Source organism: Eschrichtius robustus, chromosome 13 (assembly GCF_028021215.1).
Source record: "Eschrichtius robustus isolate mEscRob2 chromosome 13, mEscRob2.pri, whole genome shotgun sequence".
Classification (NCBI taxonomy): domain Eukaryota; kingdom Metazoa; phylum Chordata; class Mammalia; order Artiodactyla; family Eschrichtiidae; genus Eschrichtius; species Eschrichtius robustus.
Genome location: NC_090836.1, coordinates 85,297,660 through 85,369,748, shown reverse-complemented (window position 1 = coordinate 85,369,748; position 72,089 = coordinate 85,297,660). Strand labels below are relative to the sequence as shown.

Sequence of the window (72,089 nt, the reverse complement as noted above, 5' to 3'; positions counted from 1 at the left end):
TGGATCAACTTCCGCTACCACCACTGATGGAGTAACAGAGACTGAATATATGCGCTTGCCCTAAACAACTAGAAAACTAGACAAAATATATGAAACAAAGGTTTTGGTTTTTTTTTTTTAGACATGGATAATAGAATTCAGGACTATCATCCCTGAGATAAGTGAAAGAAATGAGGTGAGCCTTATGATTGGCCAAACTTCTTCAGGGAGGCAATTTCCAGGCCACAGTGCAGGGAGGATATAGCCAAACAGAGCTCACTTGGCAATCTGGCTGAGTTGAGGAGACAGAAGTCAGAGTTTGGGGAGGTACTATTCCTCAGCTATCAGATTGATAAAAATTAAAAATTATGACCACATTTTCTGTTAAGAAGACTGTTGAAAAACAGGCACTCTCATACCCGCTAGTGGGGATACAAATGGTAAAATTCTTCACAAAGAAAATTTGGCAACACATTACAATAACTACATATGTGCTTCTCTTTTGAACCAACAATCCCAATTCTAGAAATCTACCTTGAAGATACACCTTCAACAATAAAATATATATATATACATATACTCATTTGGTTATCCATTGCATCGTTGTTTACAACTGCAAAATACTGGACAACCTAAATGCTCAAATACAGGAGACTAGTTGGATGAACTATGACACATTCACACAACGAAATGTTATGCTGCTATAAAAAAGAAGGGGTAGTTTTCTATGAGCTGATACTACTATGAGTAGTCTCCGGGATATATTGCTAAATGAAAAAGAAGCCAAGTACAAAAGAATGTATATAGTATGCTACCTTTCCTGTAAGAAAGAAGTGTATGAGAAAACATACATGCCTCTGTGCAAAAGAAATACAGGAAAGATAAACCAGGAACTAGTAAGATTGTTACCTGTGAGGAGTGGGTGGGATGAGGTGGAAAGAATGGGGGAAGGGGTTTGGGGTAGTAGGGATGAGGTAGGTAGTAATACTTCCTTTGGACAGCCTTGACTCTTAGGACATACCTTTTGGACAGCCTTGACTCTTAGAATCATAGTAATGTTTCTTATGACAAAAATAATCAATTAACATCAACTCATCACAAGATGAGTGTATGAATGAGAGCAGGGGGGCAGTGGTCGGGGGGGGGGGATCCAAAATAGAATACAATAGTAACAAGTGAATCTGTATTACAGGTGAATAATATGGCCACACTTGCTGCACCCCTGCGAAGCCAAATCAGAATCCAAACTGTACAGCAAGGATTTACTGTTCAAGCCTAAGACTGCCTTTTAGCCAGAGACCTAACTTTGTCCTCATGCTTTTCTACGCCTGAATGCCTGGAGCCCTCCAATAGTTTTACAGGATTTCAGTTATTTGTAATCATCCTGAGTGACATCCTTAGTTACAGTGTGGAGAAGCTGTAAGTTTAAGAAAATGTTCATTATTTTTAGATTTGGCTCTTAGTTTTAGAAATATCTACTATTGGGCCCAGGACCATGCCCTGCCAAACTGGGGGCAGAGAAGGAAAGAGACGGACATAGGGTTGGTGGAAAAGGAAATTCTTCTTCTACGAAATAAAGGGCACTGAGGTGGATGAAAAGATTTCATAATCATCAGTTTCTACACGACTTTCAAATGCTCTTCGTGCTCATTAACACAGATTAATGATAGTTAGCCTTTTCAGTTTAACCAAAGTTAGAAGAGAAGCAGGCACAGGTTTTAAAAGCCTCGTGAGAAACTGAATAAGTGAGTGTTTAAGTGACTCACCGTTGGGGACCTTCAACTCTCAGCTTATCATCATAATGTGTTAGGTATAATGCTGAGAAATGATCAATAATCAAGAAGTCATTTTTTTTAACCTTTAAAAAATACTGACCTGCTGATTTCATGTTTAGCGATTTCTCATGAGGAAATCATCAGTCACACACAAATATTTACGTACAAAGATTGCAGCACTATTTTTCATAGCATGAAAATGGAAATGATATCCACAATAGAGCAGTAACTAAAGACATTATGTTGCAGCTATACTGTGGTACATTATGCATCTATTAAAAATGCCTTCCAAAACCATTTAATGACATGGGGAAATACTCAGAATATTAGAAAAATAATGCTACAAGGAAGTTTGGTGGTATTATGCTGCTTGCTAACAGAGAAATGCTGGGTATCAATAGCTCAGAGGTATTATCATTACGTTAGGCATTTTTAAAAAGCAGAATATGTATTCTGTACAGTTAAAGCAATATATCTGTGTGTATATACATATACATTGCTCTATATGTGTATTTATATTTTTTGTATGTATGTACATATATACACTCATAGAAAAAAAGCCTAGAACAAGGAAGAAAAAAATGACTAGATGGAAATACAGGGAAATATTAAAGATAAAAATAATTATCTTTAGGTAATAGAAACTGTGGATAATTATTTTCTTATTTATATTTTAGATATTTCCCAGATATCCTGCATTAAACACGAGTTACTTTTACTGATTCTAAGTTTCCTATTGCTCAAGCCAATGATCCTAGAGCCATCTTGACATTTTTTCTCTAAAATCCCACATCCAATCCATCAGCAAACCTGTCAACTCTACCTTCAAAATAGTTCTGAATCTATTTGCTCACTAACCACCTCCCCTTATCATGGTCCACATCATCATCATTGGCCGCCTGGATTTCTACCACAACCTTCTTTCTGGTCTTCCTGATTCCATACTTGCCCCCCACCCCCACCCCAGTCTCCAGAAGGACCAGAAGGAGGGGTTATAAGAGAAAATTACAGGGAGTAAAACAGAGTCCATTTAGAGCAACAAGCTAAAGTATAAAAGAGGAGCATTTCTAATGGGGGAATTGCAGGAAAGACTGATAATTTCAAGGCACTCTGACATCACATATGAAGTTATAGTCCTAATCTGTGTTTAAATTACACACCCCATCTCCCATTACCCACACAAAACACGTAGCAAAAATCTCTTATCCATAGTAACCTTGAGTAGTGGTGCTTTGGGTTGCTTGTGGTCAATCCATTCAGATCTAGCACAGAAAAAGTAGGAGACAAGATGACGAATGAAGAGCAGGGAAGAAACTGGAGTAAGAAGTGACCAACAGGAATCCTCAGAAAGCTTGGGTAGGGTGCTGAATTTCCTACAGCCCATGCGATGGGGTCTGGAGACATTTTATTCCTAAATGAACAGAAAAGGGGACCTCAAAAGTCTGGGGAACTTAAGGATACCCACTCAGGCATTTATGTTACATTAATATAATGTCAGGAAAAAGACGGGCTGGACAGATGCCATTTCTGCTTTGTTTTCTAATTGGCTTCGTGTGAATATCTCATGAGTAGAGGTAGTAGTATCTCATTCATCTTCATGTGTCCTACACCTACCACAGGACCCGCCACAAAGCAGGTGTCAGAAAACAGCCATAAGATGAATGGACTAGTGAATTGGGAAGGAAGGAAGGATGGAAGGAAGAGAGGGAGGGAGGGAGGAAGGGGGCGAGGGAGGGAGAGAGGAGGCAAATGAATGAATGAATGAATGAATGAATGAACAGATAACAATAAGAATAACTAGTACTTCTGGAACATTTTCTTACCACGTACTATTCTAAGTGCTTTCATGTATTAACTCATTGACTTGAGATTAGAATTCAATTCCCCCGGGCTTTATGTACCTTGTCTATTTTCGTTATCAGCTTCACCAGTGATCAGATTCATGGTGCAAAGAAACTCTCTAATGAGACCAATAAAGAAAAGCAGATGTCCTTAATTAAAAGGAGGCTGCTCATCAAGGCTGTTCTTACATAAGTTGTCCAGGTGCTGCTGGCTTATGAAAATGCATATGAGCACAAGAGGCTAGAAACTCTGAGGGGATGGCCTCATTATTCCATTATATGAACAACTAGAAGTGACAGGCTAAGTCAAAGCAAAGTAATTACCCTGTTAATTTAGGCCTCCCCCAAAGCTGCTTGTCTTGGCAGTTGTCTTAGTTCACTAATAATAAACCTAACATACTTATATTTTTTTCCCCAAAAAGTCTTGAGTACATTCTCTTCCATTTAGTCATTTGAGTTAATTGAGCATCTACTATGTGCCAGGCACCATTCTAAGTGCCTGAGTAGAGCAGTTATCCAAACAAAGTCACTGCTCCCATAGAGATCACATTGTCTCACAATTGAGACAGCAGAACGGTAATCCCCATCTTACAGAAAAAGAACTTGGGGCTCAGAGAGATTAAGTAACTCTGGCCATGATCAAATGGAGAGATAACAGCACTAGATTCTGATTCTTGATACTTAGAATTTTAAATATTGTATCTTGTATAGAGTGATTGTTTTGATGAAATAGTTTAAAGTATTTTGGTTCCTCCTCAGGCTGTAAAATATTTTGCCATGTGTCACACGCACATTGTGAAGGTTCTTGAACCCTGCATTCCCTTATGGCAATGTTGCTTAGAAGATTTAATGGGGAGATGCCTACTACAAAGCCACTGGCATCCTTGATTCCTCTCTCTCTATCAAATCCCTCAGCAAATCTTATCCAGAACACAGTCACTTCCCTCTCCCTCCACTGCTACCACTCTGGTCTAAGCCATCATCATCTCTTGTCTAGATCATTGAAGGAGGCTCCTACCTGGGGTGGCCATCCTTCTCCCCCTTCACTTTCCTCACCACAACAGCCAGAGGGATACTTTTAACGTGTAAATCTGATCCTGTCACTCCTCCACCCCAAATCCTACAAAGACTCCCCCATTTCACTGAGAGTAAAAGCCAACCAACGTCTTTACAGTAACCTACAAGGCCCTGCACAGTCTGGCCTCTGTTTCACCTGACCTCACCTCCCACCATTCTCTGCTGTCACTCTAGCCATTGTCATCATACTGACCTTCTCACTGTCTCTCAGACCCATAGGGCATGTTTCCACCTCAGAGCCTTTGCACTAGCTCTTCTCTCTGCCTCAAACATTTCACTGCAGATATCTGCATCTTCAGCTCTTTCGAGTCTTTGCTCGAGTATTACCTTAATGAAGCTTGCCCTGACCACTCTATTTGATCTTGCCCCTTAGCTTGTTCTATTTATTTTCCTCACCACACATATCACTTTCTTAAAAAACTACATAAATTGTTTCTATATTATGTTCATTGCCTTTCTTCTCCCACAAAGGCAGGAATTTTTCTTCCTTTTTGTAACATATCCCAGAGGTTAGACTAATGTAGGCACCCAGTAAATATGCATTACCCTTATCATTATTATTATCATCATCATTATTATTTGTGAATGTCAAGGGGCAGGAACTAAGAGACTTTTAGAGAAACAGGTTTTCCCACCTGGAGATACTAGACTTCAGAGAAAGAGATCAAAGATTTTCATGGTCCAAACAACGAGATTTGAATCCTAGCTCTGCCATTTACTTAAAGTTTGGGGCAAGTTAGCCTCTGTGAGTCTCAGGTCTCTTGAATGTAGAAGGAAAAAATAATATCTATCTCAAAGATCACACTACTGATGAAGTGATGTAATATATGTATAGAAAATGTCCAGTGTAATCAGAGTACAATTAATGTGAACTATCTCAAATTAGTGCTAGTTTTGTTTTACTTTGGCAGATTCTTATTTAACAGTGTGGCTTACTTCCCCTTTTGGAGCCTCATTTCACACAACTATATAATAAAAAGTTCGTTGAGATGTTCTCTCTAACTGGCTTGGAGAGTTCCAAGGGGGCTGGTGGGAACATTGGGCCTCACAAGACATTGCTTCACTCTTCCTGATGGGTTAGCTAATCTGCCGCTGTTCGTTACTGAGCCTTTTAAAAGTCAACAGATAATAACAGGAGATAAATAAAACCTTTGTCACTTACTGCTGCCTCAGTTTTACACAAGTGCTGCCAAAAAGAGTTGCAACAGGAACCTTTGAACAGTAGTCCAGTCAAATGGTATGTGCTGATAAACATTTGTTTAGAATGAAGCTTTTTTATTTTTCCTGGAATTTCTCGGTAATTAACCAACTGCATTAACCAAGATCCTTTTAGACAGCTGTTTAGGGTAGTTGTTCCCAAACTTCTTACCACGAGGCACCCCCCTTTCCCCATAACCTCCCCCCACATAAACCAAAGTTTCTGAATTTTTTTTCTACCAAATAAACTGATGCATCTAAGGGATAATGCCTGTATTTTTTTACATTAGTCAAACTAATAAGTATAGTCAAAGACTTATGCTCATTAGAGCTTTTGATCAGCATGAGTTAGACATACTTTCATACTGCATGGGTATCCTTCCAGTCAAAAACAAAGAAATTTGATATTTTAGATAGCCTGAGCAGCCTAATTTGAAATATATTCATTCTGCATATATTTAATGAACATCTATTATCTGGCAGATGCAATTCTAGGTGCTGGAGATATAACAGTGAACACAACACATCAAAGTTCTTACCCTCTTGGAGTTTGCATTTTAATGAAGATAGACAATAAGCAAGATAAATAAATAAAATATATAGATAGAATAAGTTCTAAGGGAAACGACGCAAGGAGGGAGATGGGATGTGAAAAGCACAATGTGGGTACAGGGGTGTTCTTTGCCCAAGAAGTTGATATTGGAGCAAAGATCTGGAGGAGGTGACAGAGTGATCCATTGAGATCCCTGGGAGAAGAGGGGCAAACAAGGAGAACAGGCCCCAAGGAGACAGCATGCCCAGCGTGGTTGAATATCAACTGGAAGGCAGGGCAGCTGAGACAAAGGATGGAACCAGGAGACACAGAACAGACTGAAGAAAGTCTCAGAGTTTGTGCTCAGGATTGTCTTTTACTATGAGTGAGAAGGGAACCACTGGAGCATTTTGAGAAAAGGAATGGCCTGTTCTTCCATTTTAATGGCATCATTCCAACATTTGTGTGAGCCAAAGGGATGTTTCCAGTAGTATCCTTGAAATATTGAAGATGGCTCATGAACGTAGTAAAGGCAATCTCAATAGTGCAGGGCTTAGGCATTATTCATAAAAGGCAAAAAGTAGAAATAATCCAAATAACTGATGAATAGATAAACAAAATGTGGTATATCCATATAATATTATTCAACCATGAAAAGGAATAACGTACTGATATATGCTACAACATGGATAACCCTGAAAAACTTACGTGAAATGAAAGAGGTCCATCACAAAAAGCCATATATTATATGACTCCATGTATATGAAATGTTCACAATAGGCAAATCCATAGAGACAGAAACGAGATTAGTGGTTGCCAAGAGATGGGGAGGGGGGAATGAGGAGTAACTGAATGGGTACAGGGCTTGTTTTGGAGTGATAAAAGTGTTCTGGATTAGACAGTGATGTTGGTCGCACAACCTTTTGAATATATGAAAAGCCACTGAATTGTATACATTAAAAGAGTGAATTTTATAGTACATGAATTATATCTCAATTTAAAAAATAAAGGATTTAGGCTTTTGGAAACTGGTACCAGGTAAATGGCTTTTTCTCTCTGCTCTTTGCCCTGTCACTCAGGTAACACACAGCACTATGTGAATTTAATTCTGTGAAATTGGTCAATATAAATGCTCACCGGAATAATTTAACCCAGCAGAGTAAGGCCACCCTCCTCTTCCAGCTGGGACACTATTGACCCATCATCATGAGTTGTGTCTTGCTTCTTTTTTCCAAATGCCTCTCACATCTACCCTTGACTTTATGTCCCCATCACCATGACCCTTATCCACTCCACCTGGATAAATGCACCAGCATGGCTATGGTACCTATCTCTTTCCTTTTCCTGCCTCTAATCTCCAATCCTTTCTTACAGAACAATCCTAAGACATCACTTTTATCACTCCTGTGCCCCACTTAAGAACATAAAGTTGCTTTCTTAAATGATAAGATTTCCCATATCAGAATATATATTTGCTGATGAAAAAAAAAGATTCATCATTTTACTATGATATTGTGTCGCTTCTGCCTTAGAGGTGGACTTTAGATGCTGAAATGTTAGAAGATGTTTTGCTGATTTACATGGAAAATGGAATACAGTATTTCAAATCAGCTAGTTTGGAAAATTCAGGAAGAATGGTCAACGTACCAACCACTTATCGAATCAAGTTTACAAGCTTATTCCTGGCATTACTCATTCGGCAACACCCATTTCCTTTCCCTCTTGCTCCTCCTAGGTCCACTCTGACAGGGAGGTCATCTTCTTTCCTCCACATCTCTAAATCTTGCCTTCTCTCTAATACCCAGCCCTGGTTCCGGCTCTTCTCTGAGGTTTTCAGGCTAGGCCAGTGGTCCTTCCCTTTGGCTGCTCTTTGGGATCCCTTGGCTTTTCCAGTTGTCTGGAGTGCAGCCTGGGCATCACCCCACAACCTCCAGGTGGTTCTAAAGTGTTGCCAAGGTTGGGGACCCTTATGGTAGACATATTCTCATCCCCGAACATATAGGAATAAACAAGACAGACAAAGCCTTAGCTCCCATAGAACTTAATACTCCAGTGGGAAAATAAGCAATAAGCATATTTTTAAAAAATAAGGTAATTTCAGAGAGTGATAAATAAAATAGATAAAAGCATATAAGTAATAAAGAGTTGCTAAGAAAGTAGAAGAGGCAACTTAAGACATTCTGAGGGTTCTCATATGTAGAATATAAAATAGTCAAACTCGTAGAAGCAGAGTGGAATGGTGGTTACCAGGGGCTGATTGCGGGGGGTGGAGGGGGAAAAGCAGGTGATGGTTAAAGGATACAAAATTTCAGCTATGCAAGATAAATTCTGGAGATCTACTCTACAGCATAGTGCCTGGCCAACTATATTGTATTGTATACTCAACATTTACTAAGTATAGATCTTATGTTAAGTGTTCTCACCACACACTAATAATAATAATAGGGGTGGGAGAAAACTTTGGGAGGTGATGGATGTGTCTGTGACACTGATGTTGGTGATGGTTTCAAGGGTGCATACTTCTCCCCAGGCTCATAGAGCTGTATACATTAAATATGTATAGCTTTTTAATATGCCAATCATACCTCAATAAAGTGTTTTTTTAAAAAATATATATTCTTAGTGACATTTAACTAAGACCTGAGTGACAAGAAGGAGCCAAGATATGAGGAAGGAGCATTTGAGACACAGAGAAAAAGGTGAGGGTGTTTGAGTGACAGAAAGGAGGGCAATGAACAAAGGGAAGCGTGGAACAACACAAGATTGAAAAGGAAGTCAGATGATGTAGGGATTTGGGGGCCATAGTGAAAATTTTGTTTTTATTTAATTTTGATAATAAGGTTGCCTGCAAAGATGATCACTATAATCCTTGCAACCCTACATGGATGTCCCTTTGCAAGGTGATTTTGAGGCTCCGCCCATCAAGAGGTGAAGGCTATCTTCCCTCTCCTTGAACTGGGACTGGCTCTGGAACCAAGAGAATCTGGAAGAAGTGACATTGTGGGGTATCTGATACTCGGCCTCAAGAGACCCCTACAGCTTCCATTCTCTCCTTTTTATAATGCTGCCCTGCCTCCACCGTATAAAGAAGCTTGCTCTAGCCAACTGGAGGATGTGAGGCCATGTGGTGGAGAACCTGGGCACCACAGGCAACAGCTAGCACCAACGGCCAGTAAGGCCATGTAGGTCATCCAAACCAAGTCAAGCACAAGATGACTGTAGTCACAAGGGTGACCCCAGGGGAGACCAACAGAACAGCCTGGCTGAGCCCAACCAAAATCACTGACACATAGAGCTGTGAGCCAGTACATAGTTTTGTGTTTCAAAATCATGAAAATTTAGTGGTGGTTTGTTCTGCAGTGATAGACAAGTAATGCAGAAATCTCTGGAGTTTTAAATAAGGAGTGAAATAACATTTGTATGTTTTAAAGACCAATTTCATCCCAAATACATTGATGAATCCATCCACAAAAGCTATGGTCTTCAATCTCTCTAAGAAGATAAAAATATTATGGCCTTCATTAGAGAGAGAAAGTGCAGCTCACAGGGCTATGTTGGACCACTGGGGCCTTAAACCCTTCTTTACAAAATGAAATCTTATCCTCAAGCATATTAAAACCATGTGAAACCACAAACACTGGACAAAAAAGGGCCAAAAGTCATTTGATTCTTTACCCCATTTCAGCCAAAAATAGAATGAGAGAAATTCTGATGAAAACCAGGATCACATTTTAGACCAGAACTCATTATGAAATGTGTTCATAAAGAAGATTAAAAGGGAAATATCTGCAAACCCCAAACCATGGAGTTTCAATTCCATGTTATGTTGAAATAATCAAGGAAACATTACATCATTCTTAAAAATGTGAAAGATTGAAAGATGATTTTTGAACATGCATTCTTGGGAACAACTTTAAAACAACCAGCACTGTCAAAACATAAAAAGCTATTTGTGAAAAAAAAATTCTGTAATTAGTGAAAGCCAAGATGCTTGCTCTTGCTGTGCATAATTATTTGATCCGCAGAGAAATGGGATTCACTTTGGCTATATAAATAGCATTATTTTTAATGGTTCTTTAAGTGATAATATTCAACCAGCCTTTATGGCTATTTATTCACAGTACCTCATAGTATTTTCCATTAATTTCTCAAGGATGTCAACATTATCTTCCTGGGGTGCTCATCATCATGCTTTAGTACATATTATGGTCAAATGTTACATGGCTTGAAAGAACACTAAGCAAGTACTTTCAAAATGAGTTCATCTACTTAATGCCAATATCTTATAATCACTACTGTGAACAGTGGGAAAAGATGGTAGAGAAATAAATTGGAGAAGTTCCTGCCTACATGACTGCCCCAGCACTCCAAGCCAAGCTTCCCCAGTGGGTCTATTACAGTAGAGAAAGAAGAAGGGGGTATGGAAAAGGACCAGAAAGAAGAGAGAAGAATCCAAAGGAAGGAAGGAGGTGGGAGAGATGGGAAATATGATAGAAAATAAACAAAAGAAGTTAGATGAGGGAAAAAAGGGAATATGAGAAGGCCAGGTGCTTGAGCTAGAGAATTAGGCTTCTACAAAGGGCATCTCAGGCAGTGACTACAAATTATTAGGTTTCCTTCAATTTAGCACCGGTAGGTCATTCTGGCAAATCTTCACCTCCTTTGGATCATGGACACCTTTGAGAATATGACAACAGTTATAGAAGATTATAGATAAGTCTTTTCTCCAGATGAAAGTGAACATATACAACTTACCATTTAGTTCACATTTTCTGGGGGTGTTTGTGGACCCCAAGTTGAGAAGTCTGCAGGTCTCGGGTAGCTACACCACACCAACACAATCCAAAACAGTAGTGGCTTTATCGGCTTCAGGATCTGACTTTAATCGCTCCTCCTTTCCTGTAATATTCTCTCCGTATGGCATCTGTGGCAAAGTTAGAGCTTCACCAGCAAAAGCTCGGCCTCCCATCCCAGTTTTGATAAGGGAGTTTAGTTCTGCTCAGCCATAAGCCTGACTGAAAGGCGGCTCCATCCACCCCCACCCGAGAAAGTTGTGGAGGAAAGGGAAGTGGGTCCACCTGGCAGCAACCCTCCAGCTTGTTTGCCCGGATTCTACAAATGTTACTATACAGATGGCTGAAAGGGTCAAAGGTCTCTCACATCCATGGTATATCTAAGTTATTTGACTTCACTTGAACTTTATTTCAGAATCCAGACATTATGAGTAGATATGTATATGTGGAGTGATAAAGTTAATTCATTTATCAGGACCCCAAAATGGAGGCCACCCCAGGGACCCCACCCATACCACAAACCCAAACCTGTCAGTCTGCACTTAACAGGACACACCTGTCAAAGAAACCTAACACCAATCAATCCTCCAACTCAGCTTTAGCGAGCTCACCTCACTCTAGAAAATAGGACCTGCAGGCCTTATTAGGAAATCCCCGATCTCCTAGCCAAGCTCACCCTGCTTCCCAGTTGCCTCTTCTAACATTCTGTAAAATTCTCTCTTGCCCAAAATCCCTTGGAAGATTGCTTCGCTGCTAGTGAGCATTGAACTCCCCCGCAATCCATGGGTTGTTTTCCCTTGAATAAAGGACACCAAAGTTGTTAACTAAATTGTTTTAGTTTTGTCATTTGAAGGGGGGTGGGGAGGGGGAGAAGGGGGAGAGGGGAAGGGACAAAAGGAGAGAGAGAAGAAAAAGATAATATTACTTTGTGCTAGTTCTGTGTTTGAAGTGCTTTCAAGTTGTGGAATTGTGGTCACCTATCCACTTCAAATGTAACTTTTAAAGAAATGCATTTCAAAGCCACCTTGAAATGTGGCCACAGTTCTGCATTATCTGCTCTGTTATTGTTGCTAATGAATTTAACTAACCAGGTACTAACTGAATGATAAATGATATAGAAATGGTAAGTCAGGTGAATTTTCCCTTGAAAATATTTCTTACAGATGAAGTCAAGGATTTATAATCAAGAACTCCTGTTTATAATAGTGAAAAATTAAAAATTGCCTAAAACGTCTAACAACTGGTCTAGGCACATAATATGAAATAATACCATTCAGCCATTAAAAAAAATCATGTTCTCATTGGTTTGAATGTGGAGCAATGGGAACCCATATTCATAGATAGTGGGAAAGTAAAATGGCAGAACCACTATGGAAAAGTGTTTGGTAGCTTCTCACAAAGGTACATGTACACCTTCCCTATGACCCAGCAATTTACTTCTAGAGAAATAAAAACATATGTCCACAAAAAGACAAGAGTGTTTACAGCAGCTTTATTCACAATAGTCCTCTCCCCCCAGAACTGGAAACAATCCAATGGCCATAAATAGGAGAACACATGTTGATACAGCCATACAACGTAATATTACACACCAATAAAAAAAGGAACTAGGGATAAACACAATAGCAAAGACCAATTTTTAAAATGTTATACTCAGGGAAAGAAGTAGGATTCAAAAGAGTTTGTTCTGTATGATTCCATTTATATGAAGCTCAAAAATGGGCGAAGTTAATCCACATAATAGAAATCAGAATAGTAGTCACCATTAGGGAGAGGTATGTGACCATATGCACACACAAGTAAAAATCAATTGATCTATAAACCTAAGATTTGTGCTTTTTACTTTTACTTTTAAATTAAATTACTTTTTAATTTACTTTATGTAAATTATATCTCAGTGATTATTTTAAAATCAAGCTCCCAAGGAATATTTAAAACATGGGAATTTATTATATGAGGTTAACTGCAAAAAGAAGGACATAAAACTATATATTACAGTATGATCCCATATTGTTCAAAAATATATATGTGAAAAGACTGGAGGCACATGCGCTGAAATGTTGAGTAGTTAAATGTGCTGCAATATTAATTTTTATTCCCATAAATACATTTTTCTCTATTTTGAAATTTTCTACAAGGGAGCATATACTACATTTTTTAGAAAAAATATTTTTTAAAGTTTTCTCTAATTACCCTCTCTTCCCCATTTTGAGCTCCAATCCTGTCCTTGGCCCTCATTTCTAACTTATTATAAATAGTCTCCTAACTGACCTCCCAGACTCAAGATTCTCTCTATCTAGACCAGTCTGCTTCCCTGGATGTTTCTTCCTTTTTAATTTTTTTTAAATTTTTACTTTTTCTTTTTTTGGCCACACTGCAAGGCTTGCGGGATCTTAGTTCCCCGACCAGGGATTGAACCCAGGCAGTGACAGTGAAAGTGCAGAGTCCTAACCACTGGACCACCAGGGAATGCCCTATTTCTTCCTTTTTTAAAAAACAAAATTCTATTTTTGTGTCACGCATGCAATATCTTTTCTTCTCTTTCAGATTAAGTTTTGTTCATCTCCCTGTGATGTTGGGTTTCTTCCAAGTACCTTCCTCCCTGCCTGTGTTGAGCTCTGTCTTTGGTGTTGGAAACTTTCCTGAACTCTCAGCAATCTTTGGCTGTCTATTCGTGCTGCCAAATCCAATGGTCCGTTCTCAGTCTTCATCTTACTTGATCTAGCTGCCGCTTTGACACAGCTGATCATATCTTAACCTTAACCTAATGATCACCCCTCCTCCAAGCCATTCTTTCTTCACTTGGCCACAGGATGCCATCCTCTATGGGTCCCCTTTCCCTACCCTGCCACCTCACTTTTCCATCTCTTCTGCTGACTCCTTCTCATCTTCCTGATATCTCTGTGCTGGAGTGCTCCCAGGGCTCAATCATGTTCAAATCTTGATGATCTCATCCAGTCTCGTGGCTTTAACTACCATCTGTGTGATGAGATGATGACTCACAAATGAACAGCTCCAGCTCTGACTTCTGCCCTGAATCCCAGACTGCATTCCAGTGTCCACCTGATATTGTCACTTAGCTATCAATAGGCAAATAAAATTCCAAAATCGAACATGTCCAAAATTGCTGGTTCTTGATTCCTTCCCACACCAATCCTGATCCTCCCCAGTCTTCTGCCTCTCAGCAAATGTTCCATCTTTCTTTAAAATATGTCCAGAACCTGACCACATTTAAAAGACTTGGTGTTCTTTCAATATGCCGAGTGTGTTCCCACTTCAGGGACTTTGTACTTGCTTTTTTTTAGTTCCTGGAACACTTTGCCCAAAGAGGCTCCTGACTTGCTCCCTCACTGCCTTTACATCTCTGCTCAAAGTCCACTACATCCCTGAACACTCAATATAACACCTCAAGCCCCACACTTCCTATCCCCTTACCCTGTTCTATGCTTGTCTTTAGCACTTAACACCATCCGAAGTACTATATACTGAACTTACTCATCAACCTGCTTATTTTCTGTGTCTGTCCTCTGGAATGTAAGCTCTATGAGAGCAGAGACTTATTTTGTTCATTTATTTTCTATCCCTAGTGCCTGGACCATTATAGGTGCTCAATAATTGAAGTGCTCATCATAGATGCTAAATAATTGTAGAATGGCTGAATGAATGAATGAATGAATGAATGATGGAATTTTTATTCCCATTGGTAGGGCTTGGTGGGTGGCCTCCACAGGAAGTGATTGGGCAGGGATCTACTTATTTTGATGGAGAAACCCCTAAATGTCAATGACTGTAAGTCTTTCTCTTAGAAAGTGAGTTCCCATCCCTCACCCTATGAATCCTTCAGTCTCCTGCCTAGACGATAAGAGCTTGACTACCAGCATTTTGGAAGCTCGGCCCATGAAGGTGGCTGAATGTTTTCAGTGTTCAGTATGCAAACTTTTAATTAATTTCCCTTTGTTTAATGAGGTTCATTCATTCATTCGACAAATATTTACCAAGTGACTATTAAATACCAGACACTGTTCTAGATACTTGAGATTCATCAGTGAAAAAAACAGACTAAAATCTCTACTTTTTGGAGCTTATATTCAGCTATGACCGGTGTTCTTGAATCCAGAGATGCCCTGTACAGAAAATAAAGCTCCTGTTTTCCACTAGGTGTGGGGAGGGGCAGTTTCTTGGTTGAGCTCTGGAGTTATAACTACTCCTTCCATGCACTTTCAGTAGGGTTGCTAAATCAGGCAATTCTAACTTTCAGCCAGTCCTTGTGTTTTCAGCCCCCCCTCCTCAAATGTCATTCTATCCATTCACTCTGTCCTCCAGAGGTACCTGGCCCTGGTGCCTTCAATTTTGCAGCTTCCCCAGGGGTAGTAACACAAAACAGCTTCCTTCTTTTTTTCACTTGGTTCTGCTGAAGTCAGTTAAGGCTCAGGTATCCTCATTCAGCTTCCTAAATGTGATTTTCTCCTCCTTTCTCTTTGTACTGGAAAGTTTATGTGCTCTTTCATTCCTTTATTATAATCTTAGAAAGTAGGTAACTACCTACATTAATCTGCCATGTTTAATCAGCCAACCTGAGCATCACTGCCAGCGTAATCTTCCTTGAACACATCAGATTTTGAAGAATATATCCATTGAGCATCTATTCTGTGCAGGACACATACTGAGATTCTGGACAGTGCTTGTGTTTCCATTCCTGGGATGCCTCGGAGAGATTCAGTCCTCTGGCAACACCCCTGTAACTCCCCAACACACACACACACAATAAGCATTGGGTTCAGCCTTCCTATCTTACTATCTGGGTAGCCAGGGAAAATATAGAGGCCCCTGGTTCTTACATCTTACTCCAGGCCAGCCATTGGTGAGAAGAGGTATCTCAGCTGTTCATCTGGTTTTTCACCTGTCCCCGTACTGGGGTCTGGACTAAACTGCCAGAGCTCATCCCATCAGTTCGCTCACACCTTACTGAAATTCCTGGGACATTCTCCTGACTTTGAGAATTACCATTGTCTGGAATTTACTGCAGCCAGGAAAAGAGGTGGAGAACAGATTAAAAATTAAGATTAATATTTAATTGAGTTGATTAATATAATATTGTAAATTAATATACTTCAATTTTTAAAAAAGAATTAAGATTAAAATACAGCCATTAGAGTCTTGAGTTTAACTTCTCCTCTTAAACACCATTTATTTATTAATAAATACTTGGGAATAAATAGTTGAACTTTCCTCATTGAGTTCCCATGAGAATTAAATGAGATATGCATGGAAAGGGCTTAGCATAAGGCCCAGGACCCAGTAATAAATGAAATGCAAAGAAAAGTTCAGCTTCCCTAGCCCTTCAAATTGGTCCATGTGGCTATTAATGCCAAGTTTGAATCAGGCCAGAATCTGTTGTATTCTAATGACTATCAATTCTAATAAAGATATAAATCTTCGTGGTTTCTCCTGGAAGGGGCCCAAATATCCCTTCCATACACGATTTGCTCCCTACAACTTAGTTCAGATCTCCCAGATCATCTGGGTGGCCCAGAATATCTCAGCCCTTTCAGTTGGATTAAAGAGATCCCAGAATGCTAATGCCTTCAGGTTCCTGGAAAAATCAAAAAAAAATCATTTCTGGAGAGAAAAACCCCCACATTTTTTAAGCCTAAAATCATTTCTACAAACAAATCTTCAAATACGATTTTGGATACAATCAAAGAAAGCCAGGCACAGACTGAGATAATGTGAATAAGAATCAGCAAAACCAGTAGGAAATAGATAAAGAATTACATGGTCTCCAGATATTGGCACGGATTAGACTTTAAAATAATTATCTTCTTGTGTTCCAGGAAATAAAATACAGGATTGAAAATCTCAGCAGAGAACTGGAAATATTTTTTTAAAGACATAGCAGAATTGAAAAAGAACCACTAAAAGTCCTAGAACTAAAAATACAATAACTGAAATTAAGAACACAATGGGTGGATTTTTACGAGACTAAACCTTGCTAAAAAGAGAAATAAAGAACTTAAAAAGTGAGTCAGAAGATCTCCAGAATAACAAAAACAGAGGCAAAAGGCTGGAAAATACAGAGGAGATGGTCAGAGTCCTACCCATAGTCCAGCATCCATTTAACTGGACTCTCAGGAAAAGCATAGAGAGAGAAGGGAGAAAATCAGTATAATAAGAGAGAATGGCTGAACATTTTCCAAAACTGGTGTAAGACATTGAGCCCCAGACTGAAAATAAAATTAAATGGACTTGGCAGGGAAGAGAGAAAGGGCTACTTTTTTAAATGTCAGAGGTGACTCCAAGATTTCTAGCTCCAGCAAAAGGGTGATGTGATTAACTGAGATAAGAAACAGGGAAGGAAGGCTAGGTTTGTTGGGCTCAGAAGGAGTCAGTGTGAAATAGAAATAGTAGATTCCAATTTTTACCTGTTGAATTTAACACCCAGGCAGGGATAACAAATGTGTCATTATTTCTTGAATAATTATATTTTTCTTGTTACGTTCATGTTCCAAAACATGTTCCTGTTCCTTTTTTTTATTCTTTAAAAAGGATGAAACTTTCTTGTCTCAAGAATCCAGCATCCTCAGGCTTCCTTCCCTTCTTGCTAGAATCCATGGTTTGCCTCTAAGAGCTGATCTACGAATGGATATTTGCAGCCAAATGTACAATAACTTGCAAAGTACATCTGCCTGATGTTCAAATGTAATTATCTGTTCATTGCAACCTTCACGAAACCCATCACAACAAAATAATGTGTTTTCTAGTTTTTAACACCATGGACCCCATTTTTTTAATACTATAAGGGCAAGTGACAGGCACCCTGTCAAAAGTGCTTTGATTTATCAAAATGTGGAATTTCTACATATGACCCTGACATCAAATATGGAGTAAATACAACTTTGTGTCACAATCTACAACATTACCTTAAGGATTACCATGAGTTTTTAAAATAGTTATTTGACTTCATTAACAGAAGAAAAAATAAAACACTGACTACCATAAATTTCTCAATTTTTTTTTTTTTAACTTAGAAAACAGCACGACTTTCACAATAAATCCTGTGACTAATGGGTGAAAATGACATAGCATGCTTTGTTTTCAACTGCAAAGTTCCCAAAAAGGTTAAAAGATAATAATGATGATGATAACGAATGTTTATTGAGCATTTTCTACATGACAGGAACTGTTCAAAGGAACTTACATGGATTCACTCATTAAAGAGATTTAAAGATATATAACATAAATGATATACTGATGACATAAATAATACTATTTAATGGAAAATCAGGCTTTTTTTCAAAATTATTCTTTTTATGAAATACACTACAATTCTGCTGATACAATTAGGGACCAGAAATATATATATATGAGAGAAATTAGGAGAAAAAAAAACCACTTTACAATAACAAACTACAAGTAAATCTATAATTTTTCCTGCAATATTATATTTTTCTTCTGAAAGTAGAAATAAAATTTTCAAAAACAATGAACATGGAAATAATTTTATTTTCAAACAACCTTTTACATGCCAACATTAAGTTTTAAAATATCATTAAATTTTAAAATATATTTAGCGAGTATCCATGTTATTGCCTTATGCAAAGATTAATTTTTCAACACTATGGGTCTAGTTGTCCCAGATGTTTACATTCTAGTATTTCACTGTTTAACTAATGCTGTATTATTGTGGTTTCACTAAATATCATTCCAAGTAGAGTCATTAGGAATACTTCAATCAGAATTTTGTATAATTTGATCAAATTTCCTAATATCACCAGCAGAAATGGCTAAAGACATACATTTTTTAAAACAGAGGACTCTTCTAAGAGAATTTTACCTAATAAAATGCATGAACCAACTTCTTAAATTACTAAACGTCTTAAAGATTTACAAGTAATTTGGAACATCATTTAACCACATTCTTGATATTATGAAGGGTTGAAATTTAGTTCTTCTCAGCCATTCTGACCATCAGATTCCTGGAAATTTGCTGTGTTGCTTAGCTTTTTATTTTTCTTTGTTTAACCTATTTGAATCTCTCATATAGTCTGTGACCCTTATTATTTAGAAAAACTATGGATTCACAGAATCATTTGGCTCTTCAGACCACCTAGGACCCTAAAGGTCTTTGAATCCAGTCTCTCACACAATGTTTGAATGTTCTCTGCCATGTCAACCCAAATGTTTTCCATCCCCCATGCCTGCCAAAATAGGGAATTATCCACATGACAACCCACTTCATTTTCAGTTTTCGTTATTAAAAATGTCTTCTCTAATCTGAAGTGAAACCTTCTTCTCCAAAACTGCCACCTATTTTGGACCCCACCAATCTCAGCACTGTCCCTGGCAGGATGACCTTGGGCAAGTCAATCTCCTGTTGCTTTCGTTTCCTTAGTTGTAAAATGGGGATGAAAAATGTATGTCATAGGGGTGTGGAGATTAAATGAGAATGTTATAAAGTACCTGGCACAATACAGGGCCTTTGTAAGCCGTGGCCTTTATTAGGAATAGGAAACCCTCCTCTGCATGGCGGCTCTCAGAAATGTAGTAGCAACTATTGTTTTCTCCCCTCCAGGCCAAATATCCCCATTTCCTTCCATTTTTCTTTGAAAAACATGGTATTGTCTTTCTTATTTTTCTAGTCACTCTTTCCTGAATAAGTTTAGTTCTTAGAGAGAAGAGTCAACTGCCAATCAAAAAAATTAAAGCCACCCATTTTATCAACTTAGAGCAGGTTGTCATTGCAAGATAATACCTATCTTTTCCCTATTGCTAAGTAAACCTCCTCTCCCCGTTCCCCCACATCCAGTGTCCCTAGAGTTGACCCTCTGGCAATAGAAAGCAATAGGTATGGATACTTTCTGGTTCTAAAGTGAGGAGGAGCCAGAAGTGCCCCCTCAGACATTAGGATGTATCTGAGAAGTTTCCCTCTTCATTCTGGTAGGATGTCAGCTCTTCCTCATCAAGAGTCACCCCTCTCTGTCCTCTCCATTCCTTCCTCTGGACTTCACAATTCTGGGTGGTGGCTCCATATGACGTCTTCTTTCTGGGACTTGTGAAACTCTCATGGTTGAGTTCTATCTCCTCGGCTAATTCATCTCTGTCAATGATTCCGCACTTCTCCTCAGAAAGGTTCTCAGGGTCAGCCCACTCCTGTTTCTCCCCAGAAGCAAAGACCCCATAGAAGATCACGCCACTGTAGTGCACCAGGGCAGCTATGAGGAACACATTCTGCCATTCCTCACGGGTCTAAACAAGGAAACACGGTACCAATTAATATTTTAACCAAAAACAGAGATTAACAGTGTCTTCTGGAGGCCTTGCTCTGGGACAAAAGCACTTGGTCACCCCAAAGGCAAATGCTGTGCTTCTCAGGAAGACATGTGGCAGGAGCATGCCCAGGACCCAAATGGAATTTGAGTGTTTAAAAAATGAAAGTTAAGACTACAATGAATATGCATTTTTTTAATTTAGAAAAATATTTACAAAATAAACATCCTGTAAATTCCTTGCTGTACCACTTCACAGCTCTTCTATATATACAAATGAGGTTTCTGCTCACATAATAGGTTAAATTAAACTTGCTTTAGGAACCCACCATTGTAAACATCAGAGGTCTCCCTCTTGCTTGCCTTGGATACATGACAATTTGAGCCATGAAAATGCTCAGTATTGACTGTCAATAGCTTATTTGTAATCATATTTTCTATGAAAATATACTGTATCAAAAATAATGGGAATTTGTGTTTAAAGTTAGGGGCAGACAGTATCTGAGATTTAATGATCATATTACCAATCCTTTCATCTCATGAACAGACAAAGCGTGGATCCTCTGCCTATAAAATCCCCAAAGACCACCTTCCTTTTCTATCAAAAGATAAGAAAAGTTATCCCACACTTTCCTCTCCAAGAAGCTGGGAGAATTTCTGAAGTCATATTTGCAATAGGCAATCCAACAACAAAAAATAGCTGGGTAAAAACTCCATGGTATCAAAAAATGTTTATTTGCAGAAAGCAGCAACTAAAACCCTTTCAAAGACAGAGATTAAGAAAACATGTGGCCTGTGGCTGAACTCTGGATGGGTCTGGGATCTTCCTGTACCACCCACCCTAGGCTAAATACACAAATATTCAGTAACGACCTAGTGCCACACCCGCTTAGGTCCTTAGGAAGGGTCATTAATGTCTTGTTTATTTTCTTCATAATAAGGAAGTATAACTGCACTAATATTTTCATGCTGGAACATGCTAAATGGAAATGGGCTGTAAAGTTTAATTACTTATGATTATAAAGCAATCAGGTAATTTATTTATCCTGAGTTGATTACCTCAGTTTCTTCTTTGTATCTCTAGTCTAATGGTATTAACACCTCCCCTCCACACACACACACACACACACACACACACACCCCTTTTATTTCTCAATTTAAGAAACATAGACGCAAACATCAGTCAGCCCTGTTGCCATCAATAAACAATAATTTTTTAAAAGAAGAAGAAATTTAAAAAAAAGAAAAGAAGTTCAAGTGACTCAGCCAAGTGAAGGACATACACATTTACACAGACTGGGGTAGGGCCTTGAGAGTCTGTGCAGTGCTTCAGTCCCCTGATACCGTAACCCACAGCCCCAAAGGAAAACATTACCTTGTGCTTGGTCATCGCGCCCACAATGAGGGGACAGACCATTCCAGAGAGGGTTCCCACTCCGTTTGAGATGCCCATGAGAATGCTGGCATAGCGGGGGGCAATGTCCAAGTGGTTGACATTAAAACCTACAGTGAAGCCAAACACCTCAAAATCAGACTCAAGAACAGAATTCCAAATACATTTTGGAAAATACTAACTTTCCCCAACTCTCATCAATCTATTTCCTCTACATGTAACTAATGGATACCTTTAGTGGAAGGGCTGGGTTGAGAATTGTCAGGCTGTGTCTGCACATAGCAGAAAAACAGGCTATGATTGATTAGCAATGACTACCATGGGTTCTCCATGGGGAGAATTATGGCACCTGTACCTTCTAGGCTTAGAAGCCCAAAACAGTGGTGTTTGGGGCAATACTGAAAAGCCCGAAGCCTGGATCACATTTATTCAGAGTAAACAATCACATGATCACATAGAGTGTGCTTAGAAGCAAACCCTGCCTCATAATATCCTCCCTCCTAGCTCTCAACTCACTCCCAAAAGTCCACCATATGTAGGTCTGCCTTAGTAGCCACATGGCATAATGGAAAGGGCTCTTTTTTGATAAGAAAGATTTACACAAACATTGGCAGAATCCTCTGCAATTTTCAAAACACTTTTACATACATACTTGATTTGGAGTCTGTAAATCTGGATTCAAATCTTATTCCTACCTCTTAAACAAGTCATTTTTTAGGACTTTGTTTCCTCATCTCTAATTTGGGGGTAATGTTACTACTTAACTCATAAGGATGCTGTGAGATGAGACTCAGGGGAAATATGTACGCAAGAGCTCTTGGCAAACAGCTAGGCTCTGGTTACTATCTTGATTACCAATACCAGTACTACTTCTGCTGTTGCCGCCGCTTCTAAGCACGCCCCTCTCTTTGAGGTCTTCTATCTATAGATAACTCTGCTAGGAGTGGTAAAATAATAAATCACCAACACCTCACTATTAATCTGCTTATCAGGAGACAAGAATGAGTGGGATGAAGGAGGAGTGAAGGCAGAGGAGGAATAAGGCTTTGAAAGAGGAGGCATCAGGCGCTGGGAACCAGTTCCACCAGTATAGCCCAGGGGTGCATTTTAGAGTCAGACAGACCTCGGACCTGGCAGCTTAACTGAGATGCAAACCTGGACAAAGGATTTAAACTTTCTGAACCTCAGCTTCTTCACCTATAAACTGGGATAATCAGTCTTATAGAATTGTTGTAAGAATTAAGTTAAATCATATATGTTAATTACATAGGTACATAGAGGTGAAAGCCAACATATAGGTTCTTTACGGTTGGTTATCCATCTGCCTTGTTTACCACAATCTTCCCTGAGCTGGCAAAGTGTCTGGCACATAGTAGGCATTCAATAAATAGTTGTTTAATTAATTACCAATTTGAGCTCTGAAATTACAGCAGGGGGTTGTAGGTTTTGTTTATTCATATTTTTATTTTCCTTGGTCTTGCTTTTTAATTCTCTATTTTGTGCAAAGAACTTGAAAACAGAATTTAAAACAAAAATTTTTTCCTAATCTGGCACATTGGCTGGTTGTTTTTTTTTTCCTACCTCCATTCAGAGAGAATTTTGAGAAAACCTTTCTGGAATAAACATACCTTCTCTTTCAGGTCAAAGTGGCAGAAAATCAGAATATAAAACAGCTGCAAGATTAATTAATCTTACTGTTGATTTGAATGCGGTAAACAGTTTATTAGAAAAGAACCCAGAGATAAGAAGCAATTAGTATGATTGGCGAGTATTATATTCTGATACAAAGCCTAGGCATTTGTGTTCAGCTAAAAACAATGTCAGAAAAGCCATTTAGGTTTCTAGCTGCACAATACTGATGTTTGGGGGGAAAATTGTTGAGAAACTGAGACACTGATAGATTTTTTTGAAGCAGGCACACAAAGTAAGTTGCACACAATTTGGGAGAGTCAGTCTTCTCTACATAGGACATTTTCTAAAGCAGGCCTCACCCATCCTTTGTTTTTTTTTTTTTTTTTCTATATTGAAACTTTATTACAAAGTTATAAAGCAGAGCTCTTTAACAAAAAATACACATTTGGGTTTGCTCTTTTTTTTTTTTAACATCTTTATTGGAGTATAATTGCTTTACAATGGTGTGTTAGTTTCTGCTTTATAACAAAGTGAATCAGTTATACATATACATATGTTCCCATATCTCTTCCCTCTTGCATCTCCCTCCCTCCCACCCTCCCTATCCCACCCCTCTAGGTGGTCACGAAGCACCGAGCTGATCTCCCTGTGCTATGCGGCTGCTTCCCACTAGCTATCTATTTTTGGGTTTGCTCTTAACACCCAAGTACATCTGAGAAAATATTAATATAAGCCACTTGAAATAACAGATTCACATCCAAAAGATTTCAACAAATTTATACATTTTATATTGAGCACTTTCCATCCCTTGTAGCTTTCTAATCTCACCTGTCTCAGCTCTCTTGTCCATAATCAGTTCCTAAGCTGAGCAAGTCTTCCCTGGCATCTCTATTAACTCCTTATAAAGTTGGCAGATAGCAGATCCTAAGGAATCATCATCCCCATGACCATAATCCCTCCCATAGTCTCACTGTTGGATCAGATAAACCTTTATTCCAATCCTAATTACTTAATTTACCTGCGTAAGTTAAGTCACGTTTCCAAGCATCAGTGTCGTCACTGACAAAATGAACATAGCAATACCCTTCTCATCGGGCTGCTACAGAGATTAAATGAGATTATATTTAAAAAGTGGCCAGCATTGAGTAAGTGCTGGAAAAAAAAAAAAAAAAAGTGGCAGCTGCTGTGATTTGGGCTATTGGATTTCTCTCCTTCTGATTGTGGCTTAATTGGCAATCTGGGGACAATATGAGCCTGAATATTTCAATATCTCTTGGGACAGGATACGAATTTCTTTGCATCACAGGGCTATCAAAGAAAGGTGTTCCTTAACATGCTACTAGAAACAAGTCATTACTGCTCTATCCTTGCTACTCAAAGTATGGACTATTGATCAGCGGCATCAACATCACTGGGGAACTTGTTAGAAATGCAGGATCTCAGGCACCACTCTGGACCTACTAAATCAGAATCTGCATTTTGCAAGATCCTAAGGTGATTTGTATGCACACTAAATTTTGAGAAGCACTGGACTAGATTAAATAATAATTGAACCACAATAGTGAATATTTATTAATTGTTTTATGCATCTGGTACTGGGCTAAGATCTTCTAATGCTTTATTTCCACTAGAATGTAAACTTTATGAGGACAGAATCTTTAATTTTTTTTTTTTCTCTGCAATATCCCCAGTGCCAAGAACAGTGTCTGACTCTTGGGAAGTGTGAGTGAATAAATGAATGATCTCAGCTCATTGCAATCTCCCAACAACCCTATGAAGTTGCCATTACATTGCTCCAATCTCTAGATGAGGAAACTGAGGCTTGAGGATGTAAATAACTTAGCATTTTTTTTCCTTTTATAAATAGTAAGTAGTAAAGAGGGCCCTTAAACCCAGGTCTCTGCATCCCCAAACCCGCTGTTAGCTGCAAGATACTTTTAATGCAGACATTTTTTCCTAATTTAACTATTTATCAGCTCTATTTACAGTTGACCCTTGAACAAAGCAGGTTTGAGCTGCACAGGTCCACTTACAGGCGGATTTGTTTTTCAGTAGTATATACTACAGGACTACGGGATCTGTGGTTGACTGAACCCTCAGATGAGAAATTGAGGATACAGCAAAACCCAGGATGCGTAGGAACACCTTATACAGAGGGCCGACTACAGGGTATAGGCAGATTTTCGACTGTGCTGGGGGTCAGCACCCCTAACCCCTGCATTGTTCAAGGGTCAACTGTATTTTGATAAGATCAAGCCCCTGTTTTATGTTAGTTTAGACCAGAGGTTCCATGTTTTTCTGTTCTGGGATGTTACCACCCTGTTTGATCTTTAAGACAGCCCAGAATTGTGGAAAGAGCACAGATACAAAGCCTGGCAGGACTGCACCTTAGTTCTTCCTTTGCTACCAATTGTGTGACAATAGGAAAGTCCCCAGTTTTCCTGAGTTTTAATTTACTCCTCAGTAAAATAATGGTAATATCACTTGCTTCATAATTTTGTCAGATAGATGCAATATATGTGAAGTGTTCTGTAAATGACACTTTTTAGTCCTACAATATGTTTTTAAAGTTAGAAAAAAAACCTGAGTTATACTTTTTCACCCAGTTTTGCATAGGGAACTTCTGAAGTCTGTAAGACATGATATGCTAGCACTGTGACCTCTCACACAGTAGGCTGGTTTCTGCTCCGGTAAAATGGGAGACTGATAGCCCTTAGGGTAGCTGTGAGAATTACAGGGGTTAATACACAGAGTGGGCTTTGAACAGTCCCCGGCCCAGAGTTTGTGCCTGATTTATGTTAGCTCTCATCATCACCATTATTATTTTTACCTCCTGCTCTAGCCTGTTTAGAAAGTCACATCACCTCTCTGGACCTGCATTTCCTTGTTTGGAAAATGAAAGCCACGGAGTAGACAAAAATCTAAAGGAGAGTTCCACCCTTAAAAACTTCTGATTCTATGACTATATGTCAAATGACCACATCATTTGACTTTTGAGTTAATATTAGCAGCTCTCCAATAGGAGGTGAGGATTGAAAAGGTCATGAGAGCCTCCGTTAGTTAGGGTGACCTGGTTCTGAAGTATGAAGGTGTCACTTCGTCCAGCAACACACGCGCTGCCCACGTCCCAGAGGCAGCGCCTGCACGTTGTTTGTTTCCAAGATGGAGAAAGTGTCAACGATTCCAGCTTGACTGGGCTCCTAAGCCTGGTTCTCAGTGATCTGACAAAATCATCCCTACTAGATGAAAGTCTCTAGCCAGTGGCCCTGATCCTTGGGAATGGCTTGGCTACCAAAGGAAGATGCTACAATATCTTTTCCTTCCTTCCTCCCAAGTCTTGCTGGATCTATGGAAAAGATTTGGAAACCCAAAGGACACTTTACCTGAAATAGCAAAACCACTAAATCCTACGGCAAGCACCAGAAAGGAGATAGCCACCCCTTTGGTGTGGGAAAAGCCAACCACAAGGAGTAAGGTTGCCTCCATGCCAAAACCTGCAAATGGAAACAGCAGGGGGGAAAAAGTCATTTTCATGTCAATCAGCCCAAGTTCATGAATTTATCAGATAAGAATCTGTTTTTATTTCCATGGACCCAAGTTTTTAGTACACACATTCCGGCACAATATTTACAATCTTATTGGGGTGTTTCTTGACTACATGACAATGCTAATATTACCCAGGTGTTCTGTGAGCCTTCCAACATTTTCCTGGTGTACTTTGAACACTGAATGGTCCCGGGAGGTACGATGATGCCCATGGGATGAGAAATGTTTATTATCAGTTGTTCATGGGTAGTTCCCCCTGCCATTTCTAAATACTAAAACCGTCAATGACTCTCCTTTGATTACACAAGTGATGGTCTCTCACAGAAAAATGAAATAAAAATAAAATTAAAAAATAAAATATTATTATTGCCAAAGGTGACTAGAAAGCTGTAGTGAATATCTGACACAAAAAGCAGAGTCTCACCACTTGTAAAGCATAAGGCAGAATCTTCCCTTTCAGAAGTTTGTCAAGCTCTCAGGCCTCTATAAAAAGCCACGAGATATTTGCACAGAAAATACAGCAGGACAAAAGTACTTTCTGTTCCTTTCATTCAGAATAAGTGAATCCAGCACAATAAAAAAGAGTAAGGAAATTATGAAGATGGTCCTTCTCATCAACACACAGACACACACACACACACACACACACACACACACACACATTCAGCTGATAGCAGACAGAAAGATGATATAAATACCATTTCCAGGGACATGAAGTACCCTGGGAGGTAGAAGACAATGAAATGATGCTTCATACTGGGGACCGTCTGCTGATTCCAGACATCACCACACATTTGTCCTCTGAGTTACCTCAAAGACAACAGGCCGAAATCAAGTCTCCGTTCCCCTATTTTCAGTCTGAAACAAACAAAGCAAACCACCACCACACTCTTTCTTCTTCTCTAAATTAAACTTCTATCCACCTGTGTTTAGAACCCAGACTTTGTCAGATGGGCCTGGGTTCAGATTCCATCTCAAAATCACAAATTGTGTGATCTTGGACAAGTCACCTCACCCCTTAGATTCCTCATCGCCCCCTCCCAGCCAAATGGAGCTCATAATACAACCTTGGAACACTGGAAGTTTAAATGAATTTGGGTATATAAGGTGTTGAGCATGGTTGTCGGCCATGGGCACAGCTCAACAAATGGTAACCAAAAGTCCAATGCAGAAATCTCAGAATCATCTTGGACTTCTTTCTCTTCCTCAGCTTTCACAAAAGATAAGAATCCACGGGTTTGGCCTCAGAAATATCTGTCAAATCCGACCTCTGCTTTCCCCTCCTCTGCCATTGTCTTAGTTCTGGGCGCCACTATCTCTCACCTGGACAACTTCAATAACCTCTTTACTGTATTGGTCTTCCCATCTCTTCTTCCTCTGATCCATTCTCTAGATCATTATCTTTCTAAACCACAAATCTGATCAGTTGCCCCTTTGCTTAAAACCCTCGTCAATGGTTACGTAGTATGAGTACAATGCTGTATAATAAATCCCTCCTGCGGTTCCAGCTTCATCTTCAGCCATCCTCACCTCCTTGCTCACCACCTGTAGCCCGTAGAAAGCCCCCTGTTGTCACACAGATCTATCCGCTGTTTCCTGATCACAGCACTGTTTTGTGCCCATAATGTATTTCCACAGACTGTTCCTTCACCTGCAGTACTCTCCTCCCACCACTTCTCTTTTCTGGAGAAATCTTACTATTCTTTAAAGTCCAGCTCAAATATTGCCTCCTTTAGGAAGCTTTCCTGACAACCCTGCCCCTCACCCACCAGTAAAGCTGACGTCTCACTCTTACTCATTTTATAGAGCTTTTCAACATTGCCTTGTAGTTTTTCATTTGTATTTCTGCCTCCCTGACAAAACTGTGATATTATCCAGGGAAGGTACCATATATATAGCACAGAGCCTGGTGAGTATGTAGTGGGAACTCAATAAATAATGCTTGATGAATTAATGTGAAGGAAAGAAAGGAAAACCAAGACAAGTTAAAACACAAGCTGTTTGTATGGAAATATGTTAATATAAATGTTTCAGACATTACATGAAATTTCTAAAAATCAAAAACAAAACAAAACAAAACACAAGCTAAAGCACTTTTTGTAAACCTTGGTAAGTTGCTTACCTGTCTGAGTCCCTTTCTTCAAAACTATCATAGAAATAGGGCAAGCCTCAATAATTGTTTTACTTGGTCATCTAAAGAGGATCAATGCAATTATGGGTGCAGAGGTGCTTTTTAAACTGTGGGCTTTACAGACTCACTCATATAGGGAACAAACTAGTGGTTACCAGTGGGTGGGGGGGGAGGGGCAATGTAGGGATGGGGGAGTGGAAGATACAAACTACTGGGTGTAAGATAGGTTCAAGGATGTATTATACAACAAGGGGAAAGTAGTCAATATTTTGTAACAACTATAAACGGAAAGTAACCTTTAAAAATTGTATGAAAACATTTTTTAATTTTTAATAAATAAATAAAAATTTTAAAAAACTGTGGACTTTATACCATTACTACTTGTTATTAATTTTGTTTCAACAGTTTAAATTATACATAAGGAAAAACTGCTAGCGTTTTGTATACTGTTTGTGTTTTAGAAGTGGCCTGTCTTAAGCAACAAGGCACATGGCTGAAACTTCCTTTAACACTTTCAACAAAGTGGTACCAGAAAGTTAATTCCCCCAAAGAATTAGAATAAAGACACATGAAGAAGAAAACCTACAAATGATACACTGATTCATCTCTAAGGAAAAAAAAAGATCTTTGCCAAATAGTAGACTTCCAAAGAAAGAAAAACCATTTAAGAGCCTAATGGTTCCTATCTACAGTGAAAATGCTAAAGATAGAACTGTACGTTTCAGGAGCTGAAGGATAAAATTTGGACTTCATGGGTAATCAAGAGATCCTGGAAAGTGAACTTATTCAGAGTTGACAAGAAAAACAGAACAAGGATTAAAAGGCCTGAGAAATTTTTTCATCTCCCTGAAGTTCACACAGGCAACTGATTCGGCCAGACTAGAATTTTTGACGTCACTCACACTTTCCATGTAATACAGAGGGAGGTATAAGGATTTGACATCTGTCTTTGAGGATCTTGGAAATGTGCCCTGATTCAGAATGAACTAGAATAGAGCATCATGTCTTAAGGTGATCTGTTTGCTTTAAATGATTCTAGCAGCAAATATCTCTTGCCTATGGAAAGAAAAGAAGGAGGTGGCAGACTCCACGAAATGTGTGATCTTTCTCAGATGAGAAACGTCCTCTGTATTTTGGCTTAGAAAATATGAAACCAACTAAAATTCTCTAGAAGATCATGTAAGTGCTTCATTATATCCAAATCAATCTGGCTCATTCAGTGATGGCACAAAACTCTATCTTTATCTCTAATGCAGCATCTCTGTGTTTAAGCAAGCTGGGAAAAGCATGGTCTTTTAAAAAATTTTTTCTATGTATATCCCACTGGTTCTGCTATGTCAAAATATAAAATGACATGAATAGACATGTGAAGAGATTTTTTTTCTTTTTAAGATGGGATAGAGGCTGGGGAGATTCTATGAATGCATTCTAGTTTCCGCCAAAAAAAAAAAAAAGGAAAAAAAGGATTTACTCTCAAGGATTTAAAATATTTGAGAGTTGTCACCACCACCTAAACTACTAATTATGAAGAAACAATGGCAAAGGTGATTGAGGAAAAATTAAATATGAACAAGACATTCCTATGAAAATGTTGTTAGGGTCTTCAAGGCATCTGTCTTTAGAAGAGGTTGTACGGGTAGAGTTTAAACACAGAATTTTCTTTCAAGTTCCAGGTTTAGAAGTTGCATATTTTTGGCCATGGGAAATATGATTGAATAGCATATACTTATTGAATGCTTCCTTTGGAAAACTTCTGTTTTGTCAGTGTCTTGAACACAGGAGAAGACAAAGGCACTAAAATATGTCAAGAACATTCTGTTTGCTGAACTCATGCTAGGTGCATATATACATTGTCTCATTTACAATCATAACAATCATAACAATCATCTGAGGTAAATACTATTATTCAGATATTAAAGAAGAAGAAAGTAAGGCTCATGGAATTTAGAAATCCATCCACTTCAGTGTCGACCTCCACTGACACTACTTTAGATCAAGCCACCATCTTCTTTTCATGGAATGACTGAAATAGCCTCTTAGCTAGTTTCCCTTCTTTTACTCTAAGTTCTATTATTTCGATTTGAAAGCATAAATCAGATCATGTCCCTTTCCCTCCTTTAAACCCTCCATTTGCTTCCCAATGCACCTCAAGTAAAACCCAAGCTCCACGTAGCTCTGTCTACAAGGCCTCCCGTGATCTGGCCCCAGCTGTGCACTCTGATCCCATCAATGTCACTCTCCACCTCACCCACCAAGCCCCGACCATTCTGACTTTCCTTCCTTCTGTTCTCTAACATGTCACAGTCATGTCTGCCTCAGGGCCATTGCACATGCTATTCCCTCTGCCTAAAATACTTTCCTGCAAGAGCTGTAAGAAGGAAGTACATGATGAGTTATCAACCAAGTGTATAGATAGAAGGAGCATTCACTGGAGGCTGACGTAGCCTTAACAAAACACAAGTGAAAAGACTTGAGCTGATGTAGTAGGCTGTGTGGGGGGGACTGGGTTGATTGGTGAAGGTGAGCAGAACTCACAGTAAAGGGAAAGGGAGTGAGCAAAGTCAGAGACAGCAAGATATATTCAGGGCCTGGTATGGAGGGCTATTCAGCTGGAACAGAATCTGATAATTAGAGGAGTGGTACTTTGACTACTATATAAGTTTCTGATTGCTACTATAACAAATTACCACAACCTTAGTGACTTAAAACAGCACAACTTTTTTATCGTATTGTGCTAGAGGTCAGAAGTCTGAAATGGGTCCTACAGAGCTAAAATCGGGGTGTCAGCGAGTTGCATTCCTTTTGGAGGCTCTGGGGAAACTCTCTTCTTACTTTCCGAGCTTCTAGAGTCTGCTTGCATTCCTTGGCTGGTGGCTGCATCATTCCAACCTTTGCCTCTACTGTCACATCTCCATCTCTGACTCTGACCCTCATGCCTCCTCTTATAAGGACCCTTGTAATTATGTTGAGCACACACAGATAATCCAAAATAACCTCTCCATCTTAAGATCGTTAATTTAATCACACCTGCAAAATTCCTTTTGCTGTATAGGGAAACACATTAACTAGTTCTGGGAATTAGGACATAGACATCTTTGATGAGGAAATTATTCTGCCTACCTCAGCCGCCTTGGGGAGGATCGTGAAGGCAGTGCCCCAGAGCTTCCCCTCCTGCCCATCAGAGAGCAAGCCCATACCTGCCATCCTTTAAGTTCAAGTCAAGGGTAGGCCCCCAAATCCCTGCTTGGGGCCAGCAGTCAAACTGCTGGGAGCCCAGATGCTGACAGGTTATTCGCAATCTCCCTGATCAGACTTTATTCCTGAGATGCTGTGCGATGAGATCGTGCCTGCCCGCTCTTGCATCCCTCCATAGGATCTTCACTTCTAAAGGGCCCTGACCCATCTCATCTGGTCACAGTGCCCCCATTCCCTCCTTTCCAACTTAATATCCCAGTTATGAACTTTCACCCATAGATGGCGCTGTCCTCTACCTCCCACCTGCCCACCCCGACTCCCTGTCCCCTGGAGAGATAGCAGTAGTGACTGTAAGCATTGGCAATGAGCTCAGACAGACCTGGGATCTCGCACAGGATCTGCCACTTGAGCAAGTCACTTTATTATACCCCAGTTTCCTCACTGTAAATTGGGTTTAATACATAACAGCACTTGCTCCACAGGGTGGTTATGAGGATTAAATAAAATAATATGTGTAAAGAATTTAGCTTAGTGGCTGGCACAGAAAGTGTTCATTAAATGCTAATTTTAAAAGCAAAACAAAAAAGATAAGGAGAAGGTCGAGGGTTTTAAAAAGGTGAGTTGTCATAAGCATTGTAAGGGTTCGTGTTACTTTTACCTACCTCTTTTGGAAAATCGCCCAACTTCTATTTTATCTTTGCAAAATCAAAACATGAAACAGGAACTAAATAACGCAGGGAAGAGGATGGTGTGTGTGTGTGTGTGTGTGTGTGTGTGTGTGTACACCCCATGCACAAGCGTATGTTGGGAAGAAAGAAAACTATTCAGAGAAAATACTTTTCTTATGTTTCTTACCAAAACATGTATATCTGTAGAAAGGGAAGGGGGAGATAAGGGAATAAACTATAAAAGCAAAGGATTATATTTGTGGAAGGATATATGGGAAAGATAAAAAATAAACAGATAGATACCAGGAAATCATGTTGCTTTGGCTTAAGAGTAGATGAAAGAAGCATTTCTGCAGTTGCCAGTGTATATTGATGTATCAAATAAGTTGTCATATCTCTCTCTTTTTTTTAGTATTTCTTTTCTTTTTCTTTTTCTTTTTTGGCCACGTGGCTTGTGGGATCTTAGTTCCCCAACCAGGGATTGAACCTGGGCCCTTGGAGGTGAGAGCACAGAGTCCTAACCGCTGGACTGCCAGGGAATTCCCAAGTTGTCATATCTCAGGTCGGACAAATACAGGCTGAATGACCACTAGGCAGGGGTGTGATGGACAGTCAACTGGGGGATGGACTTAGGAGCCTTTAAGATCCTGCTCAGTGATTAGACATAACCTCCAAAATATGGTCTGCAATTCAGTTTCATCTCATTCTATAAAAGCTGCTTAAGCCACCTATGAAATCCACAGTACCTCCACAGTTCATGATTTTTCTGACAGCAGTTGTGGTCAAAATTTTTCTGCTTCTTAAATAATCAGCCAATTGTCCTCCAATAGGCACAATGATTGTCATAACCATGTGTGGGACTGCTGACAAGAGACCCACCTGGAATGAAAAGAAACAATGAGCTATTTTTAGCTACTTCTGAGAGAGGCACTTCCTTAACTCCCTGCCTCCGCCATCTCCACCGCACCCCTCACCATCAGATTTAATCATCTAATTATATGGGACCAAGGTAGGCCTGAATTCTGTAATAAATAAACAATGAATGAATGAATGGCTTTAAGGATAGACCAAATGTCTCCTCCATCAGATCGGAAGCTCCTTGAGGGCAGAGGTGACTTTCATTCATCACAGGCCCCAGCACGCAGCAGAGTGCCCGGCACATGGTAGTTAAACACTTGGCGCAGACTGAGTGTTCTCCGATGGCAGCCACTATGGGCTGTGCTAGCTCTTCCATGGTCACTTCTGACAGTACCTGTAGCCATGCAGACATCTACCTCTACTAGGCTGCTGTTCTTTCCCTTGTGGGAAGGAGGCTTAATTCTTTTATGATGACAGTTTATGTTTTACCATTCACACTCTTCCTCCCTGAAACACAGACAACCTAATGGCAATGGCTGGGGACTTTGAAAAAGTTCTTTCTAAACCATACAAAGCTCTGGCCGTTATCGCTATGACCGTGATCTGCAAAATGAGCTTTAAGGTTCTTACCGCTCCTCACTGAATAATTTATAGGAAAAACAAAAAACAAAACAAAAACAAAAAAACCTCTCACCCTTAAATCTTTTGATCCTTGCCTAATATGCGGTCCTTGAGTCAGCTTCAAAAACACTTTGAGATCAGGTATAATACAAATCTTTAAAAGCAGCTTAATACAGCTCTGATCCTTACTAAGAAGAAATTAAATAGCTATGTATACTGTGCATAGAATGTATAACTTGTCTGACCTCCAGGGTATTAGGTGTCACAGAACCGTTATGAATTTTGATCAGCAATTTACTTATTTTATCATGCAAAGATTTTCTCAGTAGAAGCAAGAGATTTAAAGTTCAAGAACATTTGAAGCATCTGTGTGTTTACCTTACTTATTGCAAATCCAAAGACCTCTTCAAAATAAGCAGGCTGACTTATTAACAGCAAGTAAAAGGTCCAGCTTCTGCAAAAATTTGCCACAATGATTGCGTAAACCGGCAACGATGTAAAAAATCTTTTCCACGGTGTATTAAATTTCTAGGGAGTAAAAATACCGTGAGATTTTTAGTGAATATACTGACAGATTATTTTTCTTAAGAGGATAACACAATCACTGAGAGAAATACTCATAAAAAAGAGGCAAGTCTTCATCTATCCGTCTCTACTTACACTGAGACTAACCAAGTTGGCTCCTTCTCCTATACTTGTCTCTATATAGGTCCTTTCCTGATGGGATATTGTTGGGTGAACTGCTGGACACTCATAGGCCTGCAACAGCCAAAACATGTACCAAATAATCCCAAACATACCTGCAGTTGAAAAACAAAAGTCTTGATCATACAGTCTCATTTTCTTCCATCTCTAAGTTTGTCAAATTTCAAAGTATTCTCAAATGGCACTATATTCAGCTAGGAGAAAGTGTTTGGTTTATTTTTCTGTTGTTGTTATTAGTAACTGGTATTTAAAGAAAGATAATGTTCTGCTCATTAAATTCAACTTTCATATAAACATTAAATGAATCATCGCTAGACAAGTATTCCATTTATATGATAAACTTGTCTTAGTAATCTCTATTTTCATACAGTAAACTCTTAGCCAACCCCATTAGACAGTAAAATACCACCTCTATGAGTCACCCAAGGGAACTCATGAAATCAAATCACTCACCATAAATATAAAAGACAGAGGCCCATCCCATGTACTGTACCAACACGCCGGCCAGCGGCATGGCAATCACTGCCCCCGCGTAGGAACCTAGAACGAGAAAAGGTTGAGGGAAACTTACCAGTCGTCATGCAAGCCCTTTCAAACCATTTAGAGTTCATGTGGTCGAACTGAGGATGAATCAAACTGAGCAGGAGTCATGAAAAGGAGCAGGCAAACTCCCATTGTGCCCAAAAACAGGGCTTCCAGGAGACAAAGTTCACCAGGATGCCCTTTAACTTCCTCCAGACACCATGGAGGGATCAGACAAAGATGGCTCGGGCACCGTGATTTGGAATCACAAGAGAATGGAATGAAAAGATGAGAAAAATCTAAGAGAATTCTGAAAAATTCAACCAGGCACAATATTCGGTGCAGAAGACAGAAAGTGAAGGAACATATGTATCTACCTCTCAGGGCTCACAGAGCAGGATTATCACTGTGGTCTTTATTTATTAAAAATTTTTTTCTTCCAGCTTTACTGAGGTATAATTCACCTAGGTCTTTAAATGAGGGACTTCAAACTATGAAAGGATCATGCTTTTAGAGTCTCGATTTTTTTTTTTTTTTAATACCAAGAAACAGTTAAATTTCAGGATGGCAGGATGACCAGGATGGCTTCTGTCTCCATCCACCTCCTAAATATGTACATTTTTTAGTTTATTTCTTACTTTGTAAATACCTAACCTTGTAAATACTTACCTATATGTGGATGTTTATCTTGTCTAGACAAGATAGTGAGGGCTAGAGGCAGTGACCTCACCTCCACTATCTCCTGCAGCTCCATGATACCTGCTGGAGAAACGTGAGCCCTGCAAACTCCCAATAAATATTAACTAAATCAAAAAAATTACTATCAGAAATTCCCTCTGGGTATGAATGAAAAAAAATTCTTGCTTCAGAAAAAGTGAGCCGCAAAAGGAAATTCTGTATCCCAGAATCCAATGCTAAGAAAGACCTTCAGGAAATGGGAGCTTGGGGATCTTCCAGAGAAAGAGATTAAGTCCCATCTTTCTAAGCTGGGCCCAACTGGTTATGAAAGGCCTGACCTGGAATCCCAAATCTGAACATAATAACACCTGAAGAAGTCTTTCAATCTCTCCAAATCATTTTCATTAGGTAGAAGATGGAAGTGAAATCTCTATCTCACAGGGTTGTTTTGAGGAGCAAATAAATTATTAGATGCAGGTGCTCTAATTAGTGCTGCATAAACACCAACTATTACTGCTACTGTCATGTACAGAATGACGGGGCACTTTTTTTTTTTTAACCTCAGACTTCCTCAAACCAATAAGGCAAGCATTCCAGGACGTATCATTAGAAAGAAGAGCTGCAGGCCTAATTCCTCTGTGGGTGTGGAGAAGGTGGTCTTCTTTCCTGGACCAGATACCCTGGGAGTTGGGGGGTGTGGGGCCTCCAGTTTAGATGATGCAAACAGGGAGGGTCAGGGGATAACAATCTACAAGATGTATTGGGTGCTTTCTGTGTGCTCTCTAGTACTGTGCTGAGTATTCTGGACCCCTGATTTTATTTAACCCTTTTTTCAACCTGGTAACATTGGTACTGGTGTCATCCCAATTTTACAAGAAGGGGAGGGGAGGGGAGGTAAATTTCCTGAGGTCACATAGGCGTGAGTGATAGGAACCCAGGTCTGCAGGAATCCAAAGCCTTTAACCTTAACTACTTAATAATTCAGTCCTGTTTCTTCCGCTCAACAATACCCAATAATTCCTCACAGTAAGAAGCATTCATTCACTGAGGAAATTTTACAACTTGAAATTGTCCTTCCCTGCCTTTTAGATGAACTCTTCCTCATCCTTCCAGACATGGCTGAATGTAATCTCCTATCACACCCTGAGCATACCCCAACAGGGCTCTCCACCCATATTGCCCTCACTGCACCTTGATGCCCCTGTGTGGTCACCAGGGAAGACAGAGGAGGCCCTCCGATGCTTGTTGCTTGGCGTGGAGAGAGGGGAGTGGCTGAACGGGGGATGGGAGAGTCCCCAGTTCTGTCCTCACTCTCCATGGGAATTTATATCTTTTTTTCCCTCCCTGAGCCTCCACTATAAAATAATGGAGGTAGAAAAAGAAATCAAATTTGTGGCTATCAGAGGCAGGGGTGGGGAGAGGGGAAATTAGATGAAGGCAGTCAAAAGGTACAAATTTCCAGGTATAAGATAAATAAGTACTAGGTATGTAACATACAACATGATAAAGATAATTGACACTGCTGCATGTTGTCAAAGAAAGTTAAGAGAGTAAAGCCTGAGTTCTCATCACAAGGAAAAAAAATTTTTTTCCTATTTCTTTGATGTTGTATCTATATGAGAGATTGGATGTTCACTAAACCTATGGGGGCAAACATTTCATGATGTATGTAATTCGAATCATTAGGTTGAACACCTTAAAATTATATAGTCTGTATGTCTCTTACATCTCAATAAAAGTAGGGGGAAAAAAACAAAAACAAAAATCTATGTCTTTGAATAAAGCCAGTTTTACTTCTAAAAAAATTAAAATTAATTAAAAATATAAAACAATGGATGTGACTAGATGTTTTCTAAAGACCCTTCCAACTCCAATATTTTTGAAGTGTAAGAATCAACTATCCCTAAGCCTGGGTTTACTTCTAATGACATTTTCCCTTGGTTGTTCTTTGAAACCAAGGCTACACCTTAGCTGGGAAATGTAATAAGGCCTGTGACCTTGATCAGGTAACTTTCCTTGAGAGTCAAATCATTTCTTTAATTAGCCCTTTTAGAGCTATAAAGACACTAAGAATGGGCAGTAGCTGCTAGTTATTCTTGTTTTGCTGGCAAATCAAAATGAAAAGACTTACAAATAAATCATCCAAAGACAATATCAGGGGACTTCCCTGGTGGCACAGTAGCTAAGAATCCACCTGCCAATGCAGGGGACAGGGGTTTGAGCCCTGGCCCAGGAAGATCCCACATGCCACGGAGCAACGAAGCCCGTGCGCCACAACTACTGAGCCTGCGCTCTAGAGCCTGCAAGCCACAACTACTGAGCCCACATGCCACAACTACTGAAGCCTGCGTGCCTAGAGCCCATGCTCCGCTACAAGAGAAGCCACTCCAATGAGAAGCCCGCACACCGCAACGAAGAGTAGCCCCTGCTCGCTGCAACTAGAGAAAGCCTGTGCGCAGCAACGAAGACCCAAAGCAGCCAAAAATAAATAAATAAATAAATAAATAATTTTAAAAAGACAATATCAATAGGTCAAGGTCAGCTAGGACAGAATCTTATATTCTTCTATAGGTGGTATAAAATCAGTAGTGGAGGTAGAGATGATCTTGAACTTCAAACAAGAGGACAGAAATAGTTTCTAAGGACAAGAGAGGCTAAAGAAGTAAAGACATCTCTGCTGTGCATGCATTTCCAAACTAGGCACAAAACAGACACTTGGGTGGACATTTCACACCAGATTCCCTGGGATCCTTTATTACTACTACTACTACTACTTAGGGAGGTAAAGAGAGAGAGACAGAGGGAGAAATAAATAATGATATTCAGAGAAATAAAGCTTCCTCTTTAGCTAAGAAATACAGGTTAGCTACGGTTAGGAAAGACACGCTAGCCTGAAAAACTAAGCAGAACTAAATTCTGATCCTAATTCTACGTGGACCCGTTGTGACTTTTGTGGCCTAAGGCACTTTTGTCTTTCTTGGCCCCTTCTCCCATAAATATATTTGAAAATATTGGTGGCAGCATGTGCTGTTCTTGTTCAAATGTTAATCAATACCTAGTAGACTCTTCTGAACACTGATTACTCTCAGAGATTCATAGAGGGGCCAGTCCCAAAGACATGGCTTCAAATGAGGCAACCTTAGCAAGGTGAAGTTTGGAGACCCAGGAATTTAAGTCACATCACTACTTAAGAGCCATTAATTTACTTTCGGGTAAGATGGATGGTGTCCACTTCATTTTTATCTGGAAGATAATGGCGAAAATTGATTAAACAGCTTCTATGACAATGTGTACATAGTAGTGTGTAGTGAGGAAAGTTCTGAATCAAGAACCAGGTGGTCTAGATCCAGCTCCTTAACTTAGTAGCTGTGTGACCTTGGGCAAGTCATTGGACTTTCGTTTCAGTTCAATGAAACTAAACTTTAAACTTTAGTTTTAATTTTTTCATTTGTGAAAAGGTGTTGGGGGCCTTGATGATTCTATTGATATATCTTCTGTTTTCAACTTTGGAAAATATCATTTGTTGGCTAATCCTACAACCACCTGCAACCCCTTCTTTCTTACCTTTGTCTATTAAAGATGCTAGAAAAACTAGGCACTTGCTTTCCTAGCCTCCTCTGCAGTTAGTAAAGTATATGACACAATTAGAACCAAGGAAATATAAATGGAAGCCTGCTAGGGAGTTTGGGAAAGCTTTTGCTTTCCTAGTGAAAGGAACAGACATGGTTAGGACACCTATCCCCACTTCTTTCTGCCTTTAATGTGGACTTGATACCTGGAGCTGTGACAGCCATTTTGTGAACATGAGGAACACGCATGAACGTAAAAAGTTATCACTCTGAGGATAGTTGAGTAAAAAGTCCAAACGTGCATAGTCCCTGGATAGATCACAGAGCAGCAGAATCAATACTAGCAACGATTTACCTTTGGACTTCTGTTATGTGAAAAAAATAAATTCTATTTAGTAGGGTCTTCACTTGAAGCCAAAAGCATTCCTAAATGAAACTTGTTATGGTTCTAATACACTTACCACAAAAAGAAGTTGTGGCTAGTCGGCTTCGCTCCAAAGGCGGTGCCCACTTACTCCACATCCCATGGCAGGCTGGGTAGGTCACACCCTGGCAAAACAGTTGAAAATAGATTATTTGATTCGACTCCAGTTTCTTTTTGTGTTTAAAACACAGGTTTTGCTTCTTTAACACTACAATTCAAAGCCTAATTTACAGATACTAAATAACATGTGTCAGCTATTTTGACTCATGGCACAGATGCTGAAATTCAAAAACTAGTTCAAATGTAAGCATGGTGGGGAATAGGGAAGGGGTCTTTATATTTCATATTATTATAGAATATCAGTGTACAAAGGGATTTCCACAACCAGCTGGTCCATCCTGTCATTTCAAGATACAGAACCTGAGGCTCAGAGCCATTAAGTGACTAGATTCTAGTCTTCACGGCTGCTAATATCATGTTCTTTCTACCATGTCAGTATTTTCCGAAGTGTGGTATGTGTCCCTCTAGTGGGATTAAAGTTGGATTTAAGGTGCTACAACAACCTACATTTTTTATTATAATTGTTACATATATATTATAACATGCTTTAGAAATAAAATATAACTAGCACATCAAGCCCATGATATCAAAGATATTGTTGCTTATGATAGGTTCTTTTATTTTGCTTTGAAGTGAATTGATCTAGGGAAAAACTATAGGCAAACAATAGTATAAATCGTAGCATGGATATGACAAAAGTGACAAAGGTTAGAGGTGAATGACTGAGTTTGGGAAACGTTTCTCTACAACAGGTATTGGCAAACTATAGCCTGATATGGCCCCACCATCTATTTTTGTTCAGCCCTCAAGTAAATATGGCTTTTACATTTTTAAGTGGGCAGAAAAAAAAATTGAAAGAAGAATAATATTTCCTGGCATGTGATAATCATATGAAACGCAAATATCAGTGTCCAAAAAGTTTTACTGGAAAGTAGCCATCCCCACATGTTTACATATTGTCTCTGGCTGCTTCTGCATTACAATGGCAGAGTTGAGTCATTGCAAAAGACCGTAGTATGGCCAGCAAAGTGCAAAATATTTACTTTCTGGCTCTATATTATTCTACCTCTTTCATCAAGTTAAATCTCTGTGTAAGACTACACCCTTGGAAATTTACAGATTTATTAATAAGTCCATTTAAACTGTTTTAGTGGAAAGAGCCCTTGCTATGTGAACTGTAGGTTTGGGGCTTTCAGTTTCAAATTTTATTAAATGAAATGGGTTGGATTATCTCTAAGACCACTCCTGGCTCATCTGAAATTCTGCCCTCTATGAAATGGTCCTTTATTAGGTATAAATTTGGAATCATACAAGGCATTTTAATTTAAGTATTCATAATTGTAATCATAACCAGAGAGTTCAGATAGCAGGACAAGGTGGAAGACAGGAAAACTGAGTAAAGGAGGTTTTCTTCAAAAGCTGAAATTTCTAAAGGACCATGTTGTCTCCAGCAATATCAAAATTTGTTAAGAATCTCCTACCTCCACTAGACCTTGCAAAATTCTGACACACATGACACATCCGTAATGTACTCTGGCTGCAGAAGGAATGAACATGTTCAAGGTCGATGTTAAGAAGATGGCGGCTCCAAAGACCCTGAGGGACCAAAACACTGTGTTATTGGGCAGGCCCACTGATGGACGTGGCATGTTAGTTAAACATCAGGAACAAACCTAACAGTTTATGGAAGATCACTATAGAAATTAATGGAAAGAGAAATAGATGTTGTGTTAGGATCTGGTGTGTTCCAAGCTAGACTGTTGGGCCGCTTTGATTTCCAAGCTCCAGTCCCTGGACCAATCATGGGAAGGTTTTGGGCAGTACAGGGATGTCCTGCCTAGATGAGATCCTGAAGCTGGAGATTGACCAGCATGAGGTAAGCTTGCTGGAGACCCACCATTCTTCTTGGTTCTACCCAACTGATCCATTCTGACCATTACCTCATGACTTCTGCACACTTGCGTTGTGTCTCCTGCTTCCCAATTCTGCTCTCACTTTACCAGATGGGAATACTGACTATCTGAGAAGCATGCTGTGTCCTGGGACCAGCCAAGCACAAGACAGGCTGTGTACCTGTCTTAGGCCCCAACTCTCTGCCAAGTACCGTGTGCCTTCTCCTCCCTGCCTGGACAGGAGTGTCCTGGGAAAAGACAGCCGGCAGCATTTTCTTCCTTTCTCACACGTGTTAGTGATGCTTCAGCCCCTTTTACATGCTGCGAAATCATATTATATGTTATTTCTTCTTAGGGCAGAAGTGTAAGTAGTAACCCCAGAGACCATAAGAGCTAATATTTTATCACTTTTTTTTTTAGACATCTTTATTGAAGTATAATTGCTTCACAATGGTATGTTAGTTTCTGCTTTATAACAAAGTGAATCAGCTACACATATACACACGTTCCCATATCTCCTCCCTCCTGCATCTCCCTCCCTCCCACCCTCCCCATCCCACCCCCCCAGGCGGTCACAAAGCACTGAGCTGATCTCCCTGTGCTATGCGGCTGCTTCCCACTAGTTATCTATTTTACATTTGGTAGTGTATCACTTTTTAAGAAGAATACAACAGGTAAGTGACAATAAAGGACACAAACTAGACAAGAACATAAGTAAATATGAGTCATGCTTATACAAGATGACTTTCGAACTTTTTTGTCCTTGATCCATAAAACAAAATATATTTTATATTGCAACTCAACACACTGATACACACAAATGTAACCGAAACAAGTTTCAAATACTAATACTTAAATGTGCAATGAGCTAAGATATTTTCTATTCTATTTTATTCTATTTGATTACCTTTTTTTCTATTTCTCCCTCTTTTTTTAAGAAAATGGTCATTGGTAAATCACTATTGATTTTATTACCATCTAATGAGTTCTGTTTTAGAGTTTGAAAGACATTGCTTTATAAAGTATACACTTCACAAAATCCACATATGTAAAGTCAATTACAATTAGAAGAGACTTGGAAATAATTAGTACACTCCTTTTCTGGTACATATACATACTACATCTCCCCCAGGTGGCCATCATTTCTGCTTGAATACCTTTAGTGACAGAGAACTTACTACTCCTTGAAGCAGTTCATTTTGTCTTGGACCCACTTTTAATTGCTCAAACACCTACCATAGAATCTCAAGGGCATTAAAGACATCTTGCAATCTAGAGACTAGCCCCTCCTACTCACATGACAAAACCTGTATGGAACAGGATGATATTAACATAGTACAGAACATCACAGAATGTCATTGGTCAAAGGCAGCTCAAACACAATCTAATCCGTTTCATTTCACAGATGAAGAAACTGAGGCCCAGAGAAAAAAGGAACTCAGTAGAGGTCACCAAGTGAGTTACTTAGGGTCCAGGAACTGTTTCTCCTGACTCGGATGCAATTGATCTTTTTATTACATAATCATTTAAAGAATTGCAAGATAGACTAGATTAGACAAAAAAGTAAACAAAAAGAGACTCTTAAGAACAGGATCATATAAGATCAATGTCTGTGAATCACATCTTTAGGAACGGCTTCTATCTTTCATTCTGTACCCCTAAATTGAGAGCCAATTATGCAGATTTTATAAGAGTACAAAGCCATATTATGATCTGTGCAGCACTCATATCAATTTATCTTACCTGTTAGCAGCAAACTTATTTGAAATGAAACCACCTGGAATTTGTGTCACAATATAACCCCAGAAAAAAGATCCGTGGATAAGGCCCACCGTCTCTGGATCCCAGTTAAATTGTGCTGTCTGGAAATGAGAAATCAGATACAGTTGTGTTTGGAAGAAAACACTTGATCATAATTATTCACTGATCATCCTACACAATAACCCCATGAGGTCTTTCCTTTTCTCCTTTATTCAAAGAATATTTTATGGAGGGCCTCTTGTGTGCTTGGGATATAGGACAAAACAAAGTCCTGGCTGTCACTGACCTCAAATTCTAGTGATAGAAAGGAGAGATTATGTACAAATTTTAAAAAAGAAAAAAATAGATATACATGTATATGTGCATATATATATACGTATATGTGTGTATATATACGTGTGTGTGTGTGTGTATATATATATATACGTATATGTGTGTATATATATATACACAGAATAATGATGAGTGTTAGGAAGAAAATAAAACAACTTGCAAAGAAAACAAAAAATAAATTCTAGGTTTATTAGGTTATTTGCTAGGTTATTCAGATACCAGTTTAGTGACAGCACAAAGGGAATGAGAGTCTTAAGTCTCTCGTTTCATAATGAGGATAATAAAACCTATTCTACCTCCCTATAGTATGTGTGGGGATAAACACCATAAATATTTCTAGTAGGTTATCCCTCTGCTTAGAGATTTTGCATTTAACACATTAGGGTAATGTCTGGAACATAGTGTCGTCTCAATAAATGTTAGCAGCCATTGTTGTTGTTATGATGATGATGATGATTACAACAAAATACCCGTCCACAACTCTCAGGTCACTGCAAATGTGATTCTTGAGAGTCAGAGAGCCTTTCCTCACTTTCTTCCCCAGGCATAGTAACTCATCCTTTTCAGACTCCCTACAAATATCCCTCCTCTGAGGAAGCTCCTCAACTGCCCTGAATTGAAGTGGTCATTTTCCTAGGCTTGGTCCACAGACCTCTGTTCTTGCAGCCATGGCACCCACACTGTTCTCAAACTGGCCATTCACGTGTCCACCTCCCACATGGGGTGGCGAGTAACTCTAGGGTGGCAGCCATGTCCTTTTGACTTTATAGCCTTAGTGCCTGAAACAAATGCCTGTAACGTAGAAGGGGCAAGTAAAGATTTGCCAAATGAATGAATAAACGAATGGCTTTGTAAAGCATTGATATCAAAGTGCAAGATGTTCCTATTATGGAGTAAGGGTTCTTAATTATCAACATACTACATCTCATAAATTTTCTTTTTAAAAAAAATATTTATTTATTTAGGCTGCACCGGGTCTTAGTTGCAGCATGCAGGCCTCTTAGTTGCAGTATGCGGACTTCTTAGTTGCAGCATGCAAACACTTAGTTGCGGCATGCATGCGGGATCTAGTTCCCCGACCGGGGATCGAACCCAGGCCCCCTGCATTGGGAGTGCGGAGTCTTAGCCACTGGACCACCAGGGATGTCCCCAACATCTCATAACTTTTCATCACAGTTTATTTTCTCACAAATTGTTATATAATAATTTGCTCGTTTATTCAACATGCACCTCATGCCTCCTGTGTGCCAGGTCAGGTGATAGACAGTATAAATACAAACTCAAACAAGTATTGCCTTTGCCTTGAGGAGACCACAGTCCAGGTAATATTGGCCTGTGCTCTGTACTGTAGTTCCCACTTTGCAGATTAGGAAGTTGAAGCTCAAGAGTAAAATGGAACTAACAATCATTCATTCAAACCAGCTTACCAAATTTTTATTTCACGCTACTTCATGCCACACATTGTTCTAGGCACTGGGGATACAGCAGTGAACAATGACAGTAATTGCTATGTTCACAAAGATGCCAGTGGGGATGGCAGAAAGTATACAAGTGCATACTGTGTTAGATGGTGATCAGTGATAAGAAGAAAAAAATAAAGCAGAGAAGGGGATAGAAATGTTGGGTAGGAATGAAGTAGGGTGAAATTTTAGATAGAGTGGCCAGGAAAGGCTTCAGCGAGGAGATGATTGTTGACTAAAGTCCTAAAGGAAGAAAGGGAGCAAGTCATGCTGTTCATTACCTGAAAAGAAAGCTTTCCAGGCAGAGAAATAGCAAGTGCAAAGGCCCTGAGGTAAGGATGCATCTTGTGTGTTAGAGGAATGGCAAGATGTCAGTAGAGCTAGAGGGTAAACGTGAGGAAGAGGATAATAGGCATTAAAATAAGAGAGGTTCAAATGATGAAGGGCCCTTTAACTCATCATAAGGACCTTGGCTTTTACTCAGAGACAGAGGGAAGCACTGAGTGAAGAGGGACATGATTTTAAGTCACTTTCCATGTGTTTCCTCTTCTAATCCTTACAACACGTAGAGGTAACTATTATTATCTCATTTTTTATAGAAGAGGAAATTGAGGCTTAGAGAGATTAATTTACTTGCCCAAGGTCATACAACCAGTTATAAAGAGAGCCAAGACCAAGCCCTCTTACCTAGTTGACCCAAAAAAACTATATTCTTTCCATTGCTGCGGAGACTTGACTTTCTCACTGAGAAGTAGAGACTGGACTTCTTTGCCTTGAGTCACAGAATGCCCCAAGAATCCAAGGATCCGAGACAGAGGGACCCACTTCAACCAGCGGCTAACTGTCAATCACCTTGTCCCTTGCTCATGTCTTTCTCTCTGACGAGACGGTGCTTCTGTCCATTTGGGAAATGATACCTGAAGAAGAGCACTTGTGCCTGCCGAGAACTGACTTTCATTATCTCTTCAGCCCATTAGAATCATAATGGCCTCATGTCTGAACTATTATTATAAGCCAAGCACTGTGTCAGGTACTGTGTTAGGCTGAAAAAAGGGTCCCAAAAGATATATGCACAAAATCCCCAGAATCTATGAATGCTGCCTTATTCGAGAAAAGGGTTCTGCTGATGTGATAAAGTCAAGGATCTTGAGATGAGTTTTCCTGGATCATCTAGCTGGGCCCTAAATCCAATGACGTGTCCTTGTAAGAGAAGGGCAGGGGGAGATTTGAGACATAAGAGAAGGTACACAGAGAGAAGGCCGTGTGAAGACGGAAGCAGAGATTGGAGTGATGCTGCCACAAGCCAAGGAATGCCTGGAGCCACCAGAAGCTGGAAGAAGCGAGGAAGGATCCTCCCCTAGAGCCTTTGGAGGAAGTGTGGACCTGCTGACACTTTGATTCGGACTTCTGGTCTCCCCAGATATGAGAGACTAAGTTCCTATTGTTTTAAGCCACCATGTTTGTGGTAATCTGTTACAGCAGCCTTAGGAAAGTAATATAGGTATTTAATATATTGGTGCCAGATTATCTCATTTGATCTGTAAAGCAGGCCTTTTATTCCCATTTCACAATAAGGCAATGAGGATTAGCAAAGAATTGCTAGAAATGCCAGTTCCTGGCTCCCTACACACATTTCCTTCTAAGAGGATTCTCCTCCTCCCCCAGAGCCATGGGCCTCTCCCCTGTGACTGGACACCTGAGTAGAGGGAGCCAAGGCATCGGATGGACTCAGCCCACCTGTGTCTCTCTCTCTAACCTGAACCCAGAAATTCTAGTTAGACAATACTGAACACTTGAATTGAAACAAGTCCCATTGGAGTCAGCGCCAAGTAAGTCAGCTCCCCAGCAAGGCAACGGCTCAAAGAACTTCAGCTTTGGAGGGCAGTGAGAAGCCATGGAAAAAGAAAAAAAAAGGGACTTCCCTGGTGGCCCAGTGGTTAAGAGTCCGCCTTCCAATGCAGGGGACATGGGTTCGATCCCTGGTCAGGGAACTGAGATCCCACATGCCGTGGGGTAACTAAGTCCATGCAACACAACTACTGAGCCCACGTGCTCGGTCACCCACGCGGCACAACTAGAGAGAAGCCCGTGCGCCGCAACAACGAGCCTGTGTGCAGCAACTAAGACCCGACACAGCCAAAAATAAATAAATAAATATTTTTTAAAAAAAAGAAAAGGAAAAAACAAAAACAACAGTCCATGGAGAGATCTGGGAGAATGGAGCAGACTCAGAGAGAAGCAGATGCAAGACACTGCACAGCAAGCAAGTTGGAGACTAAGCTAAGGATATCCTAGTTCCCATGAGGTCCAGCTCCACTCTGCCCTTCCTGGCTCCTTTTCCTCCCCACAGTGGAGTACAGCCTGGATTTTAGTCCCACCTCAGGCTGGGCTCCCCTGTCCAGGCCGCAGACTGCACAAACATACATAGCAGCTCTGTTTTCTGCCCTTCACTTTCGTGAGATCCCCTATAGCCTCACTGTAATTTCCTTCTTAGCTCGAGCTGGTCTCCCTGCAGTTCTATTCTTTGCAACCAGCAATCCCTGACCAAGACAGAAGGGCAACTTGCTCAAGGTCCCAGAGCTAATAAACAAGGGTCAAGTCTGAAACCATGTCTGGCCAACTCCAAAGCCCAATTCTTCTTAACCCTACAGGGCTCACGATTCATGAGAAGGAGTTTGGGTTTTTCCTGAGGGTAATGGGAACCAGTCTCAAAGTTGCTCAAACTTTAGTCATTTATTGCTCACCACATGCCAGACACTGTTCTAAGTGATTCACGTGTTTTAAAACTCATAATTATTAAACTAAAAATGATTACTCACACATCAACTAAAACTACCCTTTATACCACTAATAGAATAGATGCCATTTATTTGCAAGACCTACCAATTCACACTGCTTACTTCTCTCCCTCTGCTGAAAATGAAGATTTTAAAATATCTCAGTGCAAAATATCTAGTTTTTCTCCCATAAAACCAACCAAACAAATATACCAGCCATTGAGAGCCTTTTGTAATACAATTAGTGAAATCTTTGTCATCGGGTTGAACATGCTCAGATGATATCTAAGCTTTGTTCTATTTGGATAAGAGAGAAATGGCCTGCTATAAATTGGAACTTCTGAAATGCTACTAAACTCCTACTTATAAGGCCAGGGAAAATGATGTAAAGCATATTTTAGATCTTAATCAGTTTCTCTAAGACTCCAGAGGGCAAAACCATAGAAACTAGAGAGCACACACAGCATTGTTCCTTAAGTTTATCAAAATGTCTTTTCCATATACCTCCAAGTAAATTCTGCTGACCTAGGGCCATCTTTTCAGGCAACAAACAAGTGCAAATGAGCACCTCATTTTGATCCGGGCCTCAGCAGACGAGTTTAATTAGCTGCCCTTGCTCACAAAGGGCTGCCAGAATGCACGTGATACACATCTGAAACCTCACTAATATACATCATTCTTTATTTTTAAAATGCATGACATGCCCCCTCACACCTCTACTGCCCTCCCTCCCCACCTCAAAATAAACAACCAGGATATCCTTTTAAAACAGATTCAGCTGTGGCATCAAAAAGAGAATCGTTAGACGAATCTCCATGGTACCCTTTTCTTCTGGCAGAATAATCTCTTAGCTATAAAGAAAAAGGAAAAAAACAAAAAACAAAAAAACCTGCCGGCCAACTAAAGACTTCTTTTTAATGAATTGAAATCAAATTTTCCCAAACCAGTACGTGACAGAAACTGTTCCACGTAATGCTGGGACAGTTTCTCTCAAGAAACAGATGTGGCATGAAAGAAAGCATTCTGCAGTCAAGTCCAGGAAACAATGCACACCACAGCTCCCTCTTGGAGATTCTCATAGGACACAACACAGTAAAGGCTTCCAGTTCATAAGATACCTTCTTCACAGCACAGCCTACAGAACAATGACTTCCAGACAGCAGTTTGGAAAATTCTGATCTAAATGTTTCCCCAGGGCTTCCCGGGTGGGGCAGTGGTTAAGAATCCGCCTACCAATGCAGGGGACACGGGTTTGAGCCCTGGTCCGGGAAGAACCCACATGCTGCGGAGCAGCTAAATGCGTGCACTGCAACTACTGAGCGTGCGCTCTAGAGCCCGTGAGCCACAACTACTGAGCCTGGGAGCCACAACTACTGAGCCTGTGTGCCACAACTACTGAAACCCATGCGCCTAGAGACCGTGCTCTGCAACAAGAGACGCCACCGCAATGAGAAGCCCGCACACCGCAACGAAGCGTAGCCCCTGCTCACCGCAACTAGAGAAAGCCCACGCGCAGCAACGAAAACCCAACACAGCCAAAAATAAATAAAATAAATAAATTTTATAAATAAATAAATAAATAAATGTTTCCCCAAATATGGGCAGGGACCAGAGAACTATTAGCTGTCTCTCTGCAAACAGATGGATTTCCACATGCGTCACTACTGTGTGTGTGTTCAATACAATGAAACACGTATATGTTGGGTATGCACTGGGCATACATTTTCGTTTTATTCTCCCATAATTTCAATACTTCTCTAGGCCTACCATTTAAAAAACAAACCAGATTTTATCTTTCCAGTGATTCATAAAAACAATACTATTTAAGTGACATCAGAGTGCTTAAAGCATTTAAGTGCTTATGACTACAACAGCCTTTGAACTGGGCCTTCTGCCTCCACTCCCTCCAATCCCAATCCACTGGGAGATGACTGGCTGGGCAGTGATCATTCTGGAGCGTGGATCTGACCGCACCACTTCTTTGCTTAAAGCCCACCCCTATCTCCCTGCATGGCTTAGCAGGCTCTGCAAGACCTAACCCCACTTTACTTGCTGCCTCCTTCTCTTGATGCCCACCCCATGCTTTACCTTTTTACCGGGGTTTCTTAACCTGGAGTCCGGGGATGGAACCATGTGGATCTATGAACTTGGATGGGGAATAATCAGCATCTTTATTTCCACTAACTAAACTTTAGCATTTCCTGTAATTATGAATGTAGGAAACAAACCCCAGTCATTTATCAGTACCTGTGACTCTGTTACTAGTGGAAATTATAAATATGTTCATATCACATGATGGTTGTTGCTGCTATCTCAAACTATTGCTTCTCCTTCAGACTTCAAAATTATAGTAATTATTAGACCCAGTGCTAGAGTTTGTCATCTGACATGTTCATAAAGAAGCCCATATGTTTCTATACCACAAATTCGATTTTTAAATATTTTGGTATCTGTATTTTACTTTATTTTTTTGCTTTATTTTTTTAAATTTATTTATTTTATTTATTTTATTTTTGGCTGCATTGGGTCTCCGTTGCTGCGCACAGGCTTTTCTCTAGTTGTGGCGAGCGGGGGCTACTCTTCATTGTGGTGTGCGGGCTTCTCATTGCAGTGGCTTCTCTTGTTGCACAGCACGGGCTCTAGGTGAATGGGCTTCAGTAGTTGCGGCATGTGGGCTCAGTAGTTGTGTCACTGGCTTAGTTGCTCCACGGCATGCAGGATCTTCCCGGACCAGGGCTCGAACCCATGTCCCCTGCATTGGCAGGCAGATTCTTAACCACTGCGCCACCAGGGAAGACTGATATCTGTATTTTAAAATGATGGGTTTCCTTTATAATCCTATGTGTTTTATTTTAAGAATTTAAAACATTAATACAGCCACGGCCGAAAGAACTCCCAACATAGACAGACACTGACCTGAATTTCTGGTTTTCCATCAACATATATAGTGTTGTTGTTGACCATTTCCACAATGGCAACTCCAAGGTTGCACCGAATCCCAAAGGAAATGCAGAATCCCAACCCGCTCATGATGGCAATGATGTAGCGCTTGGGGAGGCCACAGCAGTGGCAGTCACAGAGTGCCGGGCTCTGCCTGGACGTCTGCACTGGCCTTCCTTCTTCATTCAGCTCAATGTCACCTTCTTCCTCACTGGTCCCATCGATTTTCCTACAGTGGAAAAAGAATGCACAGAGAAGAAAAACCAGGATTACAGAAAAAAACAAAGTGTACTACAAAAAAAGAAAAAGTGTACCAAGAAAGAAAAAAGGAAACCCAGAGTAGGATGCACCCTGCATTTTTTAACGTCATCATCATCATTATTACTAAAATAAATTATAATGGCTAAAATTACTGATATTCTGGATATCATATTGCACCCTTATAGGCATTAAGTTGTTTTAATCTCATAACAACCCCATGAGTTAGATCGTGCTATCTTGTCCTTTTATACATGAGGAAGCTAAGTCATCTATGGTGGGATGCAAGCCCAAGTCCAGAGTTTGTGTCCTCAACAATATGCTTGGGACTTCCCTGGTGACGCAGTGGTTAAGAATCCGCCTGCCAATGCAGGGGACATGGGTTCGAGCCCTGGTCCGGGAAGATCCCACATGCCGTGGAGCAACTAAGCCCATGTGCCACAACTACTGAGCCTGCACTCTAGAGCCTGCGAGCCACAACTACTGAGCCTGCATGCCACAACTACTGAAGCCCGTGCACCTAGAGCCCGTGCTCGGCAACAAAGAGAAGCCACCACACTGAGAAGCCCGCGCACCACAACGAAGAGTAGCCCTCATTCACCGCAACTAGAGAAAGCCCACGCACAGCAACGAAGACCCAACCCAGCCAAAAATAAATAAATAAAATAAATAAATTTATTAAAAAAAAATATATGCTTTACTGAACTTCCTGCTGAAAGAGTATCCATAGACTTCATCCACATTGCATGACCCAGCTAACTATTATGTTTGACCTTAATTTTAATGTCACTTGAAGCTTGCTAGAAAGATATACAGTAGAAAATTAATGCAGATGTTTTTCTTTCTTCCTCTTTTTCTAAGTCTTAATAAAATACTAGATGGAGGTAGGGAGACACATTTCCTATCACAGCACACAACCAACTGGTTGTGTATCCTTTCTTCCTTAGGTGGTTCTTCTAAGGAGGAGATTTTCTGACAATTTTTAACCAGATGGTAGGATTTCTCACTGAGTTCTATAAATTCAGATTATGGTATGTCTATTACAGTAAATTTACTCTCTTCTTTAAAGAAAAGAGTAATTGGGCAAACTGAACACAATCTGTCAATTATAAAAGGAGCTGTATGCATCCTCTCACATATTGTAACCCTTCTGAGGATGCCCAATTAAGTTCCAAGTCTTTGTAAAAATAAGCAAAGCTTATACGTTTTCCTGAGTATCATATTCACTAATAGCTAATACAGACCAGACTGAAACACAAATAATTTGCCCACCAATTCACAGAAGAGATAGTCTTGGTAGCTTTTTATGACTCAAGCAAATGAGGTTAAAGCACATGTAGAGAGAAGCAAATGTACTGGATTTAATTCAGTTCATCAAATATTTATTGAGTGCCTACTGTGTGTCAGGCACTGTGCTGAGTGTTAGGGAACAATAAAGAAGGGGACATGGTCTCTGCCTTTCTTCAGTTCTTAGGCTGTTTGGGAAGAAAGACACATACACAAGCAGCTATATTTGCTGGATGATGTAGGTTTTGTTGAAATCAAGGTGAAGAGCAATAGTAAAACAGGAAAAGAGCTTTCATTTTCAGTGTGTGAACTCAGAGTGGTAGCTTAATAAATGTGCAAGAATATGGAAGTAATCAGAAGAGAACTTCAGCAACCTCCCTGTGTACCTATCTACCTACCTGCATTTATGCTAATTTGTTCTACCTTTTTTCTATGGTTGTCCATGCATCTAGCTAAGGCCAACCTCTCTCCCTGGACACTAGATCTCATCGCCTCTCATCTACTCAAGGAAATCCCTACCCCCATACTTAATCAATTATTTTTCCTCTCTACTAGATCATTCTTATTGTCTACAAATATGCTCTTATTTGTCCCACATTAACATTTGAAGTAAAAACACTTTCTCTTTCAGCTACTCCCCTATTTCTCACCTTCCTTTTATAAAAAAAAAATTGGAAGTCACTGTCTTCACTTCCCTTTGTCTCATTCTCTCTTGGACCCACTCCAACGAGGTATCCCCCAACCTGTCCACCAAAACTGTTCTTCTTAAGGTCATCAATGCCCTCTATGTGGCTCAACCCAAAGGCTATTTTCAGTCCTCATCTATTCAACCTATCAGCATCACTTGACACTACTGATTACTCTTTCTTCCTTGACTACTTTGTTTCCTTCACAGAAACCACACTCACTTGGTGTTCCTCCTAATTCCCTGACCACTCCTTCTGTTTTATCCCTTAAGCTGATTCCCTACTTCCTCAACCTGTAAACACTTGGATATCCAGGACTCAGTTCATAGATCTCTTTTGTTTTCTATCTATACTTTCTGGGTGACCTCACTCTGCCTCTGGGCTACAGATACCATGCATATGCTGACAGATCCCAATTTTCATATCTAGACTTACTTGACATCTTCTTAGACACACGATCAGCATCTCAAACTTAACATATCCAAACTGAGTTCCCCTAAAAGAAATTAATTCCTGAAGTCTTTCCCATCCCAAGTAATGACAAGTTTTTTCCTTTGGTTGCTCAGGCAAAAAACTTGGTGACGTCCTGGATGCATTTCTTCTCCAATCTATGTCCAGTCTAGAAACCAGTGTCCCTTAGTTTTAATTTTTACTCTTCTTTTTACTTAGCTGTGTGACTTTGGCCTAGTTAACGTCTCTGGGCTTCAGTTTTCTCATCTGTAACCTAAGAATTATAATAGTTTCTTCTTCATGGGATTGTTCTTAGGATTGTCATAAGTGAATTATTATATTAGATCATTTAGAACAGAACTTGACACATGTGAAAACTCAATATATGCCAGCTATTTTTATTACATTAATCCTCATAACCATTCAATGAGCCCACTCTGCTGGGCTGAGCATTAATGCCATTTATTGCCATTTATATTGATGTCTAAGAGTTATTTGGATCATAAAACTGTTTATAATGTGCAGCCCCAGTGGTCATCATGAATTTCTGGCATCAGAACATATATAATTTGAATAGCATGGAAAACTGATGCTCTAATATTGATACATTATTATAATAATATTAATATTCACTAAAACATAGATAATATATAACAACTACACTAATATTTGTATGAAGCAAATTCAGTTCTTTCCCTCTGCCCTTTCCTCTCCCTACACTTTCATATAATGATCTTATTCTATGGTTAGAACAGCTCAGTGAGACAGGAAATCTAATGCTTCCATTTGACACAAATTATAACTGTAGTTCAGAAAGCAAGAGTGGGTTGGCCAAGACCACAGAGCCAGTAGAGGGTAGGGGCAAGATGTGGAGCCTTTCTCCTGCCTGTCCGGCCAAGTTCCCTTTCATGTGAGTTTCCCAGCTCACCAGGCTGTGTTCTGTCTCAGTGATCTTCCTGAGTCACCTTGTCATCTCTTACTTTGTAGCCCAGTCACCACGGATGACCCAGTAGAGGAGAATATTTAAGAGAAAGGGCTCTGGAATGAGAGAAGCTGAATGCTGTTTCACCCCTGTGCCAGTTTTGTGACTTTGGCTCTAAGTTACTTGACCACTTTAAGCCACAGTATTCTGGTATTAGTTTGCCAGAGCTGCCATATCAAAGTACCACAGACTGAGTGGTTTAAACAACAAAACTTTATTTTCTCACTGTTCTGGAGGCCAGAAGTCCAAGATTAAGGTATTGCCAAGCTTCCTTCTGAAGCTTCATTCCTTGGCTTGTAGATGTCTATCTTGTCCTTGTATTTTCACATCATCTTCCCTCTGTGTATATCTGTGTCCCTCTGTGTCCAAATTTCCTCTTCTTATAAGGACACCAGTCACATGGATTAGGGTCCAAACTAATTATCTCATTTTAATGTAATTGCCTCTCTAAAGACCCTATCTCCAAATACATATTCCTCACCAGGGATTAGATGAAGGCTGGGGACTGCAATTCTTGGGATACTAACTTCAAATTTCATCTGCTGCTGTTTTTATATATATGGTAAGAACTTATTTACTGTGTAGTGTGTTTAAACATTTAAGTTTTATGAGCTAGTTCCTCCTTTAGAAGCTGACTATTCAACTTGTTCACTTTTTCCTTTTTTATAATAATTATCAGGTTATAAAAATAAGTTTATACTTTTGTGTTTTATCTGAAAGTAAGAAGCAGAAAAACTGCCTATATTTGCATAACATGGCGATAAGTATCAATACTTCAGTGTAATTCCTTCCTATCTTTATTATTAAAAATAAATAAACTGTTTTCCAACACACACACAAAGAAACGTACCAGGAATTAGGACTTCAACATACAAATTTGGGGGGGACACAATTCAGTTCATAACAATCGCCATCTCTAAAATGGGCTAGTGATCATAGCTATCTCATAAGGTTGTTTTAATGATTAAATGATAATGATGCATGTAAATTATTTAGTGCAGTGCCTGGTACATAAAAGATCTTTCTATTAATACATGGTGAGTAGTATTATTATTGCTATTAATAAAATTGTTACCATTCACAAGCTTAGCATCTCTCTATATGCATGCAGATGCTTTGGATGAAAAGTAATACAGACTAACATTCTCAGGCACTGTGGGGTCTTGAGGAGTTTAACTGAAGACAGACCCAGCTGCTGTGCTCTGAGTGCACCAGGGCTTTGACTCGAGGACCACACTGTCACAGGCTGCTCTCCAGCAAGCACTGAGCATAGCAGTGATTTAAGGCAGACCCTTTCCTGCAAGAGGCAGGACTCCCCAGTGGCCTTGCCAAAACTTCCTAGTACCGTGGTGGAGTCTGAGACTCTTCCTACCTAAACTTTCTTCTTTCCCTCTCTCTTATGCAGATACCGTGGTGGTCTGAATGCTCTCCCAGGCTCCCATAGCTCCTTCCCCTTTTCCCTCAATAAATCCCTTGTGCATCTATTCCAGTTTTAGCATCTGCTTCTTAGAGGACCTGAACCAACACAAGCACCCTCTGAGTGCATGGTGCCACCTGGGATGTCCTAAGAGCTTCCAGAGGGAGGACACAACAGCATGGGGGTAGATTTCCTTCAGTTTCAGTTTCTCTTGCCTGAAGTGTCAGCTGAGTCACCAGGCTTCACGTGACCATGGGACCAGGAATGAGCATGGGTCAACCACTAGAGGAAGTTCCAGAGTTGTTTGTGACTCCTTTGCACATCCTGGGTGTGGCAGGAGGGGCACCCCTATATCAACTGAAACTTCACTTCCACCACAGTTAGATTTGGTTTGTTTTAAAAACAGAAAAATGGTGAGACATAACTTGTACAGCCAATTTGCTCAGAGAGGAAGATTCCGAACTACCTCACCCTGCTTAATAGAACAAACCGGGCTTTGTGGCAGTCAGCTAACCCAGGTTTGATCGCCAGCTCTGCCACATATATACTAGCTGTGTGACTTTGGGCAAGTAGCTTGGCCTTTCTGAATCTCACATTTCCTCATCTGTAAAATGAATATAATATTTATCTCACAGAGCTGTTGTTAAGATTAAATGAGCCTACACTACCAAGAGGAAAATATTACCACCAGTAAATGAGTAGGTATTGCTTCAATGTTAGGGACTGTACCATCCCTGATGCTGCCTAAATGTTTTATACTTTTCCTCTATTAGTGCACTTATCACATGGAGTTAGTTATTTGTTGTCATCAGCACAGTAGGTGTGGAGTAAATATGTGTTGATTTGAGAACATGAATGAATGAAGTTCTCTCCAATAGACTGTGAGCATGTTGAGGGCAGGAGCCATTTCTTCCTCATCTTTATTCCTAGGGCTCATCATGGTGCCTGGACACATGAATCCTTAGTCAACTGAATGGAACTGAGGGATCAATTTTGGGCATCACTCCTGACTTACAGCTTTTACAGACAGAGGTAAGCATCTATTCATCCCTGCCCAGTGACAAGTTATTTTTTTTTAAAGGGGTTTGGGGTTAAAAGAATAAATGAGAAAAGGGAACTCCCTTCTTTTTTTTTTTTTTTTTTAATTTATTTATTTATTTGATTTATGGCTGTGTTGGGTCTTCGTTTCTGTGCTAGGGCTTTCTCTGGTTGCGGCGAGCGGGGGCCCCTCTTCATCGCGGTGCGCGGGCCTCTCAGTATCGCGGCCTCTCTTGTTGCGGAGCACAGGCTCCAGACGCGCAGGCTCAGTAATTGTGGCTCACGGGCCCAGCTGCTCCGCGGCATGTGGGATCTTCCCAGACCAGGGCTCGAACCCGTGTCCCCTGCATTGGCAGGCGGATTCTTAACCACTGCGCCACCAGGGAAGCCCCGGGAACTCCCTTCTTAAGAAGTAGAGGACTTCAGTCATACATAAGTGCTGCTTATCATATTTGGTTTCCTATTGATGTTTGCCTGCAGCTGGTCTTTTAGATCAGAGAATCTTCATTCTTTCTAGGGTGACATTCATCGTTGCTGTTTCTCCAAATACAGATAGCTGCAGTCTGTGGGCTGAGCTGCTGGCTCTTTATATACTAGACAAGTACAGGCCCAAGGTTCACAAAAACAACTGTCCAGTAAACAATCAAGCCCCAGGAGTATAACTGCTTAAGATATGCTAACTGGCCTTTAAGTACCTGCACACCTATACTTCCAATTCAAATGTTCCAGTAATCATGGAGATTTGGTTTTGTTTTGCAGGTAATGAGTTCCATACATGGAGCACAAATTGAGTAGAACTTAAGATCATTTTATGACTTTAAAAAATTTATTTACTTACTCTTTTTCTTTTTAAGGTTTTTTTTTTTTGATGTGGACCATTTTAAAAGTCTTTATTAAATTTGTTACAATATTGCTTCTGTTTTATGTTTTGTTTTTTTGGCCACAAGGCATGTGGGATCTTAGCTCCCTGACAAGGGATCAAACCTGGACGCCCTGCCTTGGAAGGTGAAGTCTCAACCACTGGACCACGAGGGAAGTCCCTTTATTTACTTAAATCCTAACCCCCAGCACCTCAGAATGTGACTGTATTTGGAGAAAGGGCCTTTAAAGAGGTAATTAACATTAAATAAGGGCCCATATGGGTGGGCCCTAATCCAATATGACTTGTGTCATTACAAGAGGAGGAAACCTGGACACACAGAGAGACACCAGGAGAGCACATCACCAGAGTAAAGGTCCTGTGAGGACACAGAAAGAAGGCAGCCATCTACAAGCCAAGAGGAGAGGCCTCAGGGGAAACCAAGCCTGCCAACACCTTGATTTTGGAGTTCCAGCTTCCAAAACTGTGAGAAAATAAGTTTCTACCCAGTCTGTGGTACTTTGTTTTGGCAACCAGAGCAGACGAATACAGTATTCTAATTTGCCTCCCAAAGGCTCACATTTACATCAGATTGTTTTTCACATAATCATCGAGTCGCTACTCTACTGGAAGAAGGAAGGAAGTTGAAGGATATTGACTACCTTCTACACTGCAGGCACCCCATAAGAGAGAGAGAGGGAGAGATCTTCAAAACAATCTTGAGAAGTAGGATTTATCCCCATCTTACAGCTCAGAAGACCAAAACTCAAAAAACAAACAAACAAAAAACCTTGCCCAGGAATCACCCAGTTGCAGTGGGTGAGGTGAAAACATAATCCAGATTTGATATCAAGCCTGCTCCTACATAGGAACTAATCAGAAAGCACCTTAAAAATATTAAGTGCGTCACCTAAATAGATATTTTTTAAAGGTTCTAGAGAAGCAATACTGAAGAGGGATTAAGAGAAATACTGTATGATATCACTTACATGTGGAATCTAAAAAATACAACAAACTAGTGAATAAAACAAAAAAGAAGCAGACTCACGGATATAGAGAACAAACTAGTAGTTCCAGTGGGGAGAGGGAAAGGGGGAGGGGAAATATAGGGGTAGAGGGAAAGAAGGGATATTATGGGATTATATGAAATCATGTGTGTGAAAGTTTTGAAAATTATAAAGCACAGTAGAATTTAAAGAATCTTCCATTTAATTAAAAACATCAATTAAAAAAAAGAGACAGAACATGCTCTGTAGTCAGGCAGTCCTGGTCCAATGCTGAGTCTGGTATTTATTAGCTGTGTAACCTTGAGCAAGTTACTTAACCTATCTGAGCCTCAGTTCCATGAATGGAGGATAGAACTATTGTGAGCACTAAATAAGATAAAGTTTATAAAGCACTTGATAAATAATCAATAAATGGAAACTTAAAGAAAGGAGGAGGGACTTAAAGTCTGACTCCCAGAGCTAGGTTAGGATTTGAAATAGGATCTCATCAGTGTGGCTTTCAGTGCTCCAGATTCCAAGGATCTCAAGAAAATGCACCTGGTCAACTCCCACCCAGCCAATACTCTCACAGTACCTGTTTTGGTGTATTTTTTAAAGATATTATTTGCCTCTTCCAGTAGACTATAAAATCATAAAGTCAGGAACCAAGTATCCCTAGTACCCAGCATAGTTTCACAGATTTTGAGGTGTTAACCTCTGCTGTTTTTGTTTTCCTCCTGGAATTTCACCCTTTCCTGTCCCCTCATAAAAGGAGAGAGTCAGTGCTCCTTACCCAATCAGGGAACGATAAGAAGGGGATAAAGATGGCGGAGCAGGAGGATGTGGAACTCGCCCCCCACCCCTACCCTATCCCATGAACACGTCAAAAATACATCTACGTGTGGAACAATTCTCACTGGAAACTGGCAGAAAGACTCCTATACAACCAAGGCTGAAAGAAAGATCCACATAGGATCAAGTAGGAAGGGAAGAGAAGTGATCAAGTCAAGACCTGTGACCCAGGGAGGGGACTCAGAGGAAAAGTGAGATCACACAGGCAGACATATTGGGCGCCCCAGTCCTGGAGTCCAACACAGGGAAGACAAGTCTTCTTGGCTGGTTGGAGGTCCGGTGGGAAAATGGACAGCAGGGAAAATAGACTTAGACTCTATGCTATCTTATTCCAAAAGCCTAAGCTACAGTGATAAAGCAACAGCCCAATGGCCATATCTGGCCCATAGACATGTTTTTTGTGCGGTATGATGCATGTATAGAGTTGTTGTTTTTTTTTTTTCCAGAACTTGGATTAATTGCCAGAGTTTAAAAGTCAGGAGATTGCTCCAAAAACAAACAAACAGACAAAAACGCTTGGATTTCTGGCTTATTTTGAAAACTGAAAATCTGGAATTATTAGGTCCACATTCTCTCATGGCTATAATTGACTCTCCTTTTAACTACAGTCCCCACCACTGTTTATTGTCACCCCAACACTGAGCTCAGTTGCCATTTAACATTACACTAGCACTGTTGCTTTCCTTAAAGTTAAGAGGAAAGGAAAACATCTTTTGTACTCATATCTCTATCAGAAGAAGAAAAATAAAAACTAGACTATGAACAATCATAAGAAGTAGACAGCCATCATTTATGGTTGCCCAATGTCTAACTGCCACTTGATATTTTGAGCTCTGCCTTACCAGCAGAGAAAACTACTTTTCCTATGCTCTCCTGTAGCTGTGATGTTAGCTATGATGTGGACTCTGCCAAATCAGAAGTGTGTGTGTGAGATTTAGGTGCCAAAGGAAGTAACAAGAGGAGGATGCAGTATGCAGGGGAAATGGCAATGCAGATGGTGACACATGCAATGGTGGAGGCAGCTGCTTCCTCTGTGACTCTGTGGCAGAATTCTGGAACATAGTTAGAACCTAGAGACAAGCATTGGTAGTGGCTTTGTTTTATCTAGAACATTCTAGTGATATGATATAATATGTTCTCTGTTGCCTTTTTACTGCAGGTAGAGTGTCCAGATCTGGTCCTCCCAAGGAATCTGAAAGCATACTAATATGCTTTACTAAATTTCATTCCACCTTAGCTAGAGTGGATTCTCTTGACTGCAACTAAGAACTTTGAATGATACCGCATAGTTCTTTGTGGAAGTAGAGACTATTTCTGTGTGTTGACATCTAAAATGTGTCTTTGTCATAAAATACAATGTGGCCTGCTTCACTCTATAGGTATTGAGCCTATGGTCCTAGCACTAACCTTGAAGAAGCGCTTAGAGGACTTGGTTATTGTAAAGATATTTGTGGGAAATTGGGGAAAGAGAAAATAAGCCCTAGATAAGGAAATCTACTGCCAGACTAGGAGAAGGTAAGAGATGGTTAGAGGGGCTTCCCTGGTGGCGCAGTGGTTGAGAGTCTGCCTGCCAGTGCAGAGGGCATGGGTTTGGGCCCTGGTCTGGGAGGATCCCGCGTGCCGCGGGGCGGCTGGGCCCGTGAGCCAAAATTACTGAGTCTGCGCGTCTGGAGTCTGTGCTCCGCAGCGGGAGAGGCCGCGATGATGAGAGGCCCGTGCACCATGATGAAAAGTGGCCCCCGCTTGCCGCAGCTGGGGAGGGCCCTCGCGCGGAAACGGGGACTCAACACAGCCATAAATAAATGAGTAAATAAATAAATAAATAAATAAATAAATAAATAAATAAATAAAAAGAGATGGTTAGAAGAGAGAGGCTAAGGGTCTAAAAGCTGAAGGGTCCTGTGCCCTGCTGCTTGGAAAGACCCCTAAGGTGGGGAGTCCTTAAGAGAATGTCGTTCTAGGAAGCAAACCCTAAGAATGAGATCTTAGAGTTTGATAGCTCACTAACTGGTTGGGAGTGAGGACCCCAACACTGGTGGTAGGTGAGTGTTGATAGTTCCCAGTATGTGGTACCAGTGCGAATGCTAAGACTTTCAGCTGTGGTGAACTGGGCTGGGATACAGGTGGAAGGGGTTGCAGTGGTTCATGCAATATCTCTGGTACTTGGGAGGTATAGGAGAAATAGCAATTTCTCCACAGAGTTGAGTGGCTATTTTTTTTTTTTCCACTTTTTAATTTATTTACAGTGAGTGGCTATTGTTAAATGCCACTGATGCTCTGAAGAAAGAAAATAACAGGATTGGGGCAATCAATTACCAATTTAAAAGAGAAAGGGAACATCTGTCACTTCCTTGTCAGCCTTTAAAGAGACCCTCATCTCCTGCAGTTGGAGAGCAGACATAACTGAAGATCAGGCACAAGACTTCATTGTAAAAATGGCAGAATCCCCTCTGGGTGTGGGCTGGATTTAGTGACTTGCTTCCAAAGAATAGAGTAGGGAAAGAGAAGAAACCTGGCAAACACTTCCTTAACCAAGCAATCAAGGTTAGGATCACTAGTGATAAGTTATGTTGATACAACGTACCCCTCCCCCATATGATGTGATGAGAAAGGCATTTCACCTTTGCAGTGTTCTTCCTAAAAACTCACAATCCTAGTCTAATCATGAGAGAAATATCAGACAACTCAAACTGAGGAACATTCAACAAAATACCCAACCAGTATTCCTCAAAACCATCCAAGTCACAAAAAACAAGAAAAGGCTGAGAAAGAGTCACAGATCAGAGGAGACATGATGACTAAGAGCAATGTGGTATCCTGGATTGGATCCTGGAACAGGAAAAAAGACATTAATGGAAAAACTAATGAAATTTTAATGAAGTGTTGGAGTTGAATTAGTAATGTACCAATGTTGGTGTCTTAGTTTTGACAACCGTTCCATAATAATGTAAGATGTTAATATTAGAGGAAACCAAGTAAGGAGTAAATAGAAAATCTCTGTACTATATTTGCAACTTTTCTGTGAATCTAAAATTATTCCAAAACAAAAGTTTAGTTTTAAAAAAATAGCAGAACTCCAGAGAAGGTGGAATTCTGAGGCTGGGGAGGTCTCTTACACCCAAGCTGAGATCCTGATAAGAAATGGGACCCTAAGAACTTGGAATGCTAGGATACCTGAGTGCTGGGTTAAAGGGTAGATGCACTTGAACATCTAAAGCCCTAGATTCCTCTGAACCCTCTGGACCTGCAGACGCAGCCACGCTTCTTTTTGGAAGACAGATGTCCCTCCTCCTTTTACTTGAAAACTAGCCTCAGACGGAGCAGGTGATTTATGAGATGACGCTGATGCTCTTCAAGATCTGCTCCCACCTCCCTTTCTGACCGCCAGACTGATAATTAGCACCGAGTCCCAGGCTGGGAAAGATTAGGCAAATATTGGGTGTGCCTGTCAATGGAGGGAGGGGTTATACACCTACAAACTAGCAGGATCTGACTAACATTTCCCAGCAGGAAGCAGGAAAGTATGCCTGGGAATGGATTCTGAGGGAGATGTAGGGGCAATAAAATTGGATAAGGGAGAGTTTGTCAATATGAAGGTTAGGTTGAATTATGTTGCCCTCAAAGCATAAGTTCAAGTCCTAACTTCTGATACCTGTGAACCCGACCTTACTTGGAAATGGGTTGTTTGAAGATGTAATCAAGTTAAGACAAGGTCACACTGGATTACTGTAGACCCTAATCCAATGACTGGTGTCCCTATAAAAAGAAGGAGCTTTGAACACACAGACAGAGAAACCCAGGAGGAGAAGGCCATTTGACCACAGACGCGAGACTGGAGTGATGTGTCTACAAGCTGAGGAAGGCCAAGGATTCACCAGCAACCACCAGAAGTGAGGCAGAGGCAAAGATGAATCCTCCTTCAGAGCCTTCAGAGAGAGCATGGCCCTGCTGACAGCTTGAGTCTGGGCTTCCAGAACTGTGAGAGAATAACTTGAAGCCACCAAGTTTGTGGTGTTTTGTTACAGCAGCCCTAGGAAACTAATGCAGGGGGCATTCCCCCATGACACAGGATTTAACATCCTGGCAAAGGCCAAGAAAATGATTCTAATGAGCTCTTAGTGTGGCTCTCGGAACCTTAGACAAAGTAGAGATGCCAAGAGGAGGCTGATGACTTTAAAAATATAATTGTGCATTAATTTCTAGTAATCAGTGCATTGTGGTCAGAGATTAGGGCCGCTATGATTTTTTAAATAACTTGAGAGCTTCTTGTGGTTCAGTAACTGAGAAGAGCACATCTTTGAAGTAGATTTGACTATCAGTGACTTCCTCCTTTCAGTTTGACCATGAGTGAATTCCCCCTGTGAATAAGAACCCGAGGAAGCCAATTTATGGCAAAGGAGGTATAGCAGAGGTACATGACAATGGGATCCACTGGCTCTACCACATACCCTACACCTTCCAGGAGCTGGCCACCTGCCAGAGCAGGTGCCAGCTCTTAAAGAAGCAGCTGAGGCATCAGCTTAGAGATAAATCTCTGTGAGGATAGGGTGCTACCCTTCTGGATGCAGTATATTCCATAAACCAACAGTTACTGTATGGTACTCTGCCCCCAATAGGTAGAATACATGGGTCTGAGAAACAAGGGGTTAGAAACAGGGGTGGCCCCACTCACCATCATTCCCAGTAACCCACTTGAGGGCTACCTCATCTCTTCAACTTTAGGCTCTGTGGATCCAGAAGTCCTAATCCCGAAGAAGAATTCTTCCACTTGGGAATACAATGAAAATCCCATTAAGTATATGGCTATGACTGCTGCCCAGTCATGTTGGGGTCCTCACACCAAGAGCAAAAGGGAAGGCCAGGGGTCACCACTGTAGCAAGGGAAATTGATCCTGATCCTCAGGATGCGTTAGGACCGTTGCTTCATCACAGGAGCAAGAAGACATATGTTTGGCATTCAGGGCATCCACTAAGACATCTCCCGATACTGCCTTGTCCAGTGTAACTCAAATACAGCAACCATAACTGGTAAGGGTATGTTAACCAGGAGTTTTGATCCCTCAGGGATTGAGGACTGGATCAACCCACAAGGCAAGTTAACAGAAGGGAGGGGACTTGAGAACGGGTGGGAAGGAGGGACCAACCAGAGCAAAGAGAGCTAGTGCATCCCACCAACTCTTCTCCTGAAGGTTCCTCAGGAATTATGACCACAGGGTCGTGGAGAAGCTGTACCTGGATGGAGTGAATTGAATGTGAGAAGCAAGTGGATCTGTATGGTGCAATGAGTGGGCTGTAGTGCACAGCCCAGGTCCCTTTTCTCAAGCCAGCACACTTCTAGAGCTGCTAGTCTCTTGCAACTGCTCGCTTCTTAGGAGAACTGCCCACCACTACATGGCCTCCATTATAAACCTCCATCCCTGCCGGGGTACCCACAGTCAATGACTGACTGATGCAGAGACATAAAAGATTGGTCCCTTTGCTCAAAGGGACAACCCAGTGCCAGTTATGCCCCAGAGCTTTCCACTGTGACCTGGCCCCTGTGCGTTACCTGAGATCACATCTTTGCTTCGTTTTCTCCTTTCCTATCCTGCTTTACTCCCTCTCTCCCAATTTTTCCAGGAAGAGCTCTCTCTCAATAAATCACATCCAGACACATGCACCCCAATGTTCACTGCAGCACTATTTACAATAGCCAGGTCATGGAAGCAACCTAAATGTCCATCAACAGAGGAATGGATTAAGAAGATGTGATACATATATACAATGGAATATTACTCAGCCATGAAAAGGAACGAAAGTGGGTCATTTGTAGAGCCGTGGATGGACCTAGAGACTGTCATACCGAGTGAAGTAAGTCATAAAGAGAAAAACAAATATTGTATATTAACACACATATGTAGAATCTAGAAAAATGGAATAGATGATCTTATTTGCAAAGCAGAAATAAAGACACAGACGTAGAGAACAAACGTATGGATACCAAGGGGGAAGGGGGGGGTGGCATGAATTGGGATTGACATACACACATTATTGATGCTATGTATAAAATAGATAACTAATGAGAACCTACTGTAAAGCACAGGGAATTCTACTCTATACTATGTGGTGACCTAAATGGGAAGGAAATCCAAAAAAGAGGGGATATATATATACATATAGCTGATTCACTTCACTGTATAGTATAAACTAACACAACATTGTAAAGCAACTATACTCCCGTAAAAATTAATTCAAAGGAAAATACAAAAGCTGGCACAGGAACGGGTCCAGGGAGCTCCAGTAAGAGTGCAGAGTGTGGCTGGAGTGGGGTGAGGCAGGCAGTGAAGGTCAGAGATGAAGTCAGATTTCTCAAAGTCCTACAGATCATGTAGGACCTTGAAGGCTATTGAAAGGACAATGGCTTTCACTCTGAGTGAGGTGGGAAACTGGGTGGGGGGGAGGCGTTAGTGGTGAGCAGGGGAGAGATGCTATCTGTTTTAATAGAATCACCCTGACGGCAACCATGGGAGCAAGTTGCCTGAGGTTGTGCAGGCAGAAAGTAAATGATGTCACGGCAATTGGAATCCAGGATCACCTGATCTCAGAGCCTGGTCTCACACACTAGCCTTTGTCTATGGAGCAGATAGTGCATGGCTGGTACATACATTCAATACACAACCGCTGAATGCTGAAGATGTACACAATACAGGGATTGGTACCATCACTTTAAAGGGGAGATATGAACACCTAAAAGGAGACCAGACTCTCGCTCAGTCTCCCTTGGGGAAAGCCTTCCATACTATAACTAATTAGAATAAAAGCCCATGCTTGCCTGAAGATCCAGAGGTTGCTGGCTACTTTGCAGCCCAAGTAAGTCCCTAAGCCTAAGTGAGTGGTTAAGTTTCAAGACGGCAAGTGGGCAGACCGGACAGTTGATTAGAGTGCAGCATAGTGTAATGATTAAGAATGGTGGGCAGAAATGTCTGGTCTGAAACCCAGCTCTGCCACTTATAAGCTGTGGGCAATTTACTTAACCTCTCTGTGTCTCTGTTTTCTCATCTGTAAAACCGTGATTATAATCGACCCTACCTCACAGGATTGTTAATAGAATTAAATAATTTTACGGTACCTGGAACATACTAAGTGTTCATTATTATCATTTATTACACATAAGCAATTAGAGGGTACTCATATTATCATCTAAGTTGAAAAAAATCTGTATATCAGTTTTTGGACATTAATTTCCAAATGTAATGCTGTCTATCTGTTCCAATACTGGATGATAAGTGAATGCATCATCTTTCTTCCTACATTTGAAAAATATTATTGTACCTTTAGCTGATGAATTGTTCAGCTGCTTCTTATCAATGACTGTTCTCCAGAAAGATTAATAATGCCTGGCTCTAATCAGCCCCATGTGCAAACTTCAGATGCTTTCCTGTGCATTTGCCACTCCCCTGACCAAGAGGAACACTCCGTGATTAAAAAACATCTAAAAATTCCATCTAGATGATGATCTCAGCCTTAAACATTATTAGACATTTATGATTTATACTGATTGCTAAGTTAGAAAGTCGGGATTTCTAACTTCCCAATGTTCCTGCCCCTTACAAAACAGAAAACAGTTCTTTAAGGTCTTTTTTTTTTTTTTTTTTTTTTTTTTCACATTGGATTCCGTCAACTGGTTTTATGTAAAAATCAATGAGGAGAGGGAATGTCCATTACATGCCAGGCTCTGGGCAAGGCACTTTATATATAATTATCTTATAGACTTGAGGTTAACACCAAGTGCGCGGCAGAGCTGTTTTTGCTGGAGGAGCCCTAATTCTGGAGCGCTGCTCAAAGACCACTAGAGCTGAGGATCCGTCAACTTAGATCGACGGTCAATTAATGCCTTTTTTTCCCCTTCCTTGCCAATCGTGTCTCTCTAGGGATCCGTGAAAGAAGAGGTGCGAGCTTGGCTTTATTTATTCTAAAAACATTCATTCTACAATTATGACAACAATGATAGTATCTAGCATTCATTTAGTGTATTCTCTATCTCCAGAACTGTGTTAGCTGCTTTTCTATTGTTCCATGATGCAGTTCTGAGGAAACTCTTCAGAGTCCTAGACATATAACTTAATTTGGGGTTGAGGTCACACAACTTGGAAATTACTAATTTTGTTATATCCCTAAGTAAACCAATCTGGTAAACAAAAGGATCTTCAAGTTTGGATTATCCAATCAAACACAGTAAAACCAGCATTTAGGATAAGTCCCTTACTGAAAAAAGTGATTAAATTTTAAAAAACAAAGTTGGAAAAGAACACTCCGAAGTACTTTTGGTTGAGTATTTTATAAACTAAGGCACAGAGTTTGGTGATTGTAATGGTGACTAGTCCAAAGTCGTGGTTTTTATTCCTGACTTTGTCGGATGCCTTTGTCATCACTTGAATATGCCAATTAAGCCACTGTGCCTTCCTTTCACATTTTTAATCAAATGAACACCACCATAAGATGTTACCTGGGAGTGCTCAATGGAAGGATAAAACACTCTTAAAAGAATAGGTTATTGTAATCATTTCCTATGTTTGGCTGGTTTATCCTGCTGTCACTGAGGTAGGTTTTCGTCTATACATGATAATTCAGTGTAGTTCTGATGGAAAGTTTTTTGTTTTTAATTACCAAAATAATAAGGTGCCCAACCCAGTTCTCCTGCTAAGCTCATCAAGAGTGATACAATGGAAAATTTAACACTGACAGGAGCCCCTGTGTTATAAAATACAAGAAGTGGAATGAATCTCAGTGTGCCTAGAAATAGTCCTTCAAATGCTGGTTTTTAAATTTAAGAGAAAACATAGATAGAAAAGTTAAAAGGAGATGCTAGGTGGCATTTTTCACTCACCAGGATTAGAAATAATCATAAAAAACTTATCAAGGATATTTTCACATTTATTTATGTCAGAGAGATTAAAGGAGTCATTTTACCTTGCACATAAGGACTGCTTATTAATTCATCTATAAGACCTAGGAAGGCATTTACTATGTCTACTTTTAAAAATCACAAATTAAAATATCACATCATTTCATTCATTTATGGCAAACTCTCTTCCAATGGTAATATATTTTACTTTTTAAAAAAAGATTTATTTTTTGGTTTGGACAAAAACATTCAATTCAATGATAGTACTTAACACTTTCCCACTTAATCATGTAAGATTTTCTGCTTTAAATACTAATTTTTTAAGTTACTTTCTTCACACCATTGTGTAATTATCTTTCTCTTTGAAAACCACCCAATCAAGAACCACTTTATATAGTTTATATTACAAGCTACACAATTTGCAAATACCTAATTTTCATTTATAGTGAAAAATGAAGTGAAAAATTCTTAAAAATTATTTCAGCTCAGAGCATAACCATATAAAGTGGTTCCTGATTTTGTTATTAGTACTGAATTAACATGAAATATTATCTCCCTAAATCTTTTCTAATTCAATGCCAAACACACAATAATGCAATATTACCATCTCCAATAAGTGCTAATCCTACTGTATAAGCAGAATGTTTGTCTGGATGTTTTCCTAATTCAACCTTATCATTTTGATGCATCTTTTCCTCTAGGCACATAGTCTGTTGGAGCGAGAAGGGGCTCCAGAAGCCCTTTAATCTGACCCACTCACTCCTTTTTTAAATGTGGCTTTAAAAACATGAGGCAAACTCTTTCAAACACCAGAAATGTGAAGCTACTCAGAAAGAAACCTAAAGTTTGCATTCAAACTTTACCTTTGTAAAATCCCCAACGAATCTCCCACAGCATTCTTCACTCCTTCCTTTCCAGGTTTCAAAATTTTTTCTTTGAAGGTATCAAATGCTTTAAAAGGCATTTTGAAAAGGGGGTATCTCCAAGCCGTCAACAGTCAGTCTCGGAAATTGTCATCCTTTCTCATTTCCAGCGTGGGGACCACTCTGCTTTCCTCGATGAACACCTGGAAGTCAGTTCTCATACAGGTGACTACTTAAAATCAAAAAGAAGATGAAACCCAGCCCAGATCTTTCAAGATGAGACAACACCCCCTGCCAAAAAAAAGAGAGGCCAAGTGGTGTGTCACTGGGAATTCGGCCCCTCTCAGCTCCCAGCTCAGCAGCAGCCTGTGGTGCTGTCTCAGGCAGCCACTCTCAGGCTGAGCGCAGCCCGGCTCGTGCCCTGGGCTGCAGCTGGAGAAGCTAAAGTGGGCTCCAGCCCACGAGGTGTCCCGAGACCAGCGACAGCGTCTGCAGCCTATCTCCAGCCCCTCCTGCTGCTTCGGACCACATTCGCCTCCTGGCTCACTCGGCTCAGCTGTGGCTTTCCCTGAGTGATCCTTTCCAAGGTGATGCCATAGTAACCAGGACAATACCTGCCCCTTGGTCGCTGGGACTTTTAATGCGCTCTCAGCCAGAGCAGGCACCCAGGGCGAAGTGTGTGAAACATTCACAGGTCCTCTGCTTTTCTGAGGTCTGGCCCCTAAGACAGGCTCTCAGCGACCACATTATGGCCTCTTATGCCTCTCGAGGGAGACGTGAAACACTTTTTCTGTGAGACACCAGTATGGATGTGGTCCTTGGAGGAACACTTGCACTCGAGGAGGCTAAATGCAAAACCCAGGCCACAAACCTCTAGGAGGGCATTTATCTGCCCCTGATCAACAGAGCAGGATCACTCAAGGTGTGGTGTGTAAGTGCCACGGGGACCACGGAACTGAACATGACCGAGCGGGTCCTGGAACCTGCTTAGTGCTCTTCATCCTCAGGATAAGTCTAAATTCTTTATCATGGCACACAAGGCCCTCTGTGGGACTCCAGCCTTGTTTCTTGTCACTCTGCTCTGTATGTCAGCTTTTCACAGAATTCAGCAAGCTCCCTATCACCTCTGAGGTTTACTCAGACTGTAGCCTCTGTCTGGATAACTCTCCTCACCCTTCATCTGGGAAATGTCAAGGGATTCTTAAGTCTCACAGAGATATCACTTCCTCTAGAAACCCTCCTACACAAGGTTAGGTATCCCTCCTCTGTGCCCCCAAATCAGTTGTCCTCCAAGCCAATAGGATCTGGCATGTAGTGGTATAACATAAGTCATCGCTGGACTGGAGTAGAAATAGCACATGTCGCTCCCACATGGATGGGCGGCAGGATGACCCCTCCATAAATGAAGCTGCCATGAAGAAACAGCCTTCATCTGGGAGGCTCCAGTGCCCCAACCCCCAGCCTGCAGGTGACTGACAAATCCTGTGCTTTAGCCTCTCAGACTCCCCCAGAGTCATTTCCACAAGACGAGTCACTGCCCTCTGCAGTCGCAGTCCAAACCCTTCTCCAGGATTTGAATTTAGTTGATATAAATCAGAGCTGGATCCTCAGTAGGTTAAAGACTACCACCAATAATAATAATCACTACTATTACGGCTAATATTTGTTGAGCTCTCTTTATGGTCCAAACTTTGTGTTAAGCGTTGTTTACATATTATCACAATCTTTCCAACACTACTTTGTGGATAGTTAATTGTTATTTTCCCCAACTTCATTGACAGGAAACTGAGGCAAAGAGAGGTTAGACTTGCTAGGTTTCAGATCCAAACAGCCTGGCGCCATGCAGTCCTATTCTCATTCTCTGTCTCTGTCTTTGTCTCTGTCTCTCTTTCTCTCCTCCTC

The 72,089-nt window shown here is 40.4% G+C and overlaps 1 protein-coding gene across 2 annotated transcripts; it reads right to left on the bottom strand.

The window, feature by feature from the left end:
• Nucleotides 1-20,095: 20,095 nt before the first annotated feature.
• SLC17A8 (solute carrier family 17 member 8) lies at nt 20,096-70,288 on the bottom strand. Of its 2 annotated transcripts, XM_068560843.1 has the most exons (12): nt 70,188-70,288; nt 51,602-51,854; nt 44,098-44,216; nt 41,944-42,058; nt 40,440-40,527; nt 35,663-35,749; nt 35,165-35,304; nt 34,883-35,032; nt 33,772-33,904; nt 26,869-26,979; nt 21,836-21,963; nt 20,096-20,440 (listed from the first exon to the last, which is right to left on the bottom strand). In XM_068560843.1, the coding sequence occupies exons 1-12, from the start codon at nt 70,286-70,288 to the stop codon at nt 20,096-20,098; spliced, it is 1,770 nt and encodes a 589-aa protein (XP_068416944.1). The 2 variants fall into 2 exon arrangements, with proteins under 2 accessions (XP_068416944.1, XP_068416945.1); XM_068560844.1 differs by lacking the exon at nt 34,883-35,032.
• Nucleotides 70,289-72,089: the final 1,801 nt, after the last annotated feature.

Coding starts and splice junctions, on each gene's coding strand:
- SLC17A8 (XM_068560843.1), bottom strand. CDS start 70,288: ATGCCTTTTAAAGCATTTGATACCTTCAAAGAAAAAATTTTGAAACCT. Junction 40,528..41,943: donor TTTTGCAAGGTCTAGTGGAG/GTAGGAGATTCT, acceptor CTGTTTTGCCAG/GGTGTGACCTACCCAGCCTG. Junction 20,441..21,835: donor GCGCGATGACCAAGCACAAG/GTAATGTTTTCC, acceptor TTCCTTGTTTAG/ACCCGTGAGGAATGGCAGAA.